At 40.4% G+C, this 61,348-nt stretch overlaps 1 protein-coding gene across 1 annotated transcript; it reads left to right on the top strand.

The window, feature by feature from the left end:
* Positions 1-25,252: 25,252 nt before the first annotated feature.
* LOC104481658 (transient receptor potential cation channel subfamily V member 6-like) lies at positions 25,253-53,738 on the top strand. The gene is made up of 15 exons (XM_086766248.1): positions 25,253-25,383; positions 34,311-34,408; positions 34,938-35,060; positions 35,992-36,132; positions 36,670-36,768; positions 36,978-37,153; positions 38,482-38,628; positions 45,558-45,770; positions 46,109-46,195; positions 47,318-47,394; positions 47,702-47,867; positions 48,152-48,218; positions 51,075-51,343; positions 51,993-52,099; positions 53,465-53,738. The coding sequence occupies exons 1-15, from the start codon at positions 25,253-25,255 to the stop codon at positions 53,736-53,738; spliced, it is 2,175 nt and encodes a 724-aa protein (XP_086622374.1).
* The last annotated feature ends 7,610 nt before the right edge of the window (positions 53,739-61,348 follow it).

Raw genomic sequence — 61,348 nt, 5'->3', positions numbered from 1 at the left:
AGAAAAAAAATTGCATGAGTCTTGGACAGAGAATTGATTGTGTTTCTCTCAGGAGAGAAGGAAACACTTGCAGTCTGTGCACAAGGTCCCTGCCCTTGTCCACAGTGTTGCAAGTTTCCTGGGATGTTGTTGGTGAAGAGAAGCCATGCTGCATAGTAGGTGATCATGAAACACAGGTAGATGTTCAAATTGTTGTAATCCATGACCATAGAAATAATTTCATTCTTTATATCACACATAAAAAAAAGAGCACAACACTGCCAGTGTTCAGGAAAAGAGCCAGATCCAACAGCAGATCCTTCACTGCTGAATTCCTCAGTCTCTGCAAGTCCTCTTCCTGCACCATGTTGATCACCTCCATTCCTTCCCCTGTTGACGAGGCCACAAATGTTTCTTCCATTTGCTCCCAGCCTGTATCTGAGGATGGATGGGAACAGCATAAGTTTTCTTCTTGTCCTCTTCTTTCATACTTGGATCCTTTTCACCTCTGCTTCCCTCCCTCTTTTCTCTCTCTGCCTTCTAAACTTTCAACTCCATTTCACCCTTACTGTGTGTCCATTTTCTCCTTCATACTAAACAGCTTTTCATTCGTACCTCTTCCCACTCCCTGCTTGCCTTGTCCTTTTTCTTGTTTCTGTTCTTCCTCATTCAGTATATATTCCTCTATGCTCACCCTCCACATAGCATCCTCATAATTCCCAGCTGTGGTTTCTTTATATATATGGATATGAGTGTGCACAGCTGGCCTAAACTTCTCTCCCTTTGCTCTGCTAAGTGCATACAATTGCAGCAGGGTAGTAAGTGGTCATCCAAGAAAGGGAGACCATAATGATTGCTATTTTACAATGAGAACTGAGGTACAGAGAAACAAAACATTGGAAGAACTGAGGACTGGAATCTAGACTCCTGTGGTTTGACCTTTGCAGGATTTTTTTTTCTTTTCCCTTCAACCTTTCTCATACTCTTGTTACAAGTGTGTCTCTCTTCCATTGATTTTATCTTCCCTCATTTTCTCACTTATGCATTTGATCAATTTCCCCACTTATTTCTCAACACACTTCCCAACTGTTGCCTATCTTGCTTTATCTCTTCCCATGCTGGCTCTACTTCTCAGGCCTGTTTTCCCTGAACTGCTGCACTTCGGTTGTTTCCTGGGTATGCTGTGTGCTGGGACAATGTCTCATTTTTCTTCCTCAATCTCACAGTTGCATGATAGACAGGAGAAAAGTGTCCAGTAGAGCAAAAAGACAGAAGAAAGTGGAAAGAGAAGCATGGCTCAGACACTCCCCAGGGAACAATTATGGCCAGCATCTTGTAGGGCCAGCATCTCACAAGCTCTATTTCTTTTTTTTTTTTTTCCAAAGGGACCTGTTGGAGGAACTGATCACTTCAGAAAAGGTGCCAGACCTTAAAATCAGCCACAGCTCCAAAGATCAGGGTCAGAAGCCATTGCGTTTTCCAGTGCACAGTCAGTCCGTTTTTTTTTCAGGAATTAGGGGCAGTCATGGCTGACTTGCCACAGGGCAATTTAAATTGCTTTAGATATTACTCCAGCAAAAAGTAGTCTGATTTTTAGAGGGAGCTGTATGTTAGGAACACTTGCGTCTTACTGCAGGCAGGATCTCTTAAGAATTTCTCTTCTCCTTAGGAGTTTTAACTCTTGTCTCTAAGCTTCTTACAGGACTTCTGGCTTCCTGTTTCCACCACAGCCTGAGGAAGCTTGGCTTGGAACAAAGTGCCTGCTTCCTTATGGCTCTATTTTCAGAAACTACCAGCCTCTGGGCAAGGAACTTTACTATTGGACTACATTCCATTGAGTAACAGTAGGAGAGGTGGCATGAGAAAGACTGCAACTACAGTGGCAAATGTGACTGTCTCCCAAAATGAAAATCATAACATTGTATACGACAAGTATGGAGTGCAATGAAATAGTCATATAAGCATATTGCTTATATGAATAAGAGAGTTCTTGCTTGAAAAAGGTCTTTTGAAATCTTTTATTTTGGAAATCACTTTCTCCTCACTCTCTTTCCTTTGCATCTTTCTTTTCTCCTTTCCTGTACTTTTCCATTATAAAAGTCATCCCAGAGTAATTCTTTTGTCTTTTCAGGGATATGACTGTAGTAGCAGGCCTTAATGGCCTTACCAGCCTCAACTGGAGCCTTTGCCCCTGTCCTCTGCTCATGGGCCCAGGACTTTCATTTAAGCTCAGGCCTGGGACTCCAGTCTCTATTTGTGGTCTGTTGCAAGTACACTTATCTCCAGCTCCAGTTTAATCACACCAGTGCCTGGCCATGAACCCTGTTATTCTGGATCTTGACCTACAAATTGACTTCCTGGTTTGACCTTGAATATGGCTTATCACTATGGAACTTGCCTGGCAGTCATGGGACTGTGTCTGACTCTCTTTTCTTTCATTGACCCTGTCTTGCTGACTTTTATTCCTGGCTTGACTCTGAGCTTGCCTTATGATTATGGACTTACCTGATGATCTGTATTCTTGACAGAATAACTACCTATCCTTACCTATAACTACCTAAATACCATCCCCAGACCTGCCTTGCTTGCCTTGCTCAGGGGCTGTGGGGACTGGGCCCTGTTTGGTGAGGCTTTTGCCCTGCCAGTCTTGCTGAGCACACATTTGTCTGCTGGCTCCCTGTCCCTCAGAAAGCAAGTGGAACTCACTGCTCTTTGAAAGTTAACTTGGCCTTTCTTGAGCACTGAGGGGAACACCATTGAGCTGGGCCCACCACCGAGCAAGGCCTATGATCCCTTCCAAAGGACTAGCCTGATCCTAGGTGCTGCCCGCACGGTTCTGAGTGAAGCCTCCTGCCCTCCCGGCTGCCCAGCCTCTTGTGCTTCCCAGTGGAGGCCTGGAGCTTTCTTTTCAAGTCCACTGAGCCTCCAAAGCTCCTCATGAGCAACCTGATCCTCATCCCATTCCCTTCCCCAGGCTTTAAGCCCCCTCATATGCCATGCCCATTTCTCAGTTTCTCATCTCTTTCCTGGCTCTTTACCCTTGGAAATTGCCCTGTGGTATTCCATAGCAATTAAATCATTCTACAGCATGTCCATTCTGAACCCAGATCTCCGTAGGGTGTGAGTGGGACCTACTGAGAGAGGAAGCTACAGTCAGGGCCATGTGTGAACTAAGAGGCCTTAATGGGCCTGACCAGCCTGAACCTGTGCCTCCTCCCACATCCTCTGCCCCATTTAAGTGTAGGGCTGAGCAGCCACTGGGCTGTATCTGACCCTGGTTACCATCACTGCGTCTGATCCTGACACTGAATGGCATTTCTCTTTGAACTCGGATCTTTCTCATCATTACAGACTTCCCTGGTGATCTCTTGTCTGACCCTGACTACCATCCCCAGGCCTGTCCTGCTTGTCCTGCTTGGGGCTGTGGAGACTGGGCCCTGGCAGGTGCGGCCCCTGCACTACTGGACCTGTTACCACACTCAGTTGTTGGCTCCCCTTGACACATATCTTTTCCTTCCTCTTCTGCTTTTGTCTTTGCAAAACCAAGCTTCTGTGCCCATACTTCATCACATTTTCTGCCTTTAATTGCTTTCTAAGCCTCCTCTTTCTCATTGTCTCACTTCAACCCATCCTCTCACCTGCTGATGGACTGTTTCCCTCTTGCTGTCCATTCTTTTTTGGGTGAATCATAGTCTGGCTTTTCAGCGGTATGAAGGCATCAGGGAAGATTCGGCAGTAAGTGGTTGGGAACATAGCCACCAGATATATGGTAAATCCCAGGGAAACTATGAGGGTTGGATTACCCCCCATCCGATTCTCCTGTCCAGCACAAGATACTTTTACTCCTCACCCCTTTTCAGCTAATGCAGCCAGGGTTTCCCTAGCACCACAGTCTTACTCAGGTCACATTGTGACATCACTGGGCTCTTCTGACATACAAAGGTATCATATGCTGTTAGGCAGAAACACTGTGGACTTTGTGTCATACAAAGCTAACAACACCCTAAAAGCATGAATAAAGTGTGAAAGCTTTTGAGAATCAATAAGAGTATGTCTCTGCTCAAACTTAAAAAAGAAATAGAATTAAAGGGATAGGATCATAACAATAGGACACCACCTGATGTGAAAAATCACACTTAATTTTGAACATTTCTGTAGCTCACCCTTACAAGTAGAGCTCACAGATAACTTACTGAAACTGGGCAAAAAATGTCTTATAAGACTAGTGCAAGTAGAGGGGAAAGGAAAATGTAATTACTTTCCCACTTCAGTGCTTAACCAATTATTAGTACTTTGTGCTGTTTGCTCACACAGCCTCTGTGAGTAGAAATTTTTTAAAAAACACCAGTATGGGTTTTAAAATGTCCTCTAGATGGTGATCTAACAACACCAATGCAGAAACAGCTCATCTTACAAAGCACCTATTCTACAGGGAAAAAAAAAATCTCATGTCTTACTAGCCCTTGCCTCTCATGTTGCCAGACCAAATTGCCCACTCTAATTGAGCCTCTGTCCAGACTACATTTTAGGACTCTGATGATGACTTTCCACCATGTAGCCTGGGAGAAAATGTTCTAATTATTTTCAAACTTATGTTTAACCCCAACTGTACCAAATATCTTCCACACTTCCTGAATTTACATACAGTTTTATGTTACCATTGACTTTCCCTTTGTTTTTTTTTTTTTCCTTTTCTCTTCTACTATTAATAATGGCCTGTTTATTCAAGATCTTGATGGGTTTTTTTTCGGAGATGCCCAAAAACCTGACGGGAATTTAGGCAGATCAGAAATTTATGTTGTCAAATCAATATAATAATTATCCCAGGCCTACCAAAGTCACTACAGAAGTAAGCACATGCAAGGATGTAAACACTCTGATTTATAGACACCGAGATTTCTACACCAGGTAGTCATCTCGGTCATCTTCAGCTTGCTGTCCAAAACATTAAAGGATTTTTTTCCAGGTAGTCTTCAAAAGATGTTCCATTCAGCCCAGAAAGTCCTGATTAGAAGCAGACTTCAGGAACTTGGATCAAATTTTCAGAAATATTCATTAAGTTGAATGGTTGAATATTATATAGCTGTATAAATTTCTTATATACTGTCTCCTACTGAATGGTGTGTAATAAGGAGTGAGATCAATATACCAGGTATCAGTAGCTGTATACTCTAACACAGAAGGCCAGAAGCTTCAACAGATCTGAAGACAGAGTGCATTGATATGAAGACAGAGCACATCAAACAGAGGAAGAGGGCGTGGAACTGGAACTTGGAATTTTCAGGCCTGCAGCATGACTAGTAGAGCAACTTCAAGGGGCACGTTCCCTGCAGAGATCTCTGGATCTAAAGGAATTTGTACCCAATTCAGTGTAAGATTGTATATCAAAGGTGTTCTGCATTCCTCACAGGGAACGTGAAATACTTTCAAGTCCTCACTTGCACCTCTGAAATTCTTTATTTAACCAAAGTAGGTAAGTAAATAGATGCCAGATGTGGAAACTCATACTACTACTGATGTCATGATGACATATTCATTCTGGCCTAAGTCTAGGCTCCTGCCTCAGCAAAGGATCCTTCCACAGGATGCTTGCTCCTACATCTTTTCCTGTGCTGACACTAGTATTAGCATGGCTCAGTTAATGAGGCATATCAGGTGAAAAAAAAAAAACATTTTAAAGACAGATCTTATTAGGTCACTTTTCTAATGAGTGAGTTTTGGATCCAGTTAACTGTGCAGTCACAAAAATGCTAGTTTGCGGCTAGGCAGTTGAAAGACATGATTGAGGCAGGATAGAGGAAGGCTAGACTGCCCTCTACTGATTGCTGGACACTACAAGTTCAATGGAAGTCATGGCCTTAAAAAGAGACAGAGTGACCACGCAATCCTTGCTTGAGTTCAGAGAGTTCTGACTCTTCTTTTCCACCAGAAAAGAATATCTGTAATGAAAACAGGAAATGTACTAAGATGAAATGTGATATGAGAAAGATTTACATTAATAGCAGTGCTCCTTAAACACAGCTCCATGGCTGAAGAGTTCACAAAATCAAAAGGCAAAATTATTTTTTTTTAAAAAATAAAAAAGATGGAGAACAGAACCACACTGTCTAGCAAATGAGTTTTTACACAGTGTGACTGACAGTAGTAGGGTGTTTAGCTGTCCATCTCAGACCTTGTATGCATATTTCTCTGGATGTTCCCTGTTACAGCGTTTTGCATGTGTAGGTGCAAGTATATATGAAAATTTCAATTTGTATGCATTCAGCACGAGAAAGATAGAGCAAAATAAGACTGAAAGAATTAAAGTAATATTGAATTTTTTTCCACTTCATCTCTGTTCCCAGAATCAAATCACACTTTGTCAGCACTGCCACTCCATGTGGAGGCAAAGATGCTCTACATTATACAAATCTATCTTCAATAGATTCATTAAACTGATTTATTTTAAAAATTAGTGGATATTGTGCCTCAGTTGGTCACATTTTGAACTGACTCTTTTTGTGCTTGGTCTCCCCTGGCCTGCACACTAGTAGGTTAGCATCACTTCCTGCTTCTGAAGAGGACTGATTTCAATTAAAAAATCTCATGCCACATGGGCTTGTCTGTTTTCTCATAGTTGTTTCTGCTTATTGTCACACTGCACTGGACAACAGATTTCTGCCTAAGGCTGTGCTTTTCTAACCAGACCGAGAGATACAGGTGCATTTCTGCAGCCAACAGAGTGGATTCCTAGTGCGGTCCAAAGGGACTGCCCTTGGACTCTGAAGTAGAGGCTCCAAGGTGAAAAAGAACAGTGGATATGGATTCCTCTGTCCCTACAGTGGATCCAGAGTGGTGGAGACTGAGCAGCCTATGAGAGAGATGAATAAATTGAAACAATTGGACAAAGCAGAGTCATAGCAATAATTTATCTTTCTAGGGGTTTTGATTCAATATTCGATGCTTTCTTCTCTTAGCTAATTCTGCAGCATGACCCAGTGTGAGGTGGAAAGACAATCAAAATGTCCAAGCCAGTACAGCACATTGGCCACTGCTCTCAGATTGGTCTGGGGGAGGGGGGATAAGACAAACTAGTTAATGTATGCTTTCTCTCTCCTCAGGTTGAAAGAGCTGATGCATGAAATCTAGTAAAGCAGCTCTCCGGTCCAGTGAAGCACAGGACAATTGGCAACACCAGGAAGGTTATCACTGTCTGCATCAGGTGACTCTCCTATGCGAGGTCAAAATCCCATTGGATTTGTAATGAGGAGGTGGAGGAGGCAGTAAAGTCATTCCCAAGATGGAGCAGGGAGGGCCTTGAGGCAAAAAGGAGCCAATGGAGGGAAGAAAGGAAATGGACGGAAAGATCATAATCAGTGAATTTCTGCATCCTACCCCAAGGCTGTATTCCTGAGAGAACAGGATAGTGCCAAGCAACTAAAGACACACCCACTGTCTGATTTTGATGCCAAGATCAGAAAACTGATAGAGATGGAGAACTTGGGGATACTCCAGTCTGTAATGGGGAACTCCAGAACATGACTGAGAGCAGATCCCCTTGGGAGTGCCCAGAACTACAAAAACCAGGGAAGAGGGTAGAGATGAATGGCACAAGCAGAACTGTGAAGATCCCAGAACAGAAATAAATGGAGAAATGCAGGGCAGGACAGAAGGAATTGGGAGAGGTGTTTTGGGACCACAGGGTGGGAATGACTGGGCAGCTGCAAGACAGGAATGATGGATGTTGGAAGTTTTGGGTTTGAGATGAATGAACTGCTGCAGATCAGACCACAAACAGTTGTGAGTGTAAGGTGTGTGGTGAAATGACGGCAGACAGTTCTATGTTATGGCTACTGATCTGGTGTTGCATGGAGTCAGATAGTGCACTGCAAATTCTGAGAAACTAGTTTCCCTCTGGCAGACAGTTCTTTTCATTTTTCTGTCATGTTTATTATCAGAAGGGTGAGTAGTCTGCTGGAATCTGTTTTTCATGACTGTCACATGCATTACACAGCAAGGCACTCTCTCTTTTTACTTTCTCATGCAGAATTCACAGCTTCTAAGGTCATCAGTATATAGAAAACTTAGAAAAAAGGCTGAAAAACAGCAGAAACCTGCTTGGGGTTTCAAAATGTGTCCATTTTTCATCACTAATATTGTATCCAGAAAATGAAAATATCCTGGTTCTTATAACAGCAGATACCAGCAGTCGGGTGGTATCATCCCGTGCAACAGATGAAAGTAACGTACTTATCCTAGAGGTTTTATCTATCTCACCATGACATAGTGATGAGAAATTAAAAGCTCCTGAGCTGGGAGTGATGGTGATAATGGCTGATGATTATTTAAAAAAAACAGTGTGAATTGAATTTCCACTGAAGCATGGGCTGTATTGACACTTTCTCTTCTTATTTTCTGCTTGTGCTGTTTCTGTTTTCATTTGTCTTGATTGCTATTAATTATTTAAAATAATAACAGTGGAAGCATACACAAGTTACATAGTGTGAGTTTTGGAAAAGGAAATCAGACTGTCTGCACAGCTTCAGACTTGGATCTGCCTCTTACAGTGATAGTAACCTTGATAGTTATATAGCATTTACAACGTGCTGAAGAAAAGCACTTTAAAGGTTATGGAAGATGCTAAATCAAAAGTGACTTGGGGACTTAGAAATATGTTCAAAAGATATTAAGATAATTTGATTAAGGATTTTACATGCTTAAGGTAAATGGTGGACTGTAGGGCCCTAAGCCATCTCACTGAAATTTAGATGCTTAGTTGTTAGTTGTTTAAATCTAGTCTTTAATAGCAAGAGAAAGAGTCACCTCCAGGAGGCAATCCTTCCTAACCAGCTCAAACAGCTGTACTAAGATAGGATAAATTTACTTTATACACTAACTCAGACTTAACTAATTTTTAAATACCTAGATTTAAGTGAGATAAGCATCCCTGCTTGTAATTTTGAACAAAATTAATTCAGATAAAAGAGTAAGTTCACAGCTAGGAACTGTCCAAGCTCCACTTGTCCAAGCTTCCACTGCCAAGCTCCTTCTTTTAAATGCATGAAGAATCTGATGCCATCAGCAGCAGCAGAGGAGTCAGGGTAGCTTAGGGAGAAGAAACTTTAACTGTTGAAGCACCTTTCTGTCTGGCCTGTCAAGTGTCAAATTGTTTATCCAAATATCTTCATGGCAATCATCAACTACCTCCCTATGCATTCAATAAATTTCGGAATCTCCTTTGCAACAGTCTTTTTATGTTTGTTTTAAAGCACTTGTATGTTTTTTCTCTAATTTACTTCAGGCTACCCTGGGCAAATTTAAGATAAAACATAAATGACCTAAAAAGAGTTTCAACTTCTTATTAGCTCAGAAAGTCACAGTTATTAAGAAAATTCTTAAGAAAATTAATAAACTAAGATTATAAGAAACACAATATGAGACATTTTGTTTGTGTTTTGCTCTCTGAATATGCTTGCTTCATATTTTCAGTGTTCTTTTTTTTAGTAATGAAATACAGGAAGTAACTTTTTAAAAAGCTGGCAAACGTCAGGGACTCAGTCCATTATGCACTGTAGGCTTCGAAGATCTTTCTGCAGAAGGTGTTGCAGTGCTTGTACAACGCAAGTTATGTTCATTTCCCATGGAATCTGCATATATCTATTCGTCTGTTTTTATTCATCTTTTATGATGTAGATATTAATATTTTTCTTAATTTGTGAAGTGATCTAAGGCTATACAGGAAAAGATACAATTTCTTGTATATTTAATGAAGTAATAAATATAATTAGTCATTATTGTTTAATCAATGAATATATGTCATTATGGCAATAGAATGAGTCCTCCACATGGGTTCTTACAAATGAGAATGCAAGGCAACTCCATGCGCTTATAGAAAGTACAGAGAAGAGAAATGGTATAGCTACTATGGGAATGCAAAAGTCATAAGGTGCATTGTCAGGGCCTTGAATCCCTTTCTCCTCAGGCAAAATGTCAGTGACGTTGTTCTGACATGTTTTCTTTATGAATGGGCAATTATACAAGTTTCTGGTTTAATTTCTCTTGAACCTGTTCCAAAGTTGACCACATGATGTAACTATTCATTAGATAAGGTACACAAATCACTGCTACAGTCTCCTTCCAGGCCGTAATTTGGTTTGGGGTAAATGAGGGCAGTGCAATGATAAGATGGAGATCCAAGATAATTAGGTAGTTTGTAAGAAAGACTGTGATAGTTCACTGCTGTCAGAGGTGTTACTATGAACTACCCCTGAAGCTGCACAATCTGTGTCATGCAATATATTTCAGACACTCTTACTAGCAAGGAAGAATATTTAGTATGAAAAGAACAAAATAAATAATTCTGTATTTGAACAATTAAATACAATTATTAAGAAAATGAGTCTTAACTCATTATTCTAATTGTGTTTTCCAAATAGCCATGTAACACTGTATGTTAACCTCAGTGACATTCACTTCTGAATTTTCCATGGGAGAGATATCATTCCAGTTTCTCTCTATTCAGAGAAGTTTCACTCTTTCAATCTCACTATTTCTTCCTTCACTATTTATAAGCCTGGGTTTGCAAAACTGATTTGCTGTAATGGAACAGACCCCATTGTCCCTTTAAATATAACTATATTCTGATTTTGAAAATAAGTCAGTTGTAAAACAGCAACGGCTTCATTTGGAGCCAAGATTTTGCATAAGTAGTATCTGCATGCGTACTAGCTAAGTGGTAGTATTACAAGTAGTCTTCAAGGTGTCTGACGTAGGTAGTTACACAATGCAGTACTCTAGAAGTTTGAGAGTGTTGGTTTCTTGTTTTGGTTTTTTTTTTTTTTTGCTTTCAGTTTGCTGAAACGAAACAAGTCAACACAAAATTGAATGTTTCAATGTTATTTCTTGGTGAATTATTTGAATTGTGCAAGCAGAGTTGTGTGGAGAGGGAGAGAGAAGTATTTGTGAAGCGTTTGGACTGAGAGGACTCTGTTGCAGGACAGACTAGACAAGTAATGGCTGCAGTTGTAAAGATATGGTCTTAGATGCTTAGCATTATCTACATCTTCTGCAATGTGCTTGACCTTCTCTTTATCTATTGGATAAAGCTCTTTTAAACTCAGCCACCTCCCTTTTACAGATATTCCTTCCAAAATAGGAATACATTGATACTGCCAACAAATTACATTTCATGTTTATAATGCAAGTGAACAAGTCCTGAAAGTGTAGCTGCGGCAGAAGTACTCCCTAGTACCATAATACTGTCATGATTTCTCAGAATAGCAACAGAGGGCAGAAGTTGCCAGACGTACATTCTTCCCATAATACCGTTGATAATGTGATGCCCAATCTGTAATCTGATCTGTATGTTTTGGAATATGAACCATGCCCACCACTGCAGCACCTGAGCTCAGCTTCATATCGAGTTTCTTTGTGTGTGTCTTGTAGTCTAGCCCTGGGAAACAAATAGCAGAAGATGTTTTGAAGATTTTTTTTTTTGTTTTTGTTCCTCCTTCTTTCCAATGATATCAGATTCAAAAGTGTTTTTGTGAAGATGAACCCCAAAGGTGGGGAAGTTCAAATGCCTTTTTGTTTAGTAACTTATGTGAGTGCCTTCTGAGCTTCTTTTCATGTGAAATGACATAGTTAAAAGGTATATTCTTAGGGTTTTCTCCCCATGACTTCCTAGTCATGGCTTGGAATGTTTACTCTTTCTATGTAACATAATCAATAGGCTATTAATATTAAACATATTTTATGTAGTTTCTTAGGAAAGGATAATATTACACAGAGCGTAGGCAATATTAAAGAACTGACACAAAAGATAAAATGGTAGAAATTATATTTTCTTCCTGGTAGTGAGACGTACTCTTAAAATTGCAAAATGATCTTTTATTAGCCCTATAGTAAGTTATTCCTGGTTTTTAAAGTCATTTGTTCATTTCAGAAAGGTTTCAATGTATATCACTCCCCTAGGATAGATAGCTGTGGAAAAACTCTGACCATTTAAATTATTTAGTGTTAAATTATATTACAATTTATTATCAGATTATAATTTTTCTGTTTATTATTTAAAAATTTATCTCCCACAACTACTGCAAAAAAGCAACAGTAGCTGAATGACTGCCTCAATTCATAGAGTCATCATCAAGATATCAAGTGACTATCAGTCCTCAACATTTCCTTGACAACAGTGTACCCCTTTTCAAAGGCACTTTTAACCGAAAATGTTATGGAGCTAAAAGTGTCCATGAAATAGCTGCAGAGCTGCAGAGCACTCATGGGTCTACAAATCAGCAGTGTTTTGTGAACTGTGGAAATAGTTCCTACAGTTTTTACAGGCATTAGTGTCTTGATTTCATGGACATGTTTCCCATATGCCAAGTTCTGATTACATTATTTCTGAAAAAGAAACAGATATCAGAGTTTTGTGACTGGGTGGTGGAAATGAAAATGTCTCAAACTGTTGGGAAAAAGAAATTTCTAAATCAGGAAATATTAAAAACACTACATAGCATAAAGAAGAAAAGAGCAAGAGGTGACATCACACTTTTTAAAGACTGTAACCAAAACACTATAAACTGTTTATCTGCTCTCTAATAGAAATAATCAGTTTTCAAATAGAGTTTGTATATGGCATCACAGAAAATAGACTGAGAGTCGGTATTTATAGTTGACTTCAGAAGGAACTTAAGAGGCAGAGGCTTTAATACATAACAATTTTCTTGGCAATCCCGCATACAGGAGACGCCAAATGGAATGAGTGTATTCAGTTTGCATTTCTTTTTCAGTAAACTTGGTGACTCCAAAGGGCAAATTATGGAAAAATGCCGTGGGTGCACAGGGGATGTTCAGACGGAAAAATACTTTGTGGTCTTTTCCCCGGGGTTTGGATAAAGGTCACTCAGTGTTCTTACGGCAGTTTTAGAGACGTGACCTCTGATCTTACAGGCTTAAAATCAGAAGATGGGCAAAGACTTGGGCTCTAATGCTGGTTAATCTGCCATATTAATGGGAAATCACCTACTTAAAAGCTTCAGCTGGTCTGATTTAGTGTTCATGAAGGTCTCACTCTAAGTGAGAGGTTACACTGGATACCTCAAGAGGTCTCTTCCCCAAAAAATGTGATGCTACCATTTTATTTTTTTTGAAGAATGATGGCCTTCAACTTCCAGCAACTTGACCTTGAAATCACGAGGAGCAGACGAGAAATTGCTTCTCCCTAACTACAAATGCAAAGATTGTACAAATTTCAAGAGATACCAAATTAAGAAGCAGAATGGTTCACAGGGGACTCTCGTGTGCAAAGAAAGGTGACGGGGTCTTTGTTGAAGCAGGTTTACCCTGCAGTTTCTAGTGATGAGATACCTGAGCTAGCTTGAAATTAGCTAGCTTGGTTGGTGGCAGCAGTATCGGTTTACTCTAAATTCTGAGCTGATTTGGCTGCTTGATGGTATGTTCTCATCCAAAATCCTTCAATTAATACACAGAAATACCATGGGGACTACAATGTGATTGTACTCTGGATGTGTATATATTCCACATAGGTCAAGGTTAAAATTGTTTGGTAGAGGGTACATTTGGGAAGATAGTTGTTTCACAGGTGTTACGAAAGGCAAACTTTTTTTCCATGCAAATTGAGATCTTGGAAGTTTATTTTAGCAAAATTAAAATCCTCCAAACCTCATATATTTCAGTCCAGAAAATAATTAAAAAATTAAAACTACAAAGTGAATTTTCTCTTGTTTCCTAAGGTCAGCCTTTAAAAATTATTTTTCAGCAGAAATAAGAGATACAGTTTTAGCTCTACTACTTGTAAGTACAATTTGTTGATTCAGTCATAACAACTCATGACTATATCACAAATTGAAGTGTGTTTGTAAGCAGTATTCAGGTCTGAGCAAGTGCTGAAAATACAAATAGAGCTGCTTCACACAAAAAACTCTGGAGGACACCAGAGTCACATTTATTGGACAGTTGTTCACCTCCAGTATGTCCTTCGGCTAATGCTTGAAGAAGGTGATAATGATGTAATTTTGATTGTACAGCTCTAGCATGCAGTAACATCAGTGAACTTCAGGAAGTTCGTATTTAATTAAATACAAATTTTAAAGAGTTGTCAAATTTTTAGTTCTTAAAAGCACTGTTATAGATTTATAGCCTTTAAAAAGACTATACTCTCTCCTTGCTCAAAGCAATGCCAACATCAAAACTATATCAGCTTGCTCAGAGTCTTGTTCAACTGAGTTTTGAAAAGCTCAAAGAATGAAAATTTCACAGCCTGTCTTCACAACCTAGTCCGCTGCTGAACCATGCTCACTACGGTGTTTGAAAGTTGTTGCTTTTTGTCCCTGGTACCTCTGAGAAGAGTCTGGCACTATTTTCTCTATGACCCTGTTTAAGGTAGTTAGACACTGCAATTAGACCTGTGCCTCGCTCCCCTCCTCCTTAGTGATCTCTGTCATAAACAAACCCAGCTCCCTCACTCTGTCCTCGAACAGTACTGTCCATCTTAGTGGCCCTCTGTTTGACATGCTTCTGTTTGCCACTATCTCTCCTGCATTGGAGGGGGGCAGCCCTGAATGCAGACTATGCAGTGTAACCCCTCTGAAATAGAAGAGAATAATAATTTATCTTGACGTACTGCCTACAGTACTGCTAATACAGTCTAGCATGTGGTTGACCTTCATTGCTGCAAGGGCACACTGCTGGCTTATGTTCAAGTTGCAGACTCTTTTCTGCAGAGATGGTTCCCAGTCAATCTTTCCCTAGCCTGTACTGACATGTAGAGGTTTTTCTATCTCAGACCCAGGACAACTTTGTTGAACTCCATGATCTTCCTGTTGGCCTGTTACTTCATTTTTTGAAGCAGTCTCTGAATGGCAGCCCTGCCCTCCAGTATAGTAACCACTCCCCACACTTTGGTGTCATCTGTAAACTTATTGAAGGTGCCCTTTATACTTTGAATGTATTTGTGATACCATTAACAGTGTGAACTAACTTTCATCAATCCAGTAGAGGGCAATCAGTATCTGCTAATTAACACACAGGGCACAGAAGAATGTCAAAGCATACATAACCACCTACACTAGCTCTTGTTGTGTTTCACAGGTAAGTAGGTTAAAAACTAGGACACCCACTACAAAGACCGTTGGGAATAACTAAAATAAAATATGCATTTATGTTTATTACTCAATTGTTGGCCACTACATTGAGCCTTGAGCTTGTGTTCAGTGATAGTGGATGTACAGTGGCTATACCTCCGTATCAGGACATAAGGAGTGAATCAGGGAGAAGCGAGGTTAGTACTGAGTCTTCTCCTAATGCCATTTTATAATATCATATTTGTGGTGCTTTCTTAAGTTGTGATCTTTGTGTCACGTTACGTATACTCCCTTCAGCAGCAAGTGATATTTTTGTTGCTCACCCAAGGAAAAAGTGTCATTTTGGATCATCTAAGCAACAAAAGAAATAAACCATTGATTAAGATGTAGTTTAAGGAAGATTTAAACATATTTAATTGTTTGGTCCATGGCCACTGACAGTAAGAGACTTCAGGGAGGCTATAAATGAGCCTCTGCCTGAAAGATGTCATGAATCATAGTTGTAAAGGGAAAGATAACTTTTTGTTTCAAGTTCTATTCTCAGAAACATAGAACAGTTGCTCTAATAGTTTGTTTTCTAAATGTCTGTCCTAGTCAGAGTTATGTAAGTCAATGGAACTTCTTTCCCCTTAAGAACCTAGCTAGCAGTCACTGCAAACATACGCTTCATATGCTTCAGGAGATTCTGCATAATAGAAAAATTCAACTGTTCATGGCCAGAAAAAAAAAGAAAAAGGACCCAGAGACAACAGATTCATCACTTTGGCTCAGCCCAGGCAGTGCATGGAGTATGTGCAAGTGCCTGAAGACCTGACTTCTTGGAATAACTTTTTCTACACTCAGTCAAGGTCTGTTTTAGAGAACAGCTTCCTGATATATTCAACATTCTCAGGGAGAAGAGAGGGTAATGTTTAATTTTGGTCATTCGCCATGTTCTTAATTATGTGGTTGTCATGACAAACCTGTTTCTGCTATAGAGTAAAACTTCTCTCAACTTCTTGGCAAAGATGCGGGGAACAAATCACCAATGCAAATACAGCTCTTGTAGCTCTTTGGGTGTCATGGTATATCAGCCTCAAAATTCATTAGCTAATGAAGTCTAATTGGATAACACAAATGTGAAGAAAACTTCAACATATTACAAAAAGTGCAAAAGAATGATAATGAAATTAAACTCTCCAATCCAGCAGAGTGTTATGGCAGGCATGAAAAAGAATAATTTTGCATTATTAAATAGGGTGAAAACAACAGAATCTGAGAAAAAACAAAAATCCAAACAACAAAAAAATCTGAACCACCAACTTTTCCAGCAGAAATAAAGAGGAAAATAACCTATTGCTAGTAAAAACTTAAATTTTAAAATAAATTGGTTTATTTCTAATAATTACTTTATTAAATGCATTAAATAGAAAAGAACCAGTTCAATTTTACAGGAGATTTGTTATTTCCTTTCTCAGTGCTGTTAAAATACATTTAAAGTTTAGTTCACTGCCTTCTCCCTGAATCAGTTCCACCTTGCGTACTGCACTCTTCAGTTTCTACTATAAAATTTTCCATGAGGTGTGTAACAGTCCTTTTCCCAGAAGCTCAGGACAATGAGTGCTACAGCCTTTGAGTATCTTTCTTAACTATTGTAATGCCGTACCTGGACAGAAAGGATTACTCACACAATAACACAGTCACCTGAACCTTCCCTGGGTTAGCTAACCAAAGATGATTAATAGACAAATACTTCTTCTGTCTATGGACAAGTCCGTTAATGAATATCCTTCTTCAGGATAACCTGCTTCAGAGGAACATTTCTAGCTTCTCTCCTTTTTTTTTTTTAGAGGGCACCTTTTTAAACTTGGTCTGCTTGGGATCAAACTGTGATATACTCCCCTAATCAAAGGCCTTCCAATAGTTAATGCAGGAAACCACTGGCTTCTTTGTCACTTCTCTACCAGAAAAATTCTATAAGCAGCTCTTGAGATACTGTAAGTGGACTCTACCATTTTTCAGTGATTATTTATTTTCTGTTGTTGAAAGCAACAAGTTCACGTAAGCAGAAATATTTGTTTCTGCTTTAATACTACTTGTAGGAACAGTGGGTTGATGAAGTTAATTTTGCAGAAAAACCAGTCAGATCTGGCTTCTTTCCATGATCTCTTGCTGCTGCCAAAACTTTCAGAACAGGTCAAGACTTCACTGGGACAATCTTCGATACTGCAATTTGAAGTAATAAGTGCAGAGGTATTTATAGGACCTCTTAAATTGTGAGGGAAATTTGAGGAAGCAGCAAGGGCTGGCTGCACCCAAAGGGATAGGAAGGTGAGCATGACTGCACCCCAGACAGTACAGGGACCATATCAACTATGGTACAACACCACACTACTTGAGCAAGGCGAGTAGGAAGACCTGGAGATGGTAGGCAGGTTCAAGAGCCTAGATTGTCGGGCAATTTTGTGGTGATGAGGCAGGTCTCGGACCAAGCTAGGAAGTTAATCCATTGATCAGAATGATGTCCAGTGATGGTAACCAAGGTCCACTTATCACTAGGTAGGTCCCTGTTGACAAGGCAAGTTTGAAGTCAAGCTAGAAGTCAATCAGCAGGTCAGGGTCCAGATCATTGGAGCCCATGGCCAAACAGAAACATAGTTGTAGCTGAGCTAAAAATTTATGTTTCTACAAAATACCTCTGGCAGGAACTGAAGGCCCAAGACAGATCTTAAACAGGGCTCCTGTGCTCATGGGCAGGGCATATGTGTATGTGTATATGTGTGTGTTTGTGAAGGGCCTGGGTTAGACTGGTCAAGGCCATCAAAGATCACTGGTGCACTCAGGAAGCTAACAATATTGTCCCCTTCCAGCAACATGTGTCTTCACACCTTACAGGGATCTGGGGTCAGAAAGGACTGTTGTAGAGTGGTTTAATTGTTGCGAATTTTCATAGGACTATTTCAGGTGTAACAGAGCCAAGGACAAGGTACTGAGAAAGAGAGAAAGCATAGAAGACTTGGGGCTGGGTACTGGAGCTCAGGCTGCCTATGAGGTCCTTAAAGGCTGGGTGGGCTTGAGAGGCAAGGGAGGAGGAGTGGGGCAGAAATTCATTCTATCCCTGACAAGATTTGGGGGCAGGATGGGGTGGGGCAGGGCAGGGGGGAGCGGGGGGCAGAGTGGCACAGGGCAGGGCAGAGGGAATGGTCCAACCTAACCCTAGGAAACCTGGAAGTCTGGACAGGCTTTGGGATGATGAGTGTGTGGGTGAGGCTGGTCAGGGCCATCAAAGCCTTTTAGCACACTCAGGGACCTGATCAAGGTGGGAGAAGGGACTAAAAAGTAAAATATTTTTACTCTGCTCTGGGATTTCACAGTTTACAGATGTTTGTAGTGTGCCCTCTACTGTGACGTATAGTTGAATGGCTCTACCAAGCCATCAGCAAGCAATGTTCTTAAAGACGTCAGGGCCCAGATTTCCCATATTAGCCAGGACCAAAACTGAACACTTGTCATCAGCAGTTACCTTCAAAATTCTCCTTCTTTCACTAAAACATGTATTCAGGATCTCCCTAATGATGCTTTGAACAACAGCATAACTCAGAGCTGTGTGTTCCCTGTACTAAGTGGTATCACGTGTTGTCACACAAATAAACCAGTTGCTACTCAAATGTGATTTCCTGTCTGCTGATCTGACATAGTAGCACAATGACTACAGGCTGAGACTCAAAAATCTCAAAATCAAATCAGGATGGATTCATTTTTTGGAGGTTTCTAGAATCTTTAAAGCCTGATAGCAGCTATGAAATTGGGAGTCAGTATAGTCATACCCAGTCTTATTTCAATAGTATAAGGCATGAACACCAGGCACCTGTCACACTGACTTCTTCCTTTTTCCAAACTGCAAAAATTTTTCTAGCCACAGATTTGGGGGTTAACATTCCCATGGATGCATCCCAGATATATATACTTTCACCCTTTTGTGTATCTTAAGGGCAAGGAGAACTTCTAAGAAAAAGCAGGGTCTACCAATTCCAAGACTCACACACAGAACTTTGCAGTTCCTGAATTAAAGACTTAGATACTCTTATGGCACTCCTGACCACAAGATAAAGCTAATTAGTGAGGTGCTCTTTTCTGCTAATGCTTTCTCCCACTGTGATACAGGCTGGTTTAGAGATTCCTAGTAACACTCTTAAAATCCCAGACCTCCTCTGAGGAAACCCAAATGAGAAGGGTCTCATGGCTTGATTTCAGTATCCTGTAGCTTCAAATTCTACTGTCACAATTTTTATGTCAGTCTACAGTTCAGGTGAGGTTCCAAGCCCTTTTCTACTTTTTCTGCATTACCTACTTTTATGTTAGGACCCACTACCAGTTCCCTGTGTCGAGGATTAGAATGTCTGTTTCACATTCACTCATTCCATCTTTTCCAAAGGAATATGCTTCTGCTTTTATCGAGTACATGAGTCCTTGAGACACTAACCCTTAACAGGAGGCTTGGGGATTGGTCTCTTACCTAAACCAATGGTCAACTTCTCAACTCACCAACAGAAAGCTTTCTCACTTAAGTTAATAGCTCAAATCACAACAGCAGGAAAACATCCAGGACACTTTGCTGGCCTTACTCAATGAGGTAGAATCCTACTGATCCACTCATTCAAGGTTACTTATGAATTAGGAAGTTTCTTGGTGGTCCTATTTCACTAAGAGCTCTCCTTTAAGTTGCCAATAGTTGCACTCACCAGAGGTCTTCAGTTCTTGCTGTTGTCTCTTTTGGCTTTTCCTGGAAGTGCTACAAAGTCCGCAGGAAATGTTCGTGGGGTCAGTTTAATGAAGTCTAGTGATCTTTGTGCTGCTGCACCAGGATTTTCTGTAACAGCCAATGGAACTATTGCTGATCCCTCATTCAACTCACCAGGACATTTGGAATGCATCTTTCAAAGGAGTCTGTGCCTCTCCTGCCATTCTCTACCACAAATAATTGGCCTTGCTTCCGCTGCTTCAAGCCCCCACAAGAAGTGGGGACCCACTCCACTTTGAGTCTCTTCTTAACCAGGCTTACTAAGCACACACATTCACACACAACAAACACACACTATTAATTAAGATAATTCAGTGTAATATTTTATTTAAAATAAGCTTGCCTCCAGCCTTTTGCACTCCTTCAGGCCAAGAGACGAATTCACAGGATTGCACATCAGGATTAGTTACATAATATATAGTAGATCCTTAAAGAACACCTATGCCCTCATATAGTTTATACTGCATTGATAAGTTACTTCTATTTCTGAGTTATCTGTGATTTACTGGTGGTAAAGTAATTAATATTTACACAGTAGATGAGATCTTGTGAAGATAAGAGTTTCTCAAGACTGATGGAGGTAATACTACCAGTATGCTTTGTCTGGAATATCTAGCTATTTTCCTCTGTCACTTAGTTTTATTTTTTTTATATATATCACCATTTTTTTATATATATATCACCATTCAGTTGTGATATGAAACTGTACATAATACTGTGCATTTGCATACAATCATCCACAACTTTGTTTTCCTATGCTACAAGTAAGATACTATAACTTGAACAACTGGAAATATCACAGCCCAACAAGTTTCCCTAACATATCTGTAATACATTAAGCAGTTGTTGGCTAGTCATTATTACAGCCTTCTCAGATGGAAGATTAAGACATGGAGATACTACATCACTGCTTACTGCTGACTTGGCAAGTTCTTGACTTTCTGTTCTGTATTCTGTCTGTACTCAGAAACTGTTATTTTTCGTTGCTTTATCCTATACTTCTGCTCTTCTCTTTTTTTTTTTTTTATCTCACAACTCACATCTTTAGAGCTTTTATAGGATATTGCAATTTCAGACAAAGAATTGCAGTATACCCAGAAATGTGCAGGACTGATGTTGAAAGACTGAAGTCTGGTTGTAGGTTGCACTTCCACTCTTGCTCTTAAGATGGTAGCCTAAACTTGGGTGTGGAATCCATGCACTTAGTTTTTGCCATTGCTGAAACCACAGAATTTATCTTGCGATTTCTGAAGTGAGAATTTTTTACAAGTAAATTTTTATGAGAAGTAAGGTGAAAGATTTTTTTGAATTTGAGTAAAAATTAGAAAATTTTATTTTATTTTTAAGATTTGAGCATATATGTTATTCAGAAAGAATATATGGAACAAGACAGGGAGAAATATGCAGTGGAAGAATAAGAGCTGCTGAAGTGGCCTGGCAGCCTGTGGTTCTGATGCTGTCCCTAAGACAGCAAAATATGCAAATCTTTGTGCTGAAATTTGTCCAAGCAGAATGGTTGGGTCAATATTTATCTCTGACATAGACAACTTCAGTCGGCTATAGGCTAGCCAAGACAACTCAATGGCTGTATATTGCTCTGAAGATGTGTTAAGCATCTAATTACGCTACTTTATTTGTCCACCAGATGCTTAATAGGGACTTGAGGGGCAAATTTGGAAGACAAATGTAGAAGAGAATTTCAATTCATCATAACAAGTAAGTTGACTTCCCTTTCTTTCTTTTCTCTTCAAAAGCCACTTTGTCTAAGTTTTCCTGATACCATTCATTACCTACTTTTCTGTGCTTAACAGAAACCTTTAAAATCTTTTCAGAACATAAAAATGGAGGACTTCTACCATGTGCAGCTAAAATTGTGCCTCCTTTAGGTTCAAAAAGCTTCCTTACTTTTACAATGCCTTCTATCTTCTCCATTTCTTGCTAACCACAGTTCATATTCTCAGGGATTTTGTGAAAGACTAGGATTACACTTATATCTTTGTAGTAACTTTAAAATATCACCCAGCTCTTGCAATTTCCCTCCCTCTAAAGAAACTGTAAGAGAAAAAACTAAGAAAGAGAAAAAAAGAACTTACACTCTCATCCTGATTTGTCATCAGATAAGCACATTGGATTCAATCCTACATACCTTCAGCACTCAGAATTTCCAGGAAGGTTAACAGGAGTTTTGTGAGAACATGGAATGTAAGGGTCAGGGCCATTCAGAATGAAAGGAATCCATGTCATGTACTGTGCAAATTATGTCTGTCTCTACGTTAGCACTGAAATTACATTTATAATAGGCCAGGTAATAGCCATTTTTATTTATGTTCAAAAAAAGAAGGAATTGAAGAGGCTGGGATGAAGAGAAAACTGAAGACTATGTAGAAAAATTTCTTGTAGTGTAATAATTTTTCCTTTTCAGGCATGTTGCTGGAAAAGGCTAACTTAAGTTTCAGGGTCACGAAAAGTCAATTAATTCATACTTAGATATTCAGATTTATGTTTTGTTTTGCATTTTTTTCTTTTTTTTTTAATCTAGGCTGACCAAAAAGAAATGTAATGCTCTATAAAAAAGTGTAGAGTAGTGTCTCTGCAAGATCACAATCCCCACTGGCAAAAGTGCTTTCTTGTTCTCTTTTATTTGTAGGAGGTGTGTGAAATAGAAATTCCTTGGTTGTTACTGAAGTATTTCCACATATTGGCTTAATTACATAGTTTCTATAGTTCTACAAAGGGCAGCATATCCCAACTGTGCCATATACAATATTGGTAGATCCCCTAGAACCATGAGGTGACTGAACTGCACAGAACCAATATCATCTTATTGTTGTTAGTCTGCTTCTAATTTAGTGGTGTTAGACACTATGGTGTCAGGAACACTTTTAGCCAGGTTGTTCTTTGCATTTCTTCATATTTACATTGCTACCTATGGCCTATGGACATAGGAGGAAAATTGTATGTAAGGAGATTTTGACATCAGCTGTCATATTTGTTAGGTAGGGCCAAGTTAGAATTAAAAGATTCCAGGAATCAGGTCAGCCAAAATCAGCCCAAGTCAGAAACAAGAGAAGTCAAGAGACACTCCAGGAAAAGGCATCACTGGCAGTCAGGATAAAGACTCTATTTGCAGTAGGAGCCTCAAGCAAGGAACAGAATGATGTCAGGAGTTAAAGGTAGGCCTTGAGAATGAAGGCTAGGAGCCAGAGTCACAGCATGACTGAGGAGCCATGGAAAGGGATACCCAGAGCTAAAAGCAGATATCAGCAGAAATCACACACACCAAAACTGTACAGGCTTACAATCGGCCCCTCAACTACTAAAACTTGTCAGGTCCTTAGTTTTTGAAAAAGTATTTACAGCCTCCTGCTAGGCTGAAAGTCCAGCAGTGCTTAAGATGTATGGCCATGATCTGCTAAAGAGACTTTGGTCTATGCAATATTCTTACAGATTTCATCCATCTTTCATCTCTTTATTCTATCACCTTTGCAAATGATGTCTATCAAGAATAACAACACAACACTCTTTTGCAGTATTAAGATTTTGTATCCATATAAGTAGGTAAACAAAAATTATTGAGTCAGATTTATTGCAATCTGAAGCTATAATAACAGCTGTAATGAGCCCCCCATGACAATGTGGGGAGTCCATCTCAGATACTGGTTTGCAGTTGTTTGAACTGCACTGATTGTTGCAGCTATTGTCTTCATGGCTAGCTAAGAACTCTCTCCTCAATCTGCTGTCTGACTGTTATTCACTTCTTGTACCTTAGAGCTGCTGTCTGGGTGGCAGTAGCACTGCTGCCCAGAAGAGGGAGGAATGTGTCACTGCTTGCTTATCCTGCTGACGCCAGTCTTCTAGGGCTTTTACTGCTTGGGGAGACAGTAGAAAGTATTCTTTGCTTGGGAGAACAGCCTAGAAAACTAGAGATTGTGCTTGTCTATCATAGCCACTTAACACTTCTAAATACGTTTCTCAACTTTGAGTAGAGTTGCTTCCCCTCCTCAAGAATGTTAGGAGGGATACATTATTGTATTGCTAAAAACCCCTCACATTTTGCTTGTAACATCTCGCTGGTGGTACACTCTAAACTCTCAACGTAGCAAGTAGTAATTTTTTCCCATTATGACAGTTTAACTTGACACTTCCTCCTAGAACTGGACTCTTACATTTTAGGATACAATTCCTCAAATTTACCTTAAAGCATTTTTTTTTTCTGTGTGGTGATTTAATTTTTTATAGGATAGGACACATCACGAGTTTACAGAAGTTTGGATGTGAGTCCTGGTTTGGTAAGTCTAAGTAACCTCTAGATAAACCAGGAGTTTCAAAGAGCTGACTCAGCCCTATTGCTTTACCCTTTTTTCTCCCTTACCTACTGATTCTGCCCTGGACAGAATGCTTTTCCACTACAACAGGAGTAACAATGAAGGGACATTTCTGTTGATTCAAAGTGCAAGAATATTAGGACAAGTCTTTAGGGAAAGAATACTAGAAACTAGGAGCTTTTTTTTTTTTTTTTTTTTGGTTGTAGCTTCTTTACAGGAAGTTCTTTTCACTCTGATATTTTTTCTACTGCTTTGCAGACACCCTCTATGACCTTGATGATTTTTTTTTCTATATCAAAAACTAGTTTTTGTTAAATAGAATTTTTCATCCCTTTCCTAAATAAGTTTTTCTGGAAGAAATGTGAAAAAAACCCCAGAAGATATTGTAGAACATTAAAGAAAAAGGAAATATGCAAAGTTTGCACATTACACAAACTCTTATTCCAAGTTGTGAAGTAAAGTGAGTTTGTTTGACACAGAGAAGGTGGAGACTATAATGATAATTTCCTTAATGGGATTTGCAGACAGTTGGGTGGGAGGTGTGTCCTCCTCTATACTACCTTCCCAGAGCGCAGTGTCTTTTAAGGCACGTTCTCACATGTTCACTTACCTAAAAGGTGTTTTGCCTGACCTGTTCAGCTCTCTGTTTCAAAATTGCTTAGATATTGCTTTCCAGAGGAATTCAGAGATATATAAGGAGGATGATTACTTCTAAATTCTGGACTTCAGAAATGAAATACTAGAAACATAGGACATTGATGCTGAGCTCTTTGGTGCTCTATAGGGTCTTTGTGAGGGGTAAGGCTGCTGGTGAGCTACTTCTAAATCAGACACACCTTAGGGTTGGGCTATTTTGGAAACTAAGTACTTGATGAGGCTTAAGCTATGGTCTGCTAGGGACAAGTGATTTTATTTTGTTTTTTCACACATACTTTGGTCAGGTGATGCAGCTGACGGACAGTCTCCTCTGTAAGTAACAGACTAGGGCTGGAGGAGTGGTGACCTGTAGTGAGCTTTCCCCAGCTTTTTTTCCAAGTGAGGATTGCTAGCTTTCAGGGAGCTTGGCAAGAGAGAAAATGGGACATGCTATGGGGGCACCTCTATTTGGGGATAGCAAGCCCTTTTATTTCCGGATATGGAATGGACTAAGTCAGAAGTTGCAAGGCAAAAAATCCTGGGATAAACACCTGGATGAAATCTACTTACTCCAACAGAAAAGGTACAGTGCATTTCAGCCTTCTTGTCTTTCCTTTCTTCTGCTGCTCTCTCCCTGTAGTCGATTCTCATTCTTTTCCCTTAGGCTTTTTTTTTTTTTTTTTTTTTTTTTTTTTTTTTGCCAGTAGATAAACTTTAAACAGCCCCAGAGCACTTTTCTGTATCAGATTTCTTCTTTCAAGGTGGAATGCTTCTGGAGTTCCAATCTTATCTACTTTCACAGATGGGTTTATAGGGTCACAATTGAATTACTCTGAACTTCAGTCACAGATTAATAAATTATATTCTTGTCTTTACTGCTTCATTGGTAAAGCTCACAAGAAAATGCATAAGGGTTTGTTTGGTTTTTAAAATTATAACTAAGAATGTGTGTGATGTATATGCTGCAGTCAGCTGAAATGATGGCTTTTTTTTTTTTTTTTTTTTTTACAAGGATTCTGCATTCTGTATCTCCAAATGTTATCCTTACTGTGGGATAGAGTGTTGTCCCACATTCTGTTGGTCAGTCAATTCCTGGGTCAGACTGCTCTTTCTCACTCCCATGGCCCGGGTGTCAACATGTACAGTGACTCCTCTTAGATCTTATATTACCAAGAAGATTACCTGCATCTTCACACTTAAATATTGAATGAATGTTTGTTACTGCTGTGCAGGTTTGCTCCCTCCACACACAGGAATGCAGGAGTATTCATGGGAATCCATCTGAATCTGTTTTTCATTGTTCCTTGTCATTTCTGCACTCACAAAACACTGCAGTACCCAAATAACAAAGTGCTTCCAGTCCTGTGTAAAATTTGTTTTTTCTTTCCTCACAAAACTCTGAATATCTCTGGGGACAAAAAGGTGGCTGTGTGCGACAAAAATATATCTATCTGTACATGTGTATGTATGCATCACATACACACACATATATATATATATATATAAATAAGTAGGATAGTAGCTTAAGAGGGACAAATGTACGTATCTGTCTTTAGGGAAAGAACTTACATATATCATCATCTAACTTCTGACCAAATAGTAAAAGCCTGTTCTATTTTACTTCAGAGCAGTGGGACTTAAATACACTTAAAATGGGAGGGACAGTAGGAACAATAGTGCCTCCACAGAATCTTGAAGTGTTTACATTTTTATATGTTCATTAAAAACATAATAGGTAACTTAAAAATAAGTTGTCAGGAGATTCTGTAATATTGAAATGAATGTATGCAAAAGAAAGATCTAAATAGATTAATATTTTTATAATTATAACATTATCTTCACATTTTTAAGACAGAGGGATGTGGAGGGGACATCTGGAGGTCTCTTTCTAATGTACTGCTTGAAGCTGGACTATTGCCAGCAATAGATCACATGGCTTTGGCTTTGTCTAGCTCAGTCCTGAATGCCTCCCAGGACAGAGATTCCACTATATCTTTAGGTACTTGTTGCAGTCTTGTAGTAACCTCGTAGTGAAAAAGGTTTTTTTCCTAATGTTGAACCTGAACCTCCAAAATCACCATTTGAGGCTGTAGCCTCTTTTCTTGCCATCTGCTCTAACCAAGAAGGGTTTGGTCCCTTCCATTTCATTGCTCCCTTTCACATAGGCTGCTATTAGATTGCCATTAAACCTTCTTTTTGCTTGACAATCCTCCTTAGTCATGTGCTGCAGGCATCTTGTGTGTTGAAAACGGAAAAACTGTTAGGCATATAAACCCTTCTTCATAAATTTATCTTAGATTACTATAAGTGCAACACCAGTGGTCACTAAAACTAGCATTTCTGTGTTTATAAAACCCAGTGTAATGACACATGTAGTGCATATAATATCATTGTCTGTGAAGTCAGAGTTGCATGAGGACACAATTGTTCCCTTCCATTTTAGGTCTACATGTTTCCCACAGCTTTCAACTAACATAAATTAGCCTTCTGCTATTTGGTCAGAAATTACATAGCGCCAATACGTGGATAATCTTTTCCTAAAGAGGGACAGGACCATTTCTCCTTCTTATTGTCCTACTCTTGCCTTTCTTGTCCCTAGAGATGCTCAGGTTTGAGAAGAAAGAAAATAAACATTTTGCAGATGACTGGCATTTCTTTCATATTCTTAATTATGTACAGATAGAAAAACACAACAGGAAAACATTTTGCGGTGACTTGTGTATGGGAACTACTCTTGTAAGACTTTTGCTTTTGTGGAGAAGCTGTTGTAAGCCAAGAGCGCTTTTACTTCATTCTGTCATTTTGTTGCATGGAATGGCAGTGTTATGGCTTCAGCTTGAGTTCTTACTGTTAGTAGTGCTGGGATACATACAGTAATAAGCAGGAATTAAACTCTGCTATTACCTTATTGAAAGCCAGTGGCAAATATGTTACTATTTAACCAGTATGCTCTGACTGTACACAGAAAGTCTGGAAGAGAAGAACAATGCTTTTTCCTGTCCTACAACTGGTTATGATAATACCTGGAACCTAACTGGTTTGGAAGTTGTTGCCTTCACTAGAATTGTTGTTAAGTCTCTTTCTTCATGTGTGATAGTTCTTTAAATATTATTGGTAGTTGATCTCAGCATTATCCACAGCAGGGGATTTCTTTGACTTAATCCTGCACCATGTAACATTTCCCAAAGTGACATCCAAGTTCAGGAAATGGGATACAATCCTCTAATATTAAAGAGGACTTTGAGTTTATTTTGCCCTACTCTGCTGGTTTCTTTCTGTTCAAGACTCTCCTTTTTAAACAGCCTGTACCTCAGTGTGGAACTCCAGGGACAGTGGTCACATCTCATATGTCCTTTCTAGAATTACCTTTGGAAGTAAACTTTGGGATCTACACAGCATATGGAGCATATGAACATAAAAACCCAATATAATAGGAACACCATAATAATAGGGAACAAAGCTTAGGAAGTAGTGGTATGGGATGCTCTGAGGCATCATTATTCTAACAACAATAAAACTTTTAACTTGTGTGGTACATTTAAAAAAACCAAAAACCAAGAAACAAAACAAAGCATTTTTACACATTAATGAACTATAGAAATCTGTGCTATGAGGAATAATGCATTAGAGGTGCTTGGGAAAATTTGCATAAATTGCAGAGAGCTACGGTCATTCCAAACATGTCACAATAAAAACATACATATCCCCCTTAGTTTCCAAATTTTTTTTTGTGGCTCTTTAGTCTCACAGACCTATTAGCAAAGTGGTTTGCTTACTCTGAAAGCAAACATGGCACAAGTAAAAAGTAGCTCAGCCTAATGCTGTTAAACAGAGTTGCTTAAGAGTTGTACAGGGACACAGAGAGCCTTTAGCTTATAAACAAATCCTTCTCAAGTTGGTAGTGAATGAGAGATGTCACCATAGTTTCGCTGTTCATTTCTCTAAACGTTACTGAGTTTTCAGAGCATAAATTAATATAGGACTATCCTGTCTTAAAATCCACAATGCCTGTCAGTATTAATTGGTTCTTTTGCTGGCAAAGGTGCCAGTGAAATAAAGATGCCAGCTCCCAGTTCATTTTTAATATGTTTCAATAACAATGCTTCTGAGTAGTCAAGATGCAGCCTGTTGGAAACTCTTCTGCTGCATGTAAAATAAAGTCAAAGGCATTACTGGCATCATTTCTTCTTGTCTTATGCTGTTACACCTTCATCCTAATGGAAGCTTTTAGTCTCATAATGGAAAACAAGCCTCCTTAATTTCCCAAGTGTAACCTCCAGAACTCACATTTCCCCAACAATGCACAGACATACACACATCTAACCTCAGATGTGGCTTAAGCTCATGGATTTAGGAAGCTATTTGCATTCTTAAACTTGGCTATAGGTTTCCTTGTGAAGAAGTAAACATAAAATTTGTGCTCTGAAAAAAAAAAGCCATCCCAAATTAAAAATTTGTTAGAGAAAACTAATTAGACACAGGTTGAGGAACACAACCTAGAATAAAACTGCAAGAAAATATCTGTTGAAGAGAATTGGGAGTTTTGATACAGAATGAGGTCATGCTTCAGAGAACAAATTTGTTTTATGACTAACTCAGTGATAATAAATAATAAGTAACATCCGCTGAATTGTTAATCGAGTTCTAGAATGAGATTATTCTTAGGATGGTCTCAGATGCAGAATTAAAAAAAAAAAAAGATTAATGTAAGGAGATTGCCCTGCAGGAAGTGACAGAGCGAGATTTCTATTTCTGAGTGTGGTAGACAGCGAAGTATTTGAAAGGATAAGACTTCTCTATCAGTTTCCTGTCTAGTAGCACTGGCAATTAGTTATATGTTTAATTAATTTCCAGAGAAGCTCTGTTTGCTGTCAGCTGAAGGGGCTTTGACATGACATGCACAAGAGGTTCCAGATAGTTTGCTGAATTTTGCTGTCGATGCTGAAGAAATTTGCTGCCCCTGTCCCTGCATTGATTGTCCAAGCCCCTGTTATCTGTCTCCTTTTCACTTCATGCTCTTACTAACTCATTCTTTAGCATCTTGTTAGATGATTGCGTTGATCCTCTTTCTGACAGGTTAGCTTCCCCTGAGCGCTCCTCTGCTCTCCTGAAGTCTTGCAAACATTTACAGAAACATACTAGCAGAAGGAAGGGAGAAGATGTATCTCTTTTGGCAATTTCATGATGGAGTGTTGAGCATATATTCTGAATATTCTGATATATTCAGATATTCTGGATATTCACATATTTAACATATTTCCTTGCTTTAAAAGAATAACCCTATAAATCCAAATTCTTCTTTTTATAACAGAGTTAAGACTTATGGACTTATTCTTGCACTCTCTATCTCTTCCTAAGTATAATCAGAAGGATGCACTCCAAAAGAAGTTCTTAAGAAGCTGTAAATCCAAAAGGGTATCTATTACCAGCAGGAAGCACTTGTGAAATCCTTAACCTTTTTAAAAACTATTTTACATGACTCCTTCAGTCAGAATCTGACCTACATTCTATCTTCTCTTTGTTTCACAATGGATTTTCAGGTGTTCCTGATTTTATCCTCACCTATATTGAAAAACAATTCACAGCTTCCTGAGCATATCATTGAATCATCTGTAAGAAAATTGACAGTAATGCATGATCAAGGCTTGCTAGGTACCTCAACATGGCTACATTCCTTTGCTCAGTAAGAAGAACCCAGGAGCACTTCCAGGTGGATACTGTTGTGGTTTTCATTGCTCATCTCAACTACTGCTTAGCTATGTAGCTGTGCTTATCCTAAATTGATCCTATAAGGCAATGTCAGTACTGCCTAGCATTACAGACCTAACTTAGCTAGCTAAATTGGAAGCTTAGTGTCCCTTGCCACCATAGCTGATGAAGAGAATGATTTAGAACAGGAGCTTAACTTATATGTGCTGAATTATCTTCTCAAAGTGTCTAAGTAGGTCTCTGCTGAATCATTCTCTGAAAGCTACCCTCTCTATGCAGTGACATAATGGTACTTTATGGAAACTAAGGATCTACCATAGGCAGCTCTGTTAAGAGACCAAGTTACAGATTTTACCTGCTGCTGCTTTGACATACAGGAACAAGAGTTGTAAAATGTAAAATTCAGGCTATGTTTGATGGGTCAGGAAGAAAATTGGTTAAATATGCAGAACTTAAAAAAATTAAAATGTTTTGAAGTTTCTAGATTTAGATTACTTTGGTTTATTTTTTTTTTTTAGTGAATTTGGCTCATCTAGTATTTGACATTTATATGCTCAGTATGTTGCTGTAATGTATTAAAAAAGAGTTGATAGTTACAACGGTGTCTTTTAAATGAGAGTAAAATGTTTTGCCAATTATGAGACAGAAAATTAAGGGAGACTAAAGCATATGATATAAACAAGCTATGGACCTTTGAGGCATCAGAGGCAGTGTGCCATAATATTTACCAACTCTTCTGTGTTCTTCACCAGCTTGCCATTTGGCTTGAGATCTCTGGTTCTTTAAGCCCAATTGGAGGTTCCTACACTAAGTAGAAAGGTTTGAGAATTTTGCCCTATAGGTGTTTCTCCTCTTAGCAGGTTTGTAATTTGATTAGTTGTTTACAAGGGCTTTGAAGAATTTTGTGAGAAAGGTATTGCGTTTGGTCCTCCCACATTGTCTCTTGCCTAATCTTTCCTCCTCTCTGAGGTCATTTGAGGGATAAAGGCCTACCCAGTAAAGCATCAACATATTAATTGTAGTATTGTTTATACTATTGAAACCCCACCTCTTTCCCACTTCCTGCCTCTGAAATTTACATTTTTCAGGAACACAGAGTCTTTCTCAGCCAAAATATTGCCAGAGGTGGCAAGCTTGCTTTGTTAATATTGAATCTTACAACTTTTGCTCAGAATGCCTCTTTATTTTGTTCCTGTTTGTCTGATGCAATGTTCTCATCAAATCACCTTGTAATTAGCAAGTAATGCAACTGACGCATGAGTAAGCTGAAGAAGGAATACTTCTCAAGGCAGCAAGGCTAAGAGTTTGAAGGACAGAATGGTTCCCTGGTTTGTTCAGGATGGTTCTTTATATTCTGAATGCTTTTATTTCTCCTCTGTTCTTCAGCATTTTTCTAGTATAGACTAGTCTAGACTAATCTAGTCACTAGAGTGACTTAGATAATGAGGTGCTGTTGGTGACAGGAAATACTTCTTTTATGGAATGATAAATAATCATGTTCTGTTTTGCTTTTATTACTTGTAGCCCACACCCATTAATTTACACTTATTCAAATGATTTTTATTTATCTGTGTTATTCTGATACTCTTTATTTTGCTTTATCACCCAAGTTCTCTCAAGTGTATCAGTATCTTTCTGCTCTAAAGTGGTGCAGAAATCACACATTTCAGGTGGATTAAATCCAAAGATAATGACATATTCTATTGTTCACAAAAGAATAATTGAAAGCAAGAAATATATGTTTCTGTAAGCCACAGAACGTATGTTGCCTGTTTTCCTATAGTTTTATTTTTAAATTATCCTATACCTAATAAGCATAAATTCTGAGAAAACATTTTATGGAATGGGCCATTTATATTCTCTTTCTCTGATATGGGTTTTCCTGTGGCTTGTAATAGAGTTATATTCATAAAAAATGTATTCTAACATCAGTGTTATCACTTAATATAAAACATCTATTTATTTAATATAGTATTTGCCCTATAAATTGTATCCCCCAAATCTTGTAACTAAATAATACCAGAATACAAGGAAAGCTGGGACATCACAAACAGAGAGCACTGAATATATCTCCAAGTATATGGTTTGACTAACGTATTTGTCCTGCATGCTTTTTTCGTGTGTGTGTAAGACTAACATCCAGTCTACTGGCACATGTTAGATTGTAGTAAAAAGACAGACTGGGGCTGGTAGGAAAATGAGGGGTAATGTTCTCATTGTTCATATCAGTTTGAATTTGTCATTGTTCTGCTGTGTTCCTTAGACTTATTCCACATCGGACATTACAGCTTGACCTGGGCTATGCTAGATAATTAAGAACAAATTAAACATCTGTACTATAAGAAAGCAGAGATGAGATAAAAGCACAGACTTTGCATCTGAACTGAAATCTAAAATTGAACTCATCGTATTTGGAGAGAGGAATCTCTATTTCATACTGGAAATTCATGAGACGTAGGCTGTTCCTTTCGGTGTGAGGGTCTTAGTTACACTTAAATATATAGCTCTTGAACTTGGGCTACTTAGAATTCTTTATTTGTATAAAAGCAAAAATAAAAAAACCCTACCCCCAAACACTTTTTGTTAATTAAAAAGTAAATCTGAAAATATTTGAGGATAATAGAAATACTTACCCCAAATTAATAGATTTTGTTCTACTTTCTGTGGGGTTTGGGTGGTCAGCTCATTATTTTGATAATTGACAAAGCTTATTTGGATGCTGAGCAAGCAGGCAACTCTTTGCACCCTCCCTTCAAGTACTCATTGATAAGAACCCCACCAGGGCCTTGTTTTCTCCAGGCTAAACAGTTGCAACTCTCTCAGCCTTTCATTATAGGAGAGATGCTCCAGTCCCTTAATCATCTTTGTGGCCCTTTGCTGAACTCTCTCCAGTAGCTCCATATGTCTTTTGTACAGAAGGTTCCAGAACTGGACACAAGACTCTAGGTATGGCCTTACCAGAGCTGAATAGAGGGGGAGGATCACCTCCCTTGTCCGCTGTTTGCATCAAAGGACCTTGCTGTAGTGAAGTTTGGTCACTGTACTCATAAATTCTTCATCAGCCCCAAAGGATCCCAGAGCCTCATGGAAGACCCAAGGGCAGTCTTCAACTAAAAGTGAACCATTCAGTCTGGAACTTGTTTGATGGCATGCTCTTTCCCAGGACAGGCATACGTTTCATTTCTCAACAATTTCCTCACGTGCTAAGCTTTCAAATTTTTCCTCAGAACTTTGTATGATGAAGAGCTACATTTCAGACCTCATTATTTTAATTGTACTATAGGAAGCACTGCTATGACAGAGGGTGAGTTCTTGTTTGTACTTTTTCTTTTCCCTCCATGTGGAAGTAATTCAGATGCTGACTCTTTTAAAATTTACTGTGCTGTGTAAAAAACCACTGGCTATTTTTGGCTCCTAAGATAACTAGTCTGCTGTCAGGAGGGTATAAAATGACCTATTATTCGCTATCTTCTGTGCCTCAAAATGTGGGCTATATAAACCAGAAATATTTTGGTTGCTTCTCCTGTCTTTCCCTCTGCTGCCACCATACGGTTAAGCGTCAGTAAGTCAAGAAATGGTGAACTACCTGGGTTTTTAGCAATGCATTGGTCTGCTCTTGCCGGTGCTTTTTTTTTTTTTTTTTGCATTCAAAAAATACCTCAGACAGTGGGTGCGCATTAGGGCTCTTTCAGTGAAAATGTTGAAGATACATACTATCTTAAGCAAAGGCCGTGCTAGCTCTGGAGAGAGGCACCATGTGTTTGATTATGTTTCTTATCAGCCACTTTTTCTTTACTACAGGATCTGGGAGTCCCCACTCCTCCAGGCTGCCAAAGAGAACAACTTGCCAGCCATTAGGAAACTTCTCACTGATAGAACATGTGATATCTATCAGAGAGGTAATTCAATTATTTGCGACAAACGGTTTCTGTGGAATGCAAGAGCCTGCTACAATGAGTTAGTTTGCTAAAGAATCTGTATTAGCAGACTCAAACTACCTAATTGTATGCAGCAGCTTTGCAACAAAGTGACTTTTCTAACTTGCAGAGCTCATCAAACCCTAAAGGAATGGTGAAGATCAGAGGTTTACAGCTTGAACAGGCCTTTTTTTGTAGATGGACTGAGGGGGGTGGTTTACTGTACAACGTGGTCCATGGAAGGGCTGTGTGCTCATCCACTTCACGCCTAAGTTTCTGTCATGTACAAACACCTGAAGTCTCTGTTCAGCTTTCAGATTTTGATGGGGTGAAGGACAGAGACTATGCAGTTATGTGGCTGATACCATGTCCTATGATGTGGTGACAGCTGACAGTACTCAAGGGAGGACCTAGCACTCCCATAATTCTGCACCCCAATAAATCCATTTCTGCTTTTGTCCCATATAGTTGAATGTCTAGATTATGCATATGCTTCTCCTACTGTTTTTAGGTGCAGTAGGGGAGACCGCCCTTCATGTAGCTGCCTTGTATGATAATGTGGAGGCTGCAGTGACTCTGATGGAAGCAGCTCCTGAGCTTGTCAATGAGAGGATGACATCAGAGCTCTATGAAGGTAACATTTCAGCAAATGAGGATGGGCAGGATTCTCTGCAGGGGGTGGGAGGAAGTACTACCTGTACATTTAGGAAAGTGGCTTATATTGTTCTTAGTTCAATATATTGCTGAACTGTTACATAGCAAAACCAACTACAAATAGCTTCTGACCATTCTGGAAGGTGGAAATATATTAAACCCAAGTACATACATGTGCAAACATGCAAATGTGTAATTGACAAACCCTTAAGCACAAGTGGACCTGTTGGCTATAGTGGGATTGCAAGAATATGTACAGTTTGCTTTCTGCTGTAGTCATGTATAACAGAGGAGAAAAGTCGTTCTTTGGTTGACAAAGAATGAGGACTGAAAGCAAATGTGGCCACTGCATTTAATTCTAGACTTTATGTCAGGTTTTTTAAAAATGGTTCTGATTGACTACATAGAAATGCCAGACAGAATCCTGAAAACCCTAACATAATAATGATGGGGTTTAAAAAATTCTAATACCTGGTCTGATGGATTAGAGCAAGTCTTCTTTGACAGCTTTGCTTTGACGTGGCCTTCATATCCCATGAAGGAAAGCAGAGTCTTTTCTGAGAGATGTGAGCTTTCAGTGTGCTTCCTGCAAGTGTGTGACATGTCTTGTTTTCCTCCAGAAAAAAAAAAAAATCTATGAAGTGCATCCTGATGGGTTGTTTTTTTTTTTGCATGTTGTAAAGTCACTTTTCATGAATTCATAAAAGTTTTAAATAGAATAACATCCTTGGAAAACCTGTAGTCCAACCTTCTGTACACAGCAGGGATAACTTCAAAGCTAAATCATATAGCTGCTATGGATGAAGTTCCAAAACACTTCGATTTACTATAAGTGAAATGTGATCTGCAGGGTACTGATCAGCCTGAAGTTGCTTTCTCAGAAGGTAAAGCTTTATTTCTGTGTCTTACAGGGCAGACAGCTCTCCACATTGCAGCAGTGAACCAGAACCTCACTTTGGTGAAGGCTTTACTCAAGAGAGGGGCCAATGCCTGCACAGCACAGGCCACTGGGCACTTCTTCAGGCGCAGCTCCCAGAATCTTCTTTATTTTGGTATAGCTTTATCTTATCTCCTTGCTGCTATGGGCGGGAACCAGCAGAGTGATGAGGGAATATAAGGGAGGCTTGCTTTAGTCCTTTTCTAATCTGGATAAGCAGAGGCTTCTGTCTCCAGGTGTCACCAGTCACACACCTTTTAGCAGACAGTAATACTCCATCTGAGTATGTAAATACATAAATAGAAATATATAAATCATGCACATTTTATATATTTGTGTATACAAAAATATATATTGCATAAGAATTATAATTTAATTTATTCCTAGCAGCATATACTGCATCTTACTTGTCAACCTTCTTATGAAGACAAACTGAAAAGAATACTTCTTCCTTTTAGTGTTGTGTGGGGCAGGTCTTCCTTTCCTTTCTGAGGAGGATGAGGAGTGGGGCAGGAAATTTACAGGTTACTTGAAGTAACTCTTCCTTTCATAATCTCTGGCTTCATAGCATGGATAGCTTTCCCTCAGTGTGCTTCAACCTCTCCGGCCTCATGGGATGTTAATGTTGTTTCTCCCATTCCTTTCTTTGCAGGGGAGCATGTTTTGTCATTTGCTGCCTGTGTGGGAAATGAGGAAATTGTACAGTTGCTCATTGAAAATGGAGCTGACATTAGAGCTCAAGATTATCTGGGTATGTGCTGTGGGACCTAGTGAATTGCATACAGTGGATCTAGACACCTTAGATCAGACTCTGTCATCTCTGCATGTTCATATTTTTCTCTCATACAAACAGCTGTGGGATGAGGGATGAAAGCTGCTGTTAATGGTGTCAGTCAATTGCCAGTCTTTGCACAGGGCCAGGCTATTCCATATACTTTATCTGGTCTGCTTCCTTCATAGGTAACACTGTTCTTCACATCCTGGTTCTCCAACCTAATAAGACATTTGCCTGCCACATGTACAGCCTGATACTTTCCTATGACAGGAGCAAAGAGGGACCAGGATCACTTGAATTGATTCCTAACAACGAGGGGCTTACTCCATTCAAACTGGCTGGAGTTGAGGGAAACACTGTGGTGAGTTTAAGTGACACAGTTGCCTCCATACAAGAGCGGTTATTCAGAAATGGTAAACTTGAAATAACATCATCCAGACCAAATGAGTTTGTGCATGTTCTTAGTGGGTAGAAGGTACAAGTCTTTTTTTTTTTTTTTTTTTTTTTTTTTTGCCAGAAGTCTCATGTAGGACCAGAAAACCTGTAGAAGCCATTTCTTTATCTTAATCTTAATGAAAGAAAGAAGTGTTTAAAGAACAGATATTTTTACCCAATTTTTTAAGCATTTGAGTTAGGTATTAATAGAAAGATCTACTGCAAGTGATTTTTTAAAAGTCTGATTGAAGTTATTGCCTTTGTTGTCTAGATTTCATTACCCTAAATGTGACACACAGAAAACTTCTTCAGGTATTCACAGAAATTTATTCATAGTCAAGAACTCAATATTTAATGTAAACTCTCAACCTTCTCATTAACAAAAAGACAAAGATGATTAGTGTTTCATCTGTAGATCCACAAAGGATAGGATCATTTTCCTTGCTGCACCTCTTTCCTGAAAACTTGTAGAAGAGTATTATTTTTTTTTATTTTTCTAATCAATATATAATTCTATTTGCAATCTGTTGTCAAGGTGTAAAACTGTGTGTCCTCGTTCTGGCTAGGATAGAGTTAACATTCACCTGAGCTGGGAAGAGAACTGGCACTGGTGGCCCCTATGGCTGGGGGACACAGCTGGGATAGTTTACTAATTAGCCAACAGCTGGGGTAAGTTTACCCAAATTAGCCAAAGGGCTGTTCCATCCCATCTGACATCATGCTCAGTGTATAAGTGAGGGGAGCCTCTTGCTACTTGGGAGGAAGCTGGGCATTGGGATTTGCTGTGAGCTACTGTGCTGTATTTGTTTTCTATCTCTGTTTTGTTTTCTTCTGTTATTTCTCTTAAATTTTTTTTTTTTTTTCTTCATCTCAACCCCTGAGTTTTGCTCCCTTTTCTTTACCAGTTCTCCTCCCTGTCCCACTGGAGGGCGGGGGGAGTGAGTAAAAGACTGAGTCCCGCTCAGGACCAAGCCACAAAGTTATGACACAGTGTCAAATAACTTTAGCAGTTTGATTAGAATTTAGAATAATAATCTGTCATCCTTCTACCTCAAGCATGAGCTAATAATCAAATGAGAGTCAGAAAATGTTCTCCCAGTTCTTAATCTGCTATAATTGTTCCTGAGGGATACAAGAACCACAAAACTACCAAGTTCAAGGAAAATATATTGTAATTAAGGTGTTCTAACAATTTTATTTGTTTTCATTGAAAATACACTTCTGATATCCTCTACCCCCTTCTTTTCTCCTCAGATGTTTCAGTTCCTTATGCAGAAGCGGAAGCATAATCTCTGGTCCTTTGGCCCTTTGACCACTGTGCTCTATGATCTCACAGAGATTGACTCCTGGGCTGAAGATCAGTCCTTCCTTGAGCTCATTGTCTCAACCAAGAAGAAAGAGGTACTGTGAGCAGCACATGCTTTCTATGTGCAGATCAGGGTGATTACAGAAGGAGAAGAATTATGAGTTTGAAGGTTGAAGCTCTTTGATGTTATCCATACAGTGAGGACTTTGTACCATGTGCTGTAGGGAATACGTGAAATGTTGCAGCTTTGTAATGATCTCGCAACATCTCATGGTTTACAAACAGCTGCTTCTGAGGTATGAAATTTGCAGATGCTTGAAAGCAAGCTACAGGAAATGACACTGTGTAATTCATTAAAGAGTTCTCTCACCAGGCTCAAAGATATCAGTAATAAGTAGCTCTAGCAAGTAGCTTTCTAAAACTCTGATACTGATTAACTCTCACAGCATCCCTGTGAGACACTACTATGTTCAGAAATCCTAAACTGGAATGCATTTTAAAACTACTCATTTTATTCCTCCCATCATTTAATGACATTGCTTGTCAAGGTTATGACTCAAAACAAAGTGGGTGAATTATAAGGAGTGTGGCCAGCAGGTCAAGGGAGGTGATTCTGCCCCTTCTACTCTGCTCTGGTGAGACCCCAACTGGAGCAGTGTGTCCAGCTCTGGAGCCCCAAACATAAGAAGGACATGGACCAGTTGGAGAGGGTCCAGAGGAGGGCCACAAAGATGATAAGAGGGCTGGAGCACCTTCCCTATGAGGACAGGCTGAGAGAGTTGGGGCTGTTCAGCCTGGAGAAGAGGAGGCTCCAGGGACACCTTAATAGTGGTCTTCCAGTACCTAAAGGGGGCCTACAGGAAAGACGGTGAGAAACTCTTCAGTAGGGCTTGTTGTGAAAGGACAAAGGGTAATGGTTTTAAAATAGAGGGAGGTAGATTCAGATTAGACGTTAGGAAAAAATTTTTTACGCTGAGGGTGGTGGAACACTGGAACAGGTTTCCCAGAGAGGTGGTGGATGCCCCATCCCTGGAAACATTCAAGGCCAGGTTGGATGAGGCTCTGAGCAACCTGATCTGGTGGAAGATGTCCCTGCTTCTTGTAGGGGGGTTGGACTAGATGACCTTTAAAGGTCCCTTCCAACCCTAACCATTCTATGATCCATTCTATGATCTTCACTGTAGGCTCTTGTCGTAGTTCAGCCCCGATCGGGACCAGATTACGCAGTCTCTCTCTCGCTCCCCCCACCCTCCGAGAGAGTAGGAGGAGATGATACAAGGAAAACGGCTCAAGGTTTAAGATAAGGACGGGGAGAAATCCTTAAAGCTACGGTCACAGGCAAAAGAGACTCGACTTGGGGAAAAGTATTCATTTATTTCTAAAACTAGCAGGAGAATGAGACAGGGAACAAGATAACCTCCCCCCACCCCTCCCTCTTCCCAGGCTTAACATTATCTCTACTACCTTCCCCCCGCCCCGAGTGGCACAGTGGGGAAAAAGGGAATGGGGGTCGCAGTGAGTTCATCATGCGTTGTTTTACACTGCTGTGTCATCTTCGGGGGAAGAACTCCTCGCATTCCTCTCTGCTCCAGCGTGGGGTCCCTCCCATGGGCCACAGTCCTTCATGAAACTGCTCTGGCATGGGTCATCTCTTCCATGGGGTGCAGTCCCTCCAGGACAGCTGCCCCAGCGGGCCCTTCACGGTCCACAGCCTCCTTCAGGCATCCACCTGCTCCAGTGTGGGGTCCTTCACGGGCTCCAAGTGGATCTCTGCCCCTCCACGGACCTCCATGGGCTGCAGGGGGACAACCTGCTCCACCATGGTCTTCACCACAGGCTGCAGGCGAATCTTGGCCAGGAGCCGCGTTACTCCTCCCCCTCCTTCTTCACTGACCTTAGTCTCTGCAGCCATTCCTCACAACAGGCTGGCAGACGCCTCTCAGGATCCTTTTTACATCTTATTCACATCTCATCTCCTCTCCACTTTTTGCAGCCAGGCTGGGCTGAGTTGGGCCCAGTCAGCTGCCCGGCGGGAGGCCAGAGGGTGAGGCCTGCAAGGCCCACAAGGTTCGCGCCTCCCCCTCTCTGCCCCTGCTCAGCTGCTTCACATCTCTCTTTTTTCTCGGCCCTAGGCCCGGCCGAGTCCACTGAACAAAGGGGAGCAACTTCTAGCAGTTTCCTACAGAAGCTACCACCTTAGGCCCCTCCTCACTAACAAAACCAGAACAGCTCTAAAATTTTTAAAGGGATCGCTAAGATAATAACAGTGTCGTGGCAAGCTTAAGCAGATCTGTCTAAGACTTTCAAGGTATGCTACAGTATCAGTTGTAATCACCTTAAATAATCCTAATAAGACAGGAAATGAATCAGAAGACACATTAATTAGTGCAATTCTACCCATTCTGTGTTATTTCCATCTATCAAAACTTTAGTCAAACTTCTCTAACAAAAGTTTCAGATACTGGAGAGCTTTGCAGAATGTGGAGGACTCTGTGAAACTCTCATTTGCTTTTATTTAAAATCCTCTAAATTTCTATGTGTGGTGAAACATATGAAATTCAAAGGAAAGAAGTCTATGACAGAAAAATAGACCAATGTTAGAAGTTGTCCAGAAGACTAAGCCATAATCCTAAAAGAAAGAATATTATGCCTCTGTCTTCTCCCAAAATATACAGTGCATGCAGATCCAAGATTCCTGATTTCAGAAGATAAGATGTCCTCAAACCCATAAGATATTATGATGTCTTTATTTTCCAGAATGCTCTGAAATATGAGTAATTGCAATTTTTGCATGCATAAATAGTAACTCATTTTTTTTGTATTAGATATGTATTTGGTCCAAAATGTTTCCTATCTCCTCTAGACAAATGCAATGTGTCACCCCATTCTATCATACCCTCCCAGTCCAGTATTGAACTAGAGTAGCATATTTAGGCCCCAATCAGAAGCAGGTTCCTCTAGTATTAAGGGAGATGCATACACAAATAGGTACTAAGATATATTTTCTGACCCTTAACTGGATGAAAAGTGGCAAAAATAGAAGGGAACTAAGCTACAGGAAGATTATAGCAAGCTTCTAAACTGATATAATCCTTTTGAAAGTGAAATTTACTCTCCTATGAAAAGAATTCTAGAATACTGACTTCTACACAAAACAGAACACCTAAAGCTATCTAGCTAGGCTCATTATGTCTCACTTCCTTTTTATCCTTTAGGATATTTCTTAGACCATTCAAGAGTCATGTACGTTTACTGAAACATACATGTTCCTTGCACTTAGTGCAATCTGTATTTGGTTGACTTAGAGGAAACAGAGCAATGTGGCAAAAAAAGGAAAACCTTTAGAGTGCAATAAGAAGTTTTCCTTTAATGTAATCCAGTCATTCAACTTTGACTTATGTCTCCTTCTTGTTTACTGCAATGGTTCCCTAAACATTACAACAGGAAGTAGGTCTAGAAACATTTAATAAATTGTGTGGGTCATGTGTGGGTCAAATTCATAAGCAAGATGTAAGGTACACCCTCTTTGTCCTACTTATGCTCTAAGCATGAGTCTTTTAGCAGAAGCTGAGGCTTGCTGTAGATGATTCAATTAAGTATCACCCAGATAATAATGCAGAAACTTAAAATGTAATGTTTTTACATGAGCCTTGGAGATTTAGACAAGTACTAATCTCATTTGGAAAAATGTTCCAATTTTCTTATTCTAAATAATCTGATACCAAAGAAGAAGTTTCCCCTTTGTCTGGTGGACTTGGCCAGGTCTAGGGTGGACCTGCTGCTGGCCAGGGCTGAGCTAATTGGTGATAGTGATAAGGCCTCTGTGATAACATATTTAAGAAGGGGAAAATTGAAAAAAAAAAAAAAAAAAAAGGAAAGAATGGAGAAGCAGAAGCAGGGAAGGGACCCCATGTTGGAACAGGGGAAGAATGTGATGAGTTCTTCCCCTGAGGAGGAAGGAGCAGCAGAAAATGACATGTGATGAACTGACTGCAACCCCCATTCCCTATTCCGCCCTGTGCTGCTCGGTGGGGAAAGGAGGTACAAATAATTTGAAACAAAGTTAAGTCCTGGAAGAAGGAGGGGTGGGGAGAAGTTGTTTTTGTTCTCTCTCATTATCCTGCTTTGGTTTTATTAATAATAAACTGAAATAGTTTTCCCCAAGTCGAGTCTGTTTTGCCTGTAATGGTAACTTCAATGATCTCTCTCTGTCTTTATCTCAGACATTGAGCTTTCTGTTATATTATCTGTCCCTCATTCTCCTAGAGGGTGGGGAGAGAGCGAGTGAAAAACTGCATAGCTTGGTCCTGAGTGGGGCTAAACTACAACAGGCTCGCTGTTCAACTGTAGGAAAACTTTACAATTATAGCTTCAGTTCAGCTATGCTGATTTCTTACAGATTGGGAATGAGCCGTAAACAGCTATAATGAGATGACAGAAAAGCATAAAAATACTCCATGCTGATTTTCTGGGCTTGCAGGTGCCAATAAAATATCTTTGTTTTACTTTCACTTTATCAGAATATGGCTTATTACTGAATGAAAAAGACAACTTTATTTTGAAAATACTTCAGAGTGATCCATTTGATTCCAAAGTAGAGATCTGGCTCTTCAAGTACTGCAGATTGTGGAGGCCATGATAACCTCAGTCAGTATTATCCATCTAGTTTGAAAATAACATTTGTCACTTCTGTGGAACACACTTCCTTGCAGTGAGACTCTATGTAGTTTATGACCACTAGGGAATCACAGGCCAAATTTTTCAAAAGAACTCAGTATGAGAACCTCAGTTCTCTCTTCCATTTTATTCATATCAGCATAGTGCTCTTGCCACAGTGGTGTCGAGTACATCCCAATAGTGCATAACATACTAAAATTAACATCCATGTAGTTCATTCTTATGTCACAGACTAGTTTACTAAGCAGAGTGTCTAGTTTTGGGTGCGCTTGAGAGTGATTGTTTTTGCATTGTATATTTGTATTGCATATTGTGTGTTGATATTGGACAAATTAAGCTAAACAAGTGCACTTAGACTAGATTCATCCCATCTAATTTTTGTTACCAATTGAGGTGTTTAATCAAGTAATACCTTGAGTTTTACATGTTATTTATAAACAAATGAAAGTAACTAAGTATCTCCAGGGAGCAATTTAGATTTTAGATGAACTGAATGGCAGTCTGTAAGACCCTATTGCCTACAAGGAGAGAAATCTTAGGATAACCACATCATTAATGGAGATACCTCCATTAGGTGCCTAAAGTTATGTGATGGGGTTACATGTAGTAGTGATACTCTAAGGACGTAGATGAGGCAAAGTTTGTAGGAAGAAGTAATGACATTTATTAGACAATTCATGTAGCTACAACTTCATCTTGTCCTAGGAGAACAGTTAAGAAGAGTGGAGTGACATTGATCTTTCCAAGTTTTATAGTTGTCATCTCAGCAGCACATCAATAGATTCACTCAGAGGCATAGATTAGCAATGTTCAATAGAGGAAAGGATGTTGAATTTTGTTTTTCCCATATTGTCTCACTGTATTTTCTTTGTCTTTTATATGCATGTGTGCAAATCAATCTGCTCAACCATGAGGGCACTTAAGAAAATTTCTGGATTCTTCCTGTCAGTTTTTGAAATGAAATTGTATTATGGGAGAGGATTCTTCCCTCCAGTGCTCGTAACTCCATTGCTTTTACTTTTTATAGACCCTCTTTGTCACTTCTAAAACTATGTTCTCAACTTTTTAAATTAACCTTTCTTTTTGTATAGAATTCCTTAGCTATATAGTATGTATGGATATATGCAGATCTTTGACAGAAACACAACCTCAACTTATGCAGCAGCACTATTTTTCATATCATGCATGAAGCTCACCAAAGCTTCTGTTTATTCCTGGAAATGTATGTGGTCTTCTAGATATATTTGAGCTGCACCACTAAGATCCTAAAAAGAAGGACCCAAACTTTGAGTATAACATAAATAATTTTAAAAAATTAAGTTGAAATAGGCTGGGTTTTTTTCACAGTATCTCACTGTGGGTATACTGTTTTTATCATCACAGCTGAATGGTGAAAACTTTTGAAAATCCAGTTAATTAATAGGCTGCATTTAGACAGAAATAAAGAACTTTAGAAATCTTTCCAAAGCCCTCTTAGCTGCCTGCTAAATCAAGGTAATATCAGTATCAGTTATTCCAAGAGTTTCCTAGAGATTAAGAATTTCCATAAATGCTACTGAATTTGATAGAAATAGCTGTTGAAACAAATGTTAACTTACATGTATAAAGGCAGAACTCCGATTTGGAAAAAAAAAATTGAAGTGAATTTCACAAGGTTGCACGGAAACTATTTTCTGTAGCTGAAAACAAGATCCAAATTATTTTGTTTTCAATTCTATGTTCTAATAATGATGTATATTTTGCACAGAGTATCTGTCTGCTGTAAAGTGCACTGTGCTGTCTTGCTTAACACAAAGTATTCTTCAAAATTTATTCCAGTTACAGTAAAGCACAATTCATGAATTGAAGTAGTTTTGTACATATTTGAATTCCTAGAGTTCACAGGATTTATAAACTTTCTGACAGTGTAAATTTAGCTCATCCCTAATATGTACATGTCTTACTATAATCATCATAGTAATTATAATAATACCTATTATTTTCTGTAACACATCCTCATACATTTGCATTCATGGGCCTAGATCATAGGTCTGTCTCAAGTGTTTACACGCATCCAGTCCTACACAGATAACAAACTTATTCCAGTGTCTAATATGCTTCTCTTGCACTACCTGGTACTCAAAAGCTATTCTCTGTAGGTTATACTTTTTTTCCAAGTTCTTTACTAGGAAACTGAACAAATCCAAACCCACTTGAACATTCAATTTTTGCAAAATAAATTCAGCTTCCTAATGCTGAATAGAGTAGGTGAGAATAGTTTGTTAACATTCTCCCAGGAAACAGTGTGAAGGATGCTTACAAAGAAATGTCCTTATGGCAATTAATTCCTTCTTTCTATCTTTCTCAGGCACGCCAGATCTTGGACCTAACACCTGTGAAGGAGCTGGTGAGCCTGAAGTGGAATATGTATGGTCGTCCCTATTTCTGTTTCCTGGCTTTATTCTATATACTCTACATGGTCTGCTTCACTATGTGCTGTGTCTACCGACCACTGAAACCCCGAACAGGCAACAAAACAAGCAGCAGAGACAATACAATCTATGTCCAGAAAATGTTGCAGGTACTGTGTTACAGGAGTCAGGGCCCCATAGGCAGCATTGGGCAATTCTAATCTAACCTACTTAAATTGGAAATTCCAGGTCTTTCCTGTTTGCCAGTTATTGCAGCTGTCCTCTTTCTCTTTTTCTGCTAGATGACCTTTGTCAATGAGGAACATTGGGAGAACTCTGTTTTTCGTTGCTGGGCCCGGGCTGGTTCCTGTGGCCTTGTCAGGCCTAGTCATGTTTATTGCACTAACAGTGGGCCTTCTTTTCCCCTATACTCTTTTAAAATTTCCTTTGACTCTCTTTAAAACTTAATTTTAACTTCCTTTCACTCCTTTTTTTTTTTTTTTTTCAGGAATCATATATGACATATGAGGATGAGCTGAGGCTGGTGGGGGAACTAATCACAGTCATTGGAGCTGTAGTAATTTTGATCCTTGAGGTAAGAGAAACAGTGAGCCATATAGACTTGAGTTTAATCAAGACATATTTTACTCACTAGACAAACCTGAGTGTGTGCTCACAACTTGGTAGGGGTTATTTTCTTAGTCTAAGTGCTTTGATATATGCCTATGGCAATAGACACTGTCAGCAGTATCTATTGGATGAAACAGAGACTGTGACATGTACTAGTCAGACTCCAGGTGTGGAAGAAGCTATTAGAAAGACTGGCTGTGCTATCAAAATATCTGCAGGGTAATGCTACAGTGTCTGTTAGCATCATCTGTGGGTCCAGCACAATTCCAGCTGTTGCATGAGATTCTTAGAGATTCTTCACCCAGCACCCCTAAATACTCATGTGTTTAGAGGTGCTAGCTGAAGTGATTTCTGTGCACTCAGAGAAAAGTTTGTATTTAATTGGAGATCAGTGACTGCATGGGCCTATAACAGAAGCCTTACTCAATCAGAGTTCTGAGGTGGACATGTTTAAGTGTTCTCCTTACCATGAACTCCCCCTAAAAAAAGGCAAAAGTTCTTTAAATTAAAACAAATACATCCCGTCTTGATTTTATAATATGAAACAGAAGACTGAAACTTTTATATGAGAAAACTGACATGACAATGCCAGGGTGAACTGATGAGGCTTGTAAACAGCTTTTTGTGCTCATCTATGTTCCAAAAGCACAGGTCCTTCTTCCTGTGTTTAGTCAGGACTCTGGGGCTACATTACAACTAACACAGTGAGTCTGGATTATAACAAACTCCTTTGATTCCCCAGGAAAGTCTTTTTTGTCTTCATTTCTGAGGCTCAGATGTCTGTCTAGTTTCTTCTCAGTAATCTATATGAACTTCAGGCTCACAGCTCTGTGCTGCAACATACCAAAGTCTCTCAATCTACCCAAGCATTCTTAGATTTTTCCAGCAATCTCTGTCACATCCTGAAAGAGGCCTACCTGACTCAATCATTCAGTTTTTAAAGTAATATAGAAATGAAACTATGAACCAGCAAAACAAAGTAGATGCATCTGGCCCCAAAATCCTGTGAATATTGGTGGTTACCATGACATTTAGTAGTATAATGGAATCTGTCCAAGTCCTAAAGTGAATAAGACGTCTCTCTTAGATCCCGGACATCCTTAGAGTTGGAGCAGCGAAATATTTCGGACAAACCATCCTAGGAGGGCCTTTTCACATAATTATGTAAGTACACCACTTTTTAAGTCTAATAAATATATAGTCTCCCATTTTCCCCAGTGCTGTCTTTTGCCAGAGGAGTCACTTATTCCATTCTTTTAGAGTATTCCTTCTCTTGATTTACTTCTCTTACTGGCTCAACTGGTGTGTAGGAAGCCAGGCAAGTGGACAGGGTAGAGCTGATAGTGCTGAAAAGTCTTTGCCTATGGGACTGGTGGCTGTATGTTCCTGTCCTAAAATTTTTGAAAAGAAAAGAAAAAGGAAAGTAAGATTCCTTTACTGAACTTTTTCACTGTCTCTTTTTCCTTTGCAGCATCACATATGCTTGCATGATTCTAGTAACCATGGTGATGCGTCTTACGGGCACAACTGGTGAGGTGGTGCCCATGTCCTTTGCCCTGGTGCTAGGATGGTGCAATGTCATGTACTTCGCACGAGGCTTCCAGATGCTCGGACCCTTTACCATCATGATCCAGAAGGTATGAGACACAAACAAATATGGGCTTGTTATACACATCCTGACACCTCTTTGCAGATAGGGAGAACTGAAAGAATACTTTTTCTCCCTCAGGTCTAGCATTAATGGCTAATGGACAAGTTCTTGTCTGCACAGAGGATCTGGGAAGTTCACATTCTCTCTTTAGTGCAGGAGTTTCCTTTAATCCACTTATGGTCTTAGAATCTGGAAAGTGGTTTATATAGGGCTGCATTGTGGCTTAATGGGACAGTTGGGTCTTACGGTGGCTCTGTCTTTGCTCTACAGATGATATTTGGAGATCTTATGCGCTTCTGCTGGCTCATGGCTGTGGTAATACTAGGCTTTGCATCAGGTGAGTCTACAAAAGGAAAACACCATTATGTTACCCCTGTCAACTTCTTTAGTATGAACGAAGTGCATGCTTTTTTGATTTATTCTCAGGTTGCCCTTTGAGTTAGCTGGCAAAGGTGGTAATGACGTATAGCTTCTATTTCTTCGAGCATGATCACTTTTCGAGTACTGATTTCTGTTCTCATGAGTTTGATTTTCAAATTCTTGCTCTTTCCAGGGTAATAGAAATTAGGGAAATGCAGATAATTCCACATATATGTCAGTCAAGGTTTAAAAACGTACTGCACTGTGCTGGTTTTGTGTAGCAGGAGAAGCTACAGTGGCAGCTTCTCTGAGAAGTTTCCCCATTGTCCAGTGGACCTGGCTAGGTTTAGGGCGGAACCACTGCTGGCCAAGGCCAAGCTCATTGGAAACAGTGGTAACGCCTCTGATGAAGTTTTTAAGAAGGGGAAAATTAAAAAAAAAAAGAGGAGTGAAGAAGCGGAAGCAAAGAGAGGGGGAGGCGCGACCCTTGTCGGCCTTGCAGCCCTCACCCTCCGGCCTCCCACCGGGCAGCCGTCTGGGCCTGACTCAGCCTGGCTGGCCCGGCTGAGAGATGTTGTTGTAGTTCAGCCCTGCCTGATCAGGACCAGACTACGGAGTCTCTCTCTCACTCCCCCCACCCTCCGAGAGAATCGGGGGAGATCATATAAGAAAAAAGCAGCTCGAGGTTTGAGATAAGGACGGGGAGAAATCCTTAAAGCTACCGTCACAGGCAAAAGAGACTCGACTTGGGGAAAAAATACTCATTTATTTCTAAAACTAGCAGGAGAATGAGACAGGGAACAAGATAAACTCCCCCCACCCCTCCCTCTTCCCAGGCTTAACATTATCTCTACTACCTTCCCCCCGCCCCGAGCAGCACAGGGGGGAAGAGGGAATGGGGGTTGCGGTCAGTTTATCACACATTGTTTCATGCTGCTGCTTCATCATTGGGGGAAGAACTCCTCGCATTCCTCCCCTGCTCCTTTGTGGGGTCCCTCCCACGGGCTGCAGTCCTTCCTGAAACTGCTCTGGCATGGGTCATCTCTTCCATGGGGTGCAGTCCCTCCAGAACAGCTGCCCCAGCCTCCTTCAGGCATCCACCTGCTCCAGCGTGGGGTCCTCCATGGGCTGCAGGTGGATCTCTGCCCCTCCGTGGACCTCCATGGGCTGCAGGGGGACAACCTGCTCCACCATGGTTATCACCACAGGCTGCAGGGGAATCATGTCCGGAAGCTGCATTACTCCTCCCCCTCCTCCTTCACTGACCTTGGCGTCTGCAGCCGTTCCTCACAACAGGCTGGCAGACGCCTCTCAGGATCCTTTTTACATCTTATTCACTTCTCATCTCCTCTCCACTCCTTGCAGCCGGGCCGGGCCGAGTTGGGCCCAGTCAGCTGCCCGGCGGGAGGCCAGAGGGTGAGGCCTGCAAGGCCCACAAGGCTCGCGCCTCCCCCTCTCTGCCCCCACTCAGCTGCTTCACATCTTCTCCCTCCTTTTTTTTTCCTGTTTTCCCCCTCTTAAATACATTATCGCAGAGGCGTTATCACGGGACATTCTGCTACCAATTGGCTCGGCCTTGGCCAGCAGAGGGTCTGCCCTAGGCCCGGCCGAGTCCACTGAACAAAAGGGAGCAACTTCTAGCAGTTTCCTACAGAAGCTACCACCTCAGGCCCCCCCCCCCCCCCCTTACTAAACAAAACCAGAATAGATGTGAAGAGGGGAGATGTGAAAAAAACATGAGAGGCATCTGCCTGAGCCTGATTGTGAAGAATTTCTTGTGAGAGGAACGACTGCAGATGCCAAGGTCAGTGGAGAAGGAGGGGGAGGAGTAATGTTGCTCCTGACAAGATTCCCCTGCAGACCGTGGTGCAGCTCATGGTGGAGCAGGTTGTCCCCCTGCAGCCCATGGAGGTTCATGGAGGGGCAGAGATCCACCTGCAGCCCATGGAGGACCCCACGCTGGGGCAGGTGGATGCCCAAAGGAGGCTGTGACCTGTGGAGGGCCTGCGCTGGGGCAGCTGTTCTGGAGGGACTATACCCTGTGGAAGTGGATCTCACATTGGAACAGATTATGATGGACTGTAGCCTGCGGGAGGGACCCCACGATGGAGCAGGCAAGGAATGTGAGGAGTTCCTCCCCTGAGGAGGAAGGAGTGGCGTAAAGTGACAACTCATGAACTGACCATAACACCCATTCCCTCTTCTCCCCTTTGCTGCTCAGTGGGGGAAGAAGGTAGAGATAATCTGAAATGAAGTTAAGCCCCAGAAGAGGGAGGAGCGGGGAGAAGTTTTTTTTGTTCTCTCTCATTATGCTGCTTTGGTTTTATTAATAATAAATTGAAATAGTTTTCCCCAAGTTGAGTCTGTTTTGCCTGTAACGGTAATTCAAATGATCTCTCCCTGTCCTTATCTCAAACCTGGAGCTTTTTATTGTATTTTCTCTCCTCCATTCTCTCAGAGGATGAGTGAAAAGCTGTGTAGCTTGGTCCTGAGTGAGGCTAAACTACAACATGCACTTATTATATTTGTCTTTGGAAAATGAGATTAACACTCATAGTTTTACTATATCCTTAAAGAAGAAAAGATCTCTATTTTGAGAACAAATAAATAAGCAAAATAATTCTGATTCATTTTATGATAAAGACCAGGGATTCTAGTCAGGGATTTGTCCTTGTTATGCTGGGTACTGCCCTAGCATAGGAACACATGCACTTCCTTCCCAGACCACTTTGTGTTGTCAGCATCTCTTATAGTACCCTGCTGTTGCTCTTGGAATGTGATTCTCGTTGTTAAATTATCTGTCTCACCCCCGCCCCCCATTGCTCTCCTCTAGCTTTTTACATCATCTTCCAGACAGAAAACCCTGAAAACCTTGGGCAGTTCTACAACTATCCCATGTCCTTGTTCACCACCTTTGAGCTGTTCCTCACTATCATCGATGGCCCTGCAAATTATGATGTGGACCTACCCTTTATGTACAGTGTGGTATACTTTGCCTTTGCCATCATTGCCACCCTCCTTATGCTCAACTTGTTAATTGCCATGATGGGTGACACCCACTGGAGAGTGGCCCATGAGCGGGATGAGCTCTGGAGAGCACAGGTAATGTAATTTAGGTGGTAGGGGGTTCTCTTTGAGTAAAGAAGGGGAAAAGTTGTCCAGGGAAAATGTGCTAGACAGTGCAATTACTTACTTTGCCATCTGTGCTCTGGTGGAGGTGCTTTAAAACCTTTCCTTGGCCTTCATTTTTCCCAGGGGCTAATACAATAAGCCGTGCCCTTTTAATTCTGTTTTACAGCTTCTGTAAAAAAATTCAACCAGATCAGTTGCATAGCTGCTCAACAGGAAATCCATTTCCTAGTATTTTTTCTGTGAGAAAGCAGTAAGTCAAATGGTTAAATGTAGTTTTGTGGCCACATTGGTAAGTTCTGATGATAATTAGTGCAGATATAAATAATTTCCTCTTCTCTAGCTTTCAAATTAATTACCCTACTCATTCCTATTGCATATAAAAGGAAAGAAATGTAATTGTTTTAAGACCACCATTGCTCAAAACATGGCAGAGTTATGACTAAATTAGTGAATTGCGCTACAATAAATGGAGTATTGAGACTATTATTTTTCTTCATAACATATGAAGCTGTAATGAAGCATGGTAATGGGTCAGTACTCATTAAACTGATCATTTTGAAAGAGAGTTTGATTTTTGCTAATTCATCTGAGTTCTTTTTTTTTAATTATTATTCTCAAGGTTGTTGCTACTACTGTCATGCTGGAGCGGAAACTGCCACGGTGTCTCTGGCCTCGCTCTGGAATCTGTGGGCGGGAGTATGGGCTAGGGGACCGATGGTATCTCAGGTGAGTTCTCTTCTAGTGTGTGCACATAAGGATTGCAGAAGAAGAATCCAATGTATGAATGTTAATAAAGAGCCTTTACAGTGGCCTAGGGAGGACAGTTTGGAGTTCTTGCCTTCAGAGACCCCAGTCTCTTTTCTGTCTGTAATTGATAGATAAGCACTGTTCCCCTCAGAAAGCTCTGCTGTGCAATTCCTTGTGAAATCAGCTGATTTTTTTCTTACCCAGTAGTTGCAGGAGATAGATCCCAGAAATTGCATGGGTTATAAGACCTGAATTTTTCTTTCAAATTTCTTGTAATGAGTATCACAAAGCTTACTGCTGTGCTTGGTTGGCTATCCCTATCTATTACATGCATGAAATGGCAGAGGCAGAGTAAATCAATTCGGTGTTCAGCAGCAATGAACTGCACTACAGATGATTCAAAGATAGGACAGGAATAACTCAAAGCAAGATTCTTTCTGGTGTGAACCTAGTAACTATGTTATACTTTGCAAAGACTGCATCAGATGGCAAAGTCTTAGGTCCAGAATTTCTATCTTGAGTTTTCTAACTGTCTTTTCTGAGTCATCTTTTGCTAATAAAGCCAGAAGGGGGCGTGGTGACTGTATGAAATAGGACTTTCTGCAGGTTTTAACAGAGAAATGAACCTTGTGGATTTTGTTTGCTGGACAGAACAAGCAGACCTAAAGTGGGCAACACCTCCAGTCCAAGGTGCAGAATACAACTTTGCAAGAGCAATATCCCAGTAACAATTCTTCATTGGATGCTATGAGAAAAGAGTGTTGGTGTGATCTAGTTCTGCCAAATTACATATATGTTGATTGTATATAGTGTGGGATAGTATTTCGGAATACAAGTTATAAGTAATGTAGAGAAAGGTTGGTGGAAGCAACCAGGAGTAGTTAAACAAAAATTCAGCAAAAGATAAGTTACATCCTGAGGCTAGCAACCATAGAGTATCAGAGGAGAAAAGACAAGAACAAAGGAAATGGATGAATACATGTGCATGTGCAAAGGGTCTTGAGCAAAAATCAGGTGGGGTAGGCCTGCCAAGAGCTTACAGGCTTAGAGCTGGCAAGATGGAAAGGGAAAATCATGACTGGGAAATGAATTAAAGGATGGGAAACCATGGGCAGATAAGGGTACTGAAGTAAAGGATGGAAAGTAAGTTCTAGGAGATAATTGTGTGCTAGCAGCTGCTAGCACCATGTCTATAATCAATTTCCTGTTTCTGTAAATATTTTCTGGAGTATGTGGGTCAGTAGACATTTTTGGGAGGGGCTTGCTTCTTGTGGCTGCTTGGTTTTGTTGATAAACTGGCACATTTTTACTTAATTCAGTTTCTGTGTTTTAATACTCTTACAGGGTTGAAGACAGAGTTGATCCCAACAAACACAAGATGATGCGGTACACAGAAGCATTTAAGGCTCAGGATAGGGATAGCTGTGACAAAAGTATGGAAAAGGTGGAAATCAATAGGAACATCCTGTACAAGAATGAACTATCTGCTCTGTCATTGTCACGGAGCACATCCAGGACTAGTTCTCATCGTGGCTGGGAGATCCTGAGGCGCAACACCTTCCACCAACTTCGTGGTGAAGTCAGTCATGCCATGGAAGAGGAGGTCTATGATGTCTAAGAAGCCTCTTTTTTCACTCCAGAACATGGATCACTTCTGCTATAACAGTTGTCTTCTCCAACTGTTCATATAGAGTCCAGCATGCTACACACTTTTGTCAGCCTTGAAGAACCTACTGGTGAACAGTTCATGAACAGTTCATGGCATCTATGCTATGATATATGAATACAGTCTTTTCTCTCCTACTTTTAAGTGTCCCTGCTGATGCACTGATATTTGCACCAAGCTGGTGGGCTTGTTGAGCTAAGGTCTGTGGTGGTTTCATATGCTTTGTAATGTCCTACAGAAAAGAGCAAAATAAGCCAGCAATGGGATTTCATCCATCTACAAAGAAGTGATCAGTAAGCCCTCTCACAGACTGTTACATACAGTATAATCTCTCCCTCCAGTTTCACAAAATCCCAATGCTCTCATAGCAAAGAGAGCTGACTGAAGTTCTGTTTTATAATTTGGTACAGAACTGAACAAACCTCTGTAACTAAGCTCAGGAATGAAGGTAGTTGCTGACACTGTGATGATTAAAAGGACTGTAACTACTCAGCTGGCATTCAGAGCCTGACAGATTTTCCCCTCTGAAGAAAGGCAGTCTATTAGTTGCATTTTCAACATAGCTATCTTAGCAGGACTGTTTTGGTTTTGTTTTAGTTTGCTTGTTTGAGGTTTTTTTTGGTGGTGGTTTTATTTGTTTGTTTGTTTGATTTTGTTATCACATGAATGCACTTTAAGCTTTTGAAAAGAAGTAATCACCATTCCTGGGAGGATTCTGAAGGATCTGAAGTGGAAACTTCTTTTCCTAATGAAAGCATAGAATCATAGAATGGTTAGGGTTGGAAGGGACCTTCAAAGGTCATCTAGTCCAACCCTCCTGCAAGGAGCAGGGACATCCCCAACTGGATCAGGTTGCTCAGAGCCTCATCGAACCTGGCCTTGAACATTTCCAGGGATGAGTGACTTTCAGCAGTGTGAAATTTCAGTCAATCTCCCAGGTGAGCTGAAGCTGGTCTTTTGTTTTCTGTGAAAGAGTAGGATTCTGAACCATAGTTCTCTGTACTTATTACTGAGCCGTCAAGGCTGGGTAGTGAGCTACAGTATAGCACTGAAAGGAATGGAGAGGAAATGTTGGATAGATGAATAAGAGATATTGCAGAGGCAGTTTGGAAACTGGTGTGTGTGTGCTCTCACTGTCTCTCCAACAAACAACCAAGTCATCCACAGTTCCCTTCCAGGCATGATACTGTGCCAGTCTGTCAGTTTGTCATTTGCCTAGGGCCACTTTAAGAAGAGTGAAGAAATGTTCAGAGAAATGAAGTGTAATTTCAGAGTTTTTTGTATTCTCAGGAGTGCGGAGTTTTATTCCAATAGCAAAAGTAAGTGGAGAGCAATCCATGGTCTTAACATTTCCTTTCAACAGGAGTAGTAGCAGAAACTTTGGGTTTTTTTAAGAAACCAAGGATTATTATCTAGCACTAGACTTTGAGCCAAATCACTCTGTGATAATCAAAGCAGATAATGAAAAAGTTGAATCCAGTGGATTTCTGATTGTATTGAAATATCACAGCAGACATTTCCTACATCTCCTCTTTTGCAAGTGCTGTAATGAGCATCACGATCTTTGCAATTATGTGTGTTTATTTAAATGTCCTCTTTCTCTTACTTGAATGTGTATTTATGCCTCAGTGGAATACTGACAGAAGACTGCCTCTCTTGAGCAAACTCTCTCTGCAAACTTTTGAGGGTTTGTTTTTGTTTTTTTTTTTTTTTTTTTGAGTTTTGACTCATTTTGTTGAATTGAAAGTGTTGCCTGGTCTCAACTCACTTAAGTATCATTGTCAGTCCTCCCAAAAACCTTTGGGTTTGTATTGGTGGTCTATGGAGATGGGAACAATGTGGCACTGTGAACTGCTGCTCTAATTGTAGATTCATTTTCTTTCATAGTGAATAGGAAATAGCAGGAAGGAAAGAACTGATGGCTTCCCTCTCCTCCCCCTGCCCCCAAGTATGGTAGTCATTTCACTAGTTTGAAAACCTGCAGAAAGAAAATTAAGATGGAGCCACATATAGCCATTTCTACAAAAGGACTCCTCTTTGTGACATCATCATCATAATTGTATTTCAAAAACTAGTTTGAAGTATAAGCTGTGTAAGCTCTTGTTCTGATTTTGTGTTCTTCTACATCACTATAAACAATGCTGATAATTTTGATCTTGGAACTCAAAAGTAGATATTGACATTGCAGGAGGCAGAACAGAATGCATTTAATAGGCCTTCATAGATTTCTGCGCTTCATAAAAAGAAAAGAGAACATCCAGTAGCAGATATTTTTAAGGAAGTGGCTTCTCTTGTAAAATTACATTTTGTAATAGTTAGCTTTCAGACTCCTTGCACAGAACCCATGCACAGAACTGTGTGATTTGTTTACCGTCTTTTCAGTTGCCTAATGTAAAAAAGACAATCATAGAATTGTTTGGGTTGGAAGGGACCTTTAAAGGTCATCTAGTCCAACCCCCCTGCAAGGAGCAGGGACATCTTCCACTAAATCAGGTTGCTCAGAGCCCTGTCCAACCTGATATTCAATGTTTCCAGGGATAGGGTGTGTATCACCTTTCTGGGCAACCTGTTCCAGTGTTTCACCACACTTACAGTACAAAATTTATTCCAGACTGCTATTGGAATTTGGCTTCCAGTTTCCTGAGGTGACTTGCGTATTAAAAAAAAAAAAAAATCCTGGAAAAAGGTCTTAAACAAAAGGGGGCAGAATATTTTATTTTATTTACTAAATTATTCCCCAGTAAACTTTGCATCATCTTTTTGCTGGTGATGAGTGATGCAGACTGTTCTTAGTATAATTTATTTGCTCTGGAACATAAACAGCTATAGAAGAAAATTTGAGGTTGGAAAAATCAGCAGGTATAATAGGCACAACAGAAGCTGGAAATACTAAATTTAATATGTAAATTTAGTATACCTACCCTCTTCCATTAGGACACGTACAAATGAGCTGTGCCTATGTGAACCTCAATTTATGAAGTAATAGAAGGTACTAGAATAACATTTGAGCTGGTTCAATACAATCTGTTTCAGAATCAGAAACAGCAATGATTATAGTCACAAAAAGGCAAAGCACTGTAATATTCTGCATGAATATGCTGCTTCAGGATTTGCTTCCTTTTTTTTTGCATATTGAGTTATATTCTGAAATTCCAAAACAGTATTGCTCGTCCTTGCTGTAGCAAGGTGTCTTTCTTCTCCCTCCTAACAATTTTGCAATAATTTCAAAGCAGAGATTCCTCCCCTCCTTGAAACTGCTATCCTGAAGCTATATTCTGCATTACTGAAGCAACTTCTGAGTTTATGATAATGTGAAAACAATGAATGTTTTGATCCAGTTGCTTGTAGAAAAATGAGAAGTATTCTACTGAAAGTAAAAATATTAAATATATGTAGTATCTTGTCTGCTTCTTTGTGTCTAAAATAAATATAATGGGCCAATTTTTGTGTTTTTTTTTCTCTAGTAGCAATCACAAATGTTAGTTGACAAATTGTTTGGATTGTCATGTTTGGGTTCATGTTAAATTTTTTGGAGTAAAGCTGTTTTTCCACATCAATCCACTTCAGAAGTTTATTTATACAAAATGCAAATAAAGTTTCAAATACTGATTTTCAGTTCAAAATAAGAACTATCAAGGCCCTTAGTTTTTTAAAGACTTTAAAAACTAAGTGAAACTTTTAGTGAAAACTGCAGTGCAAACTCCTTGGAGAAGCCATATTTTAATGTTGATGGAAAGACCTATTTTAGACAGTGAGGCAATAGTCCTTGCTATAGTAGCTCGCAAGAAAATACACATATGTTGTCATAGTTTAGAGCCGATCAAGACCAGACTACACAGTCTCTCTCTTACTCCCCCCACCGTCCAAGAGAATAGGGAGAGATAATTAAGAAAAAAGGCTCGAGGTCTGAGATAAGGACAGGGAGAGATCCTTAAAGTCACTATTACAGGCCAGACAGACTCAACTTGGGGAAAAGTATTTGTTTATTATTAAAACCAAAGCAGGATAATGAGAAAGAACAAGATAACCTCTCTCCACCTCTCCCTCTTCCCAGGCTTAACATTATCTTTACCTTCTTCCCCCCTGAGTTGCATATATTATCCCTCTAGGAACTTTAGTTTATTGATATTTGATATTAAAATTCCTAGATCAAAATAGAACTTCTCAGAGATTTTTAATAATATTTATTCTGGTACTATAGCCTGGTTGAGTTTATGGAACATTGTCCACTTGAACTGAAAGATAGTAAAATGACAAGAGTAGGTTTTAAGGAGGTACAAGGCAGATGCAAGCAGAAGAATCATAGAATCATAGAATGGTTAGGGTTGGAAGGGACCTTCAAAGGTCATCTAGTCCAACCCCCCTGCAAGGAGCAGGGACATCCCTGACTAGATCAGGTTGCTCAGAGCCTCATCCAACCTGGCCTTGAACGTTTCCAGGGACAGGGCCTCCACCACCTTTCTGGGCAATCTGTTCCAGTGTTCTATAACTCACATCGTAAAAATTTTTTTCCTAATATCTAATCTAAATCTACCTCCCTCTATTTTAAAACCATTACCTCTCATCCTATCGCAACAGGCCCTACTAAACAGCCTTTCCCCATCTTTCTTGTAGGCCCCCTTGAGGTACTGGAAGACCGCTATCAGGTCTCCCCGGAGCCTCCTCTTCTGCAGGCTGAACAGCCCCAACTCTCTCAGCCTGTCCTCATAGGAGAGGTGCTCCAGCCCTCTGATCATCTTCATGGCCCTCCTCTGGACCTTCTCCAACTGGGCCATGTCCTTCTTGTGTTGGGGGCTCCAGAACTGGACACAGTACTCCAGGTGGGGTCTCACCAGGGCAGAGTAGAGGGGGAGAATCACCTCCCTCGACCTGCTGGCCACGCTTCTCTTGATGCAGCCCAGGATGCGGTTGGCCTTCTGGGCCGCAAGGGCGCATTGCCTACTCATGTTAAGCTTCTCAACCACCAGCACTCCCAAGTCCTTCTCCTCAGGGCTGCTCTCAATCCATTCCCCGCCCAGCCTGTATTTGTGCCTGGGATTGCCATGACCCAGGTGCAGGACCTTGCACTTGGCCTGGTTGAACTTCATGAGGTTGGCATGGGCCCACCTCTCCAGCCTGTCAAGGTCCCTCTGGATGGCATCCCTCCCTTCCAGAGTGTCAACGGCACCACGCAACTTGGTGTCGTCGGCAAACTTGCTGAGGGTGCACTCTATCCCGCTGTCCATGTTGCCGACAAAGATGTTGAACAGGGTCGGGCCCAGCACGGACCCCTGAGGGACGCCACTCGTGACCGGTCTCCACATGGACATTGAGCCGTTGACCACCACTCTCTGAGTGCGGCCATCCAGCCAACTCCTTATCCACCGAGTGGTCCATCCATCAAACCCATGTTTCTCTAGTTTAGAGAGAAGGATGTTGTGCGGGACAGTGTCAAAAGCTTTGCACAAGTCCAGGTAGGTGATGTCTGTTGCTCGTCCCTTGTCCACTGATGCCGTCACCCCGTCATAGAAGGCCACCAAATTGGTCAGGCACGATCTGCCTTTGGTGAAGCCATGTTGGCTGTCACCAACCACCTCCTTGCTCTCCATGTGCCTTAGCATGGTTTCCAGGAGAATCTGCTCCATGACCTTGCCAGGCACAGAGGTGAGGCTGACCGGCCTGTAGTTACCTGGGTCTTCCTTATTCCCCTTTTTAAAAATTGGGGTTATGTTCCCTCTCTTCCAGTCATCGGGGACCTCACCAGACCACCACGACTTCTCAAATACGATAGCCAGTGGCTTGGCAACTTCATCTGCCAGTTCCCTCAGGACCCATGGATGGATCTCATCAGGTCCCATGGACTTGTGCACCTTCAGGTTCCTCAGATGATCCCGAACCTGCTCTTCGAGTACAATGGGCAGTTCTTCATCCTCGTAGTCCCTGCTTGCACCTTCTACAGCTTGGGCGGTGGGACAGGAACTCTTGTCGGTGAAGACTGAGGCAATGTAAATGTAAACTTTGATTCTAAGTTTCCTTTTCTTTTTTTTTTTTTTTTGAAAAGCAATGAGATCACAGCTGTTCATAATTTTCCTAGAACTCCATCTATGCTGCTTCTGCAGATAGATGTACATACTGCTTCCACATATTAGCCTTTATAACAGAATCTAATGGATTGAGATAAGAATTAGTTCTTTATTCAGGCTATGCTCATGGTACTGTTATCTTGCTTGGTCTCCTGGGAACAGTGCCCTGGACTATAATAGAAACTGGCTCACTCTAAGGTGATACACTGGCGATGTAGCTGAGATGCTTGAGACAACTGGCATGCTTGTTCCTCCAATGTTTTAGTGTTTGGGATAGGCCTCACCAACTCCGATTGGTAAGACCACATGATATTCCATATATCAGGTAATCAGGAATTGATCATAAATGTCAATGTGCAAAAGGTCACCTTCATGGCATTGTGTCAACAGCTGGCACTGGCTCTGGACAGCCTGCATGCACATATCTGGGTGTCAATCATAATTCTAAAGCAAGTGACCTTTAACAAATACTAATCTCGCCAGGGAGGGGCTGATGGAAGGAGTGGCTCACCAGCTTGCAGATGGTGATCCCAGCTGGATTTAGAGCATAACAGTTTCATCAGAGTCTTGGTCTGGTGGAATCCATGCTGAAAGAAGGCATGTGGTCAGTCCAGGTTATTTGATTGTGCTAAGATATTTAGCCACCACCTTTGCACAACAAGTGTGAATGTTCTCCTCCTATTTTCTGTGAAGAATAAAGATAGGCCATTTTGAAATGCTTTTTACATATGGTAGCAATGTACTTCCCTCTCTTCATCACTCCAAACAGGAGTTGCCATTTATGGCTTTGTTCAGCCTTTTTGCTTCATGAATATCTGATCTATAGCCTTCAACACTGCTCAGGTAAAGCAAGCATGATTGGAAGCGATTTCTAACTGTTTTTAAGAAGGCTTTCCAATATCAGTAGTTGGTGAACTGGTTGCTAGGAGAGCCTGAGGGAGCACTCTCTTGGAAAAGTACAAATGAGACCACAATGGTGCTGCTCTTATTGGCAGAAAATCAATACAGACCAAATGATCTAGTGTCAGAACTACCTCTTCATAATACAAAATAGGCAACCTATTTAAACTCGAATATATATGAACGGTAAAAAGTGAGGGCATTTTCTAACTATAGCACAACTCTTCACTATTAAAGGCAAAAGGGTAAAGCAATATAGTCAGGAACTCTGTATTTTCTTGGGAAGATGTTGTGGTTTGGTTTAGTGAGGGGGGGCCTAAGGTGGTAGCTTCTGTAGGAAACTGCTAGAAGTCGCTCCCCTTTGTTCAGTGGACTCGGCCAGGCCTAGGGCGGACCTGCTGCTGGCCAAGGCCGAGCCGATTGGTAGCAGAATGTTCCATGATAACGCCTCTGTGATAACGTATTTAAGAAGGGGAAAACAGAAAAAAAAATAAAGGAGAAGAGAAGATGTGAAGAAGCTGAGTAGGGGCAGAAGTGCAGTGGGGGAGGCGCAGGCCTCATGGGCCTTGCAGGCCTCACCTCCTGGCCTCTTGCCAGGCA

This window comes from Chlamydotis macqueenii, chromosome 1 (assembly GCF_036417535.1).
Source record: "Chlamydotis macqueenii isolate bChlMac1 chromosome 1, bChlMac1.mat, whole genome shotgun sequence".
Lineage (NCBI taxonomy): Eukaryota > Metazoa > Chordata > Aves > Otidiformes > Otididae > Chlamydotis > Chlamydotis macqueenii.
Note: the sequence above shows the minus strand (reverse complement) of the source record. Positions and strands in the feature narration are given on the sequence as shown.

Coding starts and splice junctions, on each gene's coding strand:
- LOC104481658 (XM_086766248.1), top strand. CDS start 25,253: ATGGGGGCACCTCTATTTGGGGATAGCAAGCCCTTTTATTTCCGGATA. Junction 36,769..36,977: donor TAGAGCTCAAGATTATCTGG/GTATGTGCTGTG, acceptor CTTCCTTCATAG/GTAACACTGTTCTTCACATC. Junction 45,771..46,108: donor ATGTCCAGAAAATGTTGCAG/GTACTGTGTTAC, acceptor TTTTTTTTTCAG/GAATCATATATGACATATGA.